The sequence below is a fragment of the Phocoena sinus genome, chromosome 2 (assembly GCF_008692025.1).
Source record: "Phocoena sinus isolate mPhoSin1 chromosome 2, mPhoSin1.pri, whole genome shotgun sequence".
In the NCBI taxonomy this organism is placed as follows: Eukaryota; Metazoa; Chordata; class Mammalia; order Artiodactyla; family Phocoenidae; genus Phocoena; species Phocoena sinus.
The window spans coordinates 32,554,709-32,626,797 of record NC_045764.1 but is presented as its reverse complement, the minus strand read 5'-3'; positions in this window follow the sequence as shown (position 1 = coordinate 32,626,797).

The following is a 72,089-nucleotide window of genomic DNA, read 5'->3' as shown; positions in this document are numbered from 1 at the left end:
GGCCTTACTGACGTTTTAGCCCGGGTGTTGTGGGAGCTATCCTGTACATCGTAGGATGTTTAGCAGCATCCCTGATCTCTCCCCACTAGACGCCTGTGGCATGCCCATGCTGTGACAACAAATAATGTCTCCAGATTTTGCCAAGCATCCCATGATACGCAAAATTGCTCCCAGAGAACCACCGTCCTGGACCAGTAGTTCTCATCGCTGGCTGCACGTTCAACTTGCCTGAGGAGCTTACAAATGCTCAGACTCCACCTCAGGTCACCCAAACCAGGATCCCTAGGAGCTGGGGCATGAGCAGCAGGAATTTTAGAAGCTGCTTGGGACTTCTCTAGTGTGATTCTAACATGAAGCCTTGGTGGAGGACCCTTGCCTTAATCCAGTGGTTCTCACACTTGAGCGTGCATTAGAATCACCCCGAGACTTGTCAAAACACAGCCTGCCCAGCCCACCCTCAGAGTTCCTGATGCGGGTGGCATGGACAAGGCCAGAGAACTTGCATTTCTAACAAGTTCCCTGGATGAGAACCACTACCCTAGAAAAGTGACATTCAGACTTTGGTGTATACAGGGACAACCTGGAGAGCTGATTGAAAATGTCCATCTCTGCGCCCAAATATTCTGACTCTATATATCCTGGGCAGGGCTCAGGAATTAACTTTTTAACCAGCAGAATCCAAGGCTATTCCGATGCAGGCGTTCTGGAAAACCACTTTGGGAAACTCTGCCACATGTCAGCCAGAAGATCAGTGGCAGTAGGAGGTACTGGGCTTGGTCAGTGAGGCCCGTTTTCTGGAAGCAGGCTCAGTAAGGATGGGGGTAGGGTGGCTGAAGCTGGGCTAGGAGAACTATCTCAGTAGCAGGAGCACAGGGACCAGGGATCAGCTCTCACTGATTTCTAAACGGGAGGGAAGGGCAACGGCCCAGGTCAAGAATGCAGCACCCGGCCCAAACCCCTCCTACTGAACTACCATATAACCCAGGAATCCCACTCCTGGGCATATACCCTGAGAAAACCATAATTCAAAACTATACATGCATCCCAGTGTTCATTGCAGCACTGTTTACAATAGCCAGGTCATGGAAGTAACCTAGATGTCCATCGACAGATGAATGGCTAAAGAAGATGTGGCACATATATACAATGGAATATTACTCAGCCATTAAAAGGAACAAAACTGAGTTATTTGTAGTGAGGTGGATGGACCTAGAGACTGTCATACAGAGTGAAGTAAGTCAGAAAGAGAAAAACAAATATCATATATTAACGCATATATGTGGAATCTAGAAAAATGGTACAGATGAATGTATTTGCAAAGCAGAAATAGAGACATAGACGTAGAGAACAAACATGTGGACACCAAGGGGGGGAAGTTGGGGTGGGATGAATTGGGAGATTGGGATTAATGTATATACGCCGCTGAGTATGAAATAGATAACTAGTGAGGACCTACTGCATAGCACGGGGAATTCTACTCAGTGCTCTGTGGTGACCTGGATGGAGGGAAATCCAAAAGGGAGGGGATATGTGTACATATATGGCTGGTTCACCTCGCGGTGCAGCAGGAGCTAGACAACATTGTAAAGCAACTATACCCCAATTAAAAACAAACAAGCAAAGAAGTGCTAGGAACTCTAAGAGAAGAGCAACTATGGCTGCTGTCCTGCCCCTCAGATGCTGCCTAATTCATTGAGACCCTCATGACCTCACAGTTCCACCACGGGGGCAGTGCTCCGTGCCCAGGGCAGCCAACATGCCCTCTCCCTGCAAGGCTGCTGGGCCCCCTCACTCATCTTCAGAGGCCCTGCATAGCCTTCCCTGAGCCTCAACCACCCTGAGGAATTTTCTGGAATCTCCTCATATGCTCCCACTGCACTATTAGGGCATTTTTCTTCCGGAATGGCTTGGTTTCATTGTCTTTCTCCTCCACTAGACTGTGAACAGAGACCACTTCTGCTCCTCTCTGTGTCCCCAGGGCCCAGTAGAAGAGGGTCGGCTTGTGCCAACTGCTCTATACGACCTAAGGCAGCGTACACACTCACCCCCATCACCTTCACAAAAGACTGGCTGCACCTTGACCAGGAAAGCTCTAGCACTTCACCTGGAGCCCCGCACACTGTAGGTGTGACTCAGCAAATGAACGAATGGATGTCGTCCACTGATCTGTCACCCTCTTTCAGTTCTCATCAGGGTACTTACCACTGTGTGAACATGTTCATATTAATTAGCTGTATTATTTTCCTTTCCTTATCGGAATGTAAGCTCCAGGGTAGCAGGAATATTTCCTGCCTTGTTCTGAGCTCTGCTTGGCACCTATGACAATAAGAATAGCAATTAGAGCAACCTATGCGGCATTGCCTCTTTGTGGTGTGGCATGGATGAATGAATAAATGAATGAATGAAATGACACATTAGAAAAGAGAGCATTCCTAAATAAAAACTATGCTGAGATAACATCTTTTACACATACTGATGAAAATACAAGGGTTGAATAATACAGGCTGCCGGCAGGGCTATGGAAAACAACTCTCACAGACTGTCGGTAGGGATGAAAAATGACACAGTATCTATGAGGGGAACTTGGCAATATCTAGCCAAACTGCCTATGTGGTTGCCATTTGACCCAGCAAACGCGTGTCTAAGAATCGATCAAAAAGATACACTGGCAAATGGAATAAATTACACATGCACGGACTATTCGTTGTAGCACTGTTTTTGCAATAGCAAAAAGGAAAGCTGAAACAACACAAATGTCCATCAATAGAGGACGGCTTGAATAAGTTACTGGTTGAATAAGTTACGCCATGGGGTTCGATGCCATTGTAGAAATGAACGAGGACAACCGGTGATTCCATTTCTAGGAATCTAGCCAATAGAACTGAAAGTATATGTTCATACAAAGATCCATATGTGTGTTCACAGCAGTGGTATCCATAATAGCCCCAAACTGGAAGCAATCCGAATGCCCATTGACGGGTGAATGGATAAACAGAATGTGGTACAGTTGTACAGTGGAACACAATTAGACATTGAAAATGAACGAAGTGCTGACACATTCTGCAGCGTGAATGAAGCTCAGAAACATTATGCTAAGTGAAAGGAGTTAGACATAAAAGACCATATGACCACATAAAATATTTAGAAAAAGCTGTTTTAAAGAAAAAAAATAAGAGCAGACCAGTGGTTTCCTAGGGCTGGAGTTGTTAGGATTGACTACTGATAGGAACTTTTTGGGGTGATGGAAATGTTCTAAAATGCACCATGGCTACGCTTGCACAACTCTATAAATTTACTAAAATTATTGAATAATATACTTATAATGAGTAGATTTTATGCTATGTAAATTATACCTCAGTAAAGCTGTTCAACCAAAATGGTTAAGGAAAGACTTCTGTGTTCTACCGTGGAGGGCTCTCCAGGCTACGGTGACAAATTTAAATTTAAGGAAAAAAAAAAAAGCACGGGGCTTCCCTGGTGGCGCAGTGGTTGAGAGTCCGCCTGCCGATGCAGGGGACACGGGTTCGTGCCCCGGTCCGGGAAGATCCCACATGCCGCGGAGCGGCTGGGCCCATGAGCCATGGCCGCTGAGCCTGCGCGTCCGGAGCCTGTGCTCCGCAACGGGAGAGGCCACAACAGTGAGAGGCCCGCGTAACGCAAAAAAAAAAAAAAAAAAAAAAAAAAATAGAATTCAGCTCTCTTCTATTAAGAATCCAGTTGTCTTCTATTAACCAGACATTGGAGAGACTTGTAAAAAATGTAAAACAATGCCACTCTTCTTACTAGTTTACGTATAGTTATTTTTCCTTAAAAAGCATGTCATTTATGTTAACATGTAATAAGTGTTATAATTTTTACATGAATTAATAAGTAAATATTTTAAAGTTTCTCAGTTTTAATATCTAATATAAGTATCAAAAATTTAACTCACATAAACCAAAACTTTTGGGGGTCCTTCATATCTTTTGAAAGTGCAAGGGAGTCCTGAGACCAAAAAGTTTGAGAAACCCTGCTTTAAAATGATCTTGATATAGCACAGGGAACTATACTCAATATTTTGTAATAACCTATAAGGGAAAAGAATCTTAAAAGTTTTATATATGAAACTGGATCACTATGCTGAAACTAACACGATATTGTAAATCAGCTATATTTTGGGACTTCCCTGGCAGTCTAGTGGTTGAGACTCTGAGCTTCCAGTGCAGGGGGTGCGGGTTCCATCCCTGGTCCGGGAAACTAAGATCCCACATGCCGTGTGGAGCAGCCAAAAGAAAAAATCAACTATACTCCAATAAATAAATATGTTTTTAAAAAAGGAATGACAAAAAAATAAAAAAATAAAATAAAATGATATTGAACAAAACCAAACAAAAAGGTGTTGAGGGGAAGGAGACTTACATGTATGACAGGAGTGAGTTGAACTTGGGGACTGGATGCATGGAGATTCTTTTGTACTATTCTCTCTCTTCTTAGTACGCTTCAAATTTCTGTAATTAATTATGTTTTTAAAGAGAGCAATTCCCTCCCTGGGATGTTGATAACTACACCTGCCCATGCTTTCCTGTGATTTCAGGGCCTGGGAGCCCAGCCAGAGGTAAGAAAATCCTCCGTATGCAACATGGAGTTCCCATTCCTTTCCGAGGGTGCCTAAGGACAGGGACCTGGAGGGTGAAGGAAAACAACGTCAGATCAAATGCCCTTACCTGGGGCCAAGACTCCTAGCTCATCGCAGGGGTATCTTTGTTGGCCATGCCTAGTGGCCCCCGGGAAATCACAGTGGGAATTGGGAAGGGTCCGAGGTCACTTCTCTGCACCACTAGACATGTGCTGAGGGACCACAGACTCCTCTCGGGGCTACAGTTGGACCAGATGATCTTTGAGAGCTCTTCCAGCTAAAGCACTCTGTGAAAAGCTATTCCTCTTGGTCCCATGAGTTTCCGTTCATTTAGTAATTATAAGTGTTGATTGTCTCTCAAGCGTCAGGGTCTGCCTCGTACAGGACAAGAATACAAAGCACAGCAGCATCTGTGATTTCAGTGACATCAGAAGACCCAGGTGCCCCGGCCACCCTTCCACCGTTCCATTCCCAAAATTCAACTATTAATGGAACACTGCTTTGATTTCTTTCAAAATGACTCACTGACACTTTAACAGGGAGATGAGTCTGACCCTTCCCAAAGATAGAAACCAAAGGGGAGGGCTGTATTAGCAGAGAAGATATTTAATTTTATTTGAGACACATCGATTTTATGGCTCTAGGGGATGTCTTAATGGACGTGTCCAGTTGGGTATATTGATCGGGAGCTCAGAAGAGCCGTCTGAGTTAAGAGGTAGAGATTTGAGAATTGACCACATTTACAAAGTAGTGAAGATATGTTTGGGTTCAATCAGAGTCTCAGAGAGGAGAAGAAGCAAGGAGAAAGGCTGAGGAAAAGCACATTCAAGGAGGGACACTTACAAAGGGGACCAGCAAAGAATGAGCAGAGGGGAGGAGATGGGAGGGAGCCCAGGAAGCAGGAGAGCTTGTGGTCCAGGAAGACAAGGGAAAGAGGGAGGGGGAGGTAGTGACAAAGGCAACAGGCCCAGGAAGAATAAAGACAGAGGTGCCTAGTGGATCTGGCAGCAAGGAGGCCACTGGGAGCCCTTTCCCAAGCAATCTGGGTGGGGCTGTGGGACAGCAACCAGACTGAGATTGAGAAAGGGGGATGGGGAAGAGAGATGATGGGTATAGACAACCCATAGGAAGTTCGGCTGGCAAAGGAAGTTTGGCTGACATAGCATTCAGCAAGAGTTTTTGCTTATTTATTTAAAAAGGGAGCGACTTGAGCATGTTTCAAAAATCAACACTTTAAAATTTTATTTTATTGATGTATAGTTGGTTTTCAATGTTGTGTTAGTTTCTGGTGTACAGCAAAGTGATTCAGGTATACATATGTATTCTTTTTCAGATTCTTTTCCATTATAGGTTATTACAAGATGTTGAATATAGTTCCCTGTGCTATACAGTGAGTCCTTGTTGTTTATCTGTTTTATGTACAGTAGTTTGTACCTGCTAATCCCAAACTTCCAATTTATCCCTACCCTCCTTCCCGTGTGGTAACCGTAAGTCTGTTTTCTAGGTCTGTGAGTCTGTTTCTGTTTTGTAAATAAGTTCATCTGTATCATATTTTAGATTCCACATATAAGTGATATCATATGGTATTTGTCTTTCTCTGTCTGGCTTACTTCACTTAGTATGATAATCTTTAGGTCCATCCGTGTTGCTGCAAATGGCATTATTTCATTCTTTTTTATGGCTGAATTGTATTCCATTGTATATATATACCAAATCTTCTTTATCCACTCATCTGTCCGTGGACGTTTAGGTTGCTTCCATGTCCTGGCTATTGTGAATAGTGCTGCTGTGAACACTGGGGTGCATGTATCTTTTTGGATTATGGTTTTCTCCAGATATATGCCCAGGAGTGGGATTGCTGGGTCATATGGTAGTTCTATTTTTAGTTTTTTAAGGAACATCCATACTGTTCTTGGTAGTGGCTCCACAAATTTACATTCCCACCAACAGTGTAGGAGGCTTCCCTTTTCTCCACACCTTCTCCAGAATTTATTATTGAAATCAACATTTTAATTGATTGTATTGATTGGTGGAAAGGAGGCAACACAGAGGGAGAAGTTGAAGAGACAGCAAAGATGGTGGATAATCAGAGGCTAAGGGTGGGGTCCAGAGCCCCAAACTTGGAAGTGGCAGGAACACACAGCACCTTCACACACCATGAAAGCATGAGGCATACCCTCCTGTGGACAGAGGGTATGACTGAGCAATTCCAAGAAACATGAATGACCAACAGAAAACTTCAAATTCAGGCAACAGTGAGATACTACTTTTCATCAACCAATTTGGCTGTTTACAGATAAGGAAACTGAGGCACAGAAAGGTTCCAATCAAGACGACACAGGCAGCACACAACAGAGCCAGGATTAGAACCCAAACCTGGCTCCAGAGTCTAAGCTCTCAAACACGATTTGACATCTTTTTTCTAAAAAGAATTACACGTTGCATAAATGCGCATTTCTATAAATAAATGTGCATACACGTATGTGCATGTATAATACATACTCATGCAGAAAAGACTAGATACCATAATATGAAGAGTGATTATCTCTGAGCAATTGGATTATAGCTGGTTCTTTTTCTTTGTTCTTTTCTGCATTTCTAAATCTACAGAGTGTCAATTACTTGTGTTCTAAGAAAAAATAGAAGTTATTTTTAAAAACCAGCCCGGGGAGGAGACTAGGATGACGACATAGATCAGACCCCCGTTGTTCAAGTCCAGTCTTCGTGGATAAACTTGGCAGGAGGGAGGGAGGGCAAAGGGTGAATGGGTGAGTCAGTCTCTCAGCTACACAGACAGAACCCACAGGTTGTCTCCTTGGTTTTCCTGAAAGTTCCAACTACTGCTTAAATGCTCTTTAATGCTCTGCAAAAACCTGGACCATTTTTCCTGGGGATTTGCTATCTCCTGTCTCAAGCAAAACTACTGTGACCTGAAGGGACCCTGACATAGCGTCTTCACCTCTTCAATCAGAAGTTCCCTCCAGTTTTCCCCACGACGCCCCAGAGGAGGAATCAAGATGCATTCCCTCCGGATATGCTCCTTCCCTCCATCAAGGGCATGTTTCTCAGGCTCTTTGCAGAACCAAGACCAGATCAAAAGCCTCCTCAGGGCTCAGGGCCCTGAGGTCAGGCTTCCAGGCCATGTGGCTCTCCATGACACCATGCAGGTGAGCACTCTGTCCCAGCCTTGTGCTCCCAGGAACCACTCCTTCCCCTCCATGGCAGCTCTTCTCCAGAAAGACATCACTTCCTGCCAGCTGACCTCTCCCTGGCTGCAGGCATCATAGAGCTTAAACATTTTATTTACTAGATTGTTGGTTTATTATAAAAGGATATAACTCGGAAACAGCCAGATGGAAGAGATGCAGAGGGCAAGGTACAGGGAAAGGGCGCAGAGCTCCCAGCACCTCCATATGCTCACCATCCCAGAAGCTCTCCAAATCCCATCCTTTTGTGTTTTCAGGGAGGAGGCGTTGTTACATAGCCATGATGGATTACATCATCGGCCATTGGTGACTGAACTCAATCTCCAGCCCCTGTCCTCTCCCCAGAGTTCAGAGGGGTGGAACTGTTCCACCCTTCTCATCCCATGGTCAGTTCCTCTGATGACCAGCACGCAACCATAGGTGACTTACAGGCATTTCAAAAGTCAGCTAACTTTACATAACAAAAGACACTTTGATCATGCTCAGCCCTTAGGAAACTCCAGAGATTTTAGGAGCTCTGCCAGAAATGGGAAGACCAAATATATATTTCTTTTTTTTTTTTAATTTTATTTATTTTGGGCTGCATTGGGTCTTTGTTGCTGCGCGCGGGCTTTCCCTAGTTGCCGTGAGCTGGGGCTACTCTTTGTTGCGGTGCGCCAACTTCTCATCGCGGAGGCTTCTCTTGTTGCGGAGCACGGGCTCTAGGCGCGCAGGCTTCAGTAGTTGCAGCATACAGGCTCGGTAGTTGCAGCGTGCAGGCTCAGTAGTTGTGATTCGCGGGCTCTAGAGCACAGGCTCAGTAGTTGTGGCACACGGGCTTCAGTAGTTGTAGCACGGGGGCTCAGTAGTTGTGGCTCACGGGCTCTAGGTGCGCAGGCTTCAGTAGTTGTGGTGCATGCACTCAGTAGTTGTGGCACACGGGCTTCAGTAGTTGTAGCACGGGGGCTCAGTAGTTGTGGCTCACGGGCTTAGTTGCTCCACGGCATGTGGGATCTTGCCAGACCAGGGATCAAACCCATGTCCCCTGCATTGGCAGGCGGATTCTTAACCACTGCACCACCAGGGAAGTCCCAAATATATATTTCTTATTATAAATCACAGTGTCACACTTGCACTCTCCATTGGCCCTTGTATTCCTTCCTTCCTTTCTTCATTCAGTAAATACTAATCAAGTGTCTACCTGTCTTCAGGGCCTGGTGCTGGGTGCTGGGGTACAAGGTGAAAAGACACACAGTCCCGGCCCTCAAGGAGTAAAGACAAGGCAGGGATCCAGGTATGTAACTGCAAAGAGCTCAGGGGCAGAGAGAGCTCCCTGTCTGCATCAGCTCCCACCTCTGCCAGGGAGAGGCAGGCCCTTGACCTGGTCCTGCAGGGGGTCTGGAAAGTCTGGAAACGTGGGCAAATGTGCAGAATGTCAAGGACATCACCAGTCTGTCAAGAAAGAAATGATACTGCCTATGTTTCCAGACTTCGTGGAAACCTGTAGAAGGCTCACGGGCATCAGCCCATAAGGCAGAGATGAAGGGCAGAAGGGGGGTGGGGATTGGTATTGCCATTAAGACCTGGGCCGGGACTTCCCTGGTGGTCCAGTGGTTAAGACTTTGCCTTCCGGTGCAGGGGGTACAGGCTCCATCCCTGGTCGGTGAACTAAGATCCCACATGCTTCGGGACCAAAAAACCAAAACATAAAACAGAAGGAATGTTGTAACAAATTCAATAAAGACTTTGAAAATGGTCCACATCAAAACATCTTTAAAAAAAATAAAAAGAAAGCAAGAAAGAAACTAACATGGGCCATGCAGAGTGCATTCATGCATTAACGACTTAATTTGATTCCCACAACAGACCCACAAAGGGAGGTGTTTTGTTGGTTTTGGGTTTTGTTTTATTAAAATCCCTACTTTGCAGATGAGGAAGCACAGAGTGGTGTCTGGGCTCCAGCTCTGCCAATAGAAGGCGGGAATTTAATGTAGATTATCTCGGCTCTGGCGCGCAGGGGATTAAGTGAGATGAGAGGGCAGCCAGCATCTTGACTGCTGTCAGAAAGGCCACATCTTTCCCAGCGGTTCTCACGCTGCCATGGCGACAGCCAGTTAAAAATAGTTCAGGCACAAGTTGAGGCGTCAATGCGCACTGACACTGGGAAAGCTCCCGTCGGCGGTCTGGAAGGATGAGCGCATTCCCTCCCAGCACGGGGTGCTCCTTGCAAAGTGTGGGGTGCACCACATCCTCTGGGCGCTTCCGAGATTTTTCCTATGGAGGTAGAGGTGGGCCAGGAACATCCTGAGGGAACGTTGTCAGAGAGTGGAGGGAGGGAGCAGGAACTATTGGAACAGCCTCCTCTCTGGCCTCCCCGCCGCCCTCCCCCACCCCACGCACCCCTCGCACTGTGCAGCTACTGCCCCAGTCGCGTGCCTTCCACTAGACTCTTATGGGGGCCCCTGGAGCACCTTTGCTCCCCTTTACCTCACCTGCAGCTACCACGGTGCCTGACTTTCAGTGCGTGCTCCATACATACTTATTAAATAAATACCTAAGACCTTGAAAATTACCATTTTTAACTCCTTGTTTTGAGCCATATTTTAATATTTCTGACTCCTGCACTAGCAAGCGCTGACTCGTATAGGTTGGCTAGAATCATACCCAGCACGTCTGGGCCGGGTCTTGACGGCTCTCACGCAGCTCTACACCCGCATTTCACAGAAATTCAGAGAGAGACGTGTGCTTGGTTGGACAGCATTCATCTCCTGAGTCCACCCCCAGCCCACCCGCCGCGTGCAATGCTTTCCTCTTTCCTCATTTTTCTTATTGAGAAAGAGAAATTGACTTTATCTGAGCATTCTCACAGCCAGAGTTGTTTTAAAACAATTCTGGAAAATGAAGATCATTGTTTTTCAAGAGATGCTTACATCCAGGAGGCCTTCAGGTACCCGGAGGAAGAAGGCAAGGGCTGTGTGTGGGCAGCGGCAGACCATTCCAGAATCCTGGGGGAGGAGAGGAAGGAGTGAAGGACCGGCCAGCCCTGTCTGTGCCGCAAGACAGGTTATTTGCATAATGAGCCCAGTACATACCTTAGCTCCTGATTCCTCACAGCTCCGAGGAGTGAATGGGTATTAGTGTCATCTTATCTAGAACTGGGTCACACCAGAAAAGACTGACTTTCCAGATGGCTCCCAGGGATCCAACTGTGCTCAAGCACGTTGAAGGCACCAGCAAAAGCTGCTGCCCTGTTCAAGCCTGTCAACCATCACAGCCCTTCCTCTAGGAAATAGAGAATCAACCATCCTCTCTGCTGCGGGGCTGGGGGCCTCTTGCCTTTTCACTCACATCCTCCATTGTTTCTGAGCCAAATGGGATCTGCTTGCCCGGCGCGGTGGGCAGCAAAGGCAATTTGTTGACACCAGGTTGTGGTGAAGGAAAAGACAGTGTTTATTGCAGGGTGCCAAGCAAGGGAGTGGAAGACAAGCCTCAGACCACTCCCACTCGGTCTTTGAGTTTGGGGTTTTTTGTTTTTTTTTTAAGGGGAAGAACAAAGAAGTCGGGGTTACTCATATCTTGGGACATTGCTTAATCATAGTTTTGGGAGTCAAGGTATCTCTGGTTTGTGATTCTCTGACCAGGCTCACAGCTGGGGGTCCGTTAGCTCATCTTGCCCTGGAGAAACAACCTGAGTTTGTACGTTAATGATGTGATCTAGAACAGTAATTTTAGTACATTTACAATGTTACTGACAGCAGCAATGGTAGTCATCTGACTGTTCAGTTAGCACAGGATTGAGGTCAGAGGGGACAAGAAAAGGAATAAAGTTTTGGATAGAGAGATTAATCGTAAACTCGGTAAGGGAACTCAGTTTTAGGGGGACTCAGTTTCACCATCAGTAACTCACCCATTTCAATCACCTTGGACTTAGAAGGTGAATGAAAGCCAAATCTTTATCTCCAGCCTACCTTTCTCTCCAAAGTTTCAGACATTTATATCCCTCTACCCAAGAGATGTCTCCACTTGGTGGTCCCAGGGCTCAAACAACACATCCAAAGCCAAACGCAGCATCTACCCCTGAAGCTCTTTTCCTCCTTAAGTCCCTGTCTTGGTGGTTGTCATTGCAGCCAGAGCACAAGTGAGTCACCTCCCCCTGCCACACATTCACCCTCAGATCACTGTCCTGTCCATTTCTCTCCACCTCTGTGAAACTCACCTGCGTAATGACGGCAGCACCCAGAGTGGTCTTCCGTCTCTCATCGTGGCCTCTACAGCACCCACCCAAATCAGTTCTCCAGAACTCCACCTGTGTAAACTTTCCGATCCAACTGTGACACTCTTCTGTGTGACAGCGTTCTGGGCTCCCCAAGGCTGTGAGATTGAGACCTTGGCCCGGCCCCGGGAGCCCTGTGACCTCTGCCCCGCTCCAGTCTCACCTCCACAACCCTGCCTGCACAAAGTCATATCCCCTGTGCCCCGGACATTCTCCCTCCTCGCTGGCCCCCAAATCCACCATGCTGTGTCTCACAGCACGTCCTCCACTGCTGCCACAGCCCTCTGAAGCCTGGGGAGGGGAGAGCTCGGTATGTTTAAAATATAAAGGAATCCCCATCCAGGGTTTCCAAAAAGGCAGCGTGTTTTCAATGTTTACAACTAATCCGCTAATGCCTTTGTCACAAAGACCTTATAATGCAATGTAATTGTGCCAGTCAGAAGGTAATGAGAATCTTAAAAAAAGATAAATGATACAAATGAACTTATTTACAAAACAGAAACAGACTCACAGACTTAGAGAACAAACTTATGGTTACCAGAGGGGAAGGGTTGGGGGGAGGGATAGTTAGGGAGTATGGGATTGACATGTACACACCTCTATATTTAAAACAGATAACCAACAAGGACCTCCTGTGTAGCACAGGGCACTCTGCTCAATATTCTGTAACAACTAATTGGGAAAAGAATTTGAAAAAAGAATAGATACATGTATATGTATAATTGAATCACTTCCTGGTACACCTAAAGCTAACACAACATTGTTAATCAACTGTACTCCAATATAAAATAAAGAGTTAGGGCTTCCCTGGTGGCGCAGTGGTTGAGAGTCAGCCTGCCGATGCAGGGGACGTGGGTTCGTGTCCCGGTCCGGGAAGATCCCACATGCCGCGGAGCGGCTGGGCCCGTGAGCCATGGCCGCTGAGCCTGCGCGTCCAGAGCCTGTGCTCCGCAACGGGAGAGGCCACAGCAGTGAGAGGCCCGCGTACCGCAAAAAATAAAATAAAATAAAATAATAAAGAGTTAAAAATGAAACAAAAAAAAAGTTAATGAAAGGGTTTATGGAATATAATCATTCAGGCTGCCCTTCCAGCCCATCTCTCCGGGTCTGCCAGGGCTAAGGGGTTTCCCAGGAAGCAGGACTCTCAGTGGTAAAATCAGGAAAGGCCTGGGCAAAGCAGGACACGGTGGTCACCGTAAGTATAAAACAGCGGTTGACAGGCGTATGATGGCCTTCTTCCTTCAGAACCATCAGTGTATCTCTGTGGCTGTCTGCCTGATGTTAGCTTAAAGGCCACGTTGGAGGCCGTGGAGAGTGGGAAGCCGGACCTCTCCGGCCCTGTGCTCCCTGCTGCTTGCCCTTCCTGCCGCTACCGACCAACGAGCTCCTGCTCATCCCTCTGGGCTCAGCTCGCCCCCGTGCTGGCCTGATGACTGCTCCCCGCCTCGTTCCCTCAGCATCCCCAACACGCCTCCTAGCAGGCAGCACACTGTGTTGTGGTTTTCTGTGTGCGTGTCAGTTTCCACCTTTAGGCGGTGAGCAAGTTCAGGGCCGGGCTGACCCACAGAAGACCCTCGGTGGGCGATGAACAAACAGGACTGTGCATGGCCTACCGAGCAATCCCATCTGACATGTCTGCTGGGCCCAGACAACTCACAGGTTTCCTGGGCACCTCCTGTGTGCCAGGCTCGAGCGCAGCCTCAGCCCCAAGGAGCTTAGAACCACGTGTTCTAAAGGCACCCAGGAGAGCAGACAAAGGAAGCTAGCAGTGCTTGTTTCACGCCTGCATGATGATAAAACACTGCCTAATTCCTATGGCACGAGGGATCAGAAGGTTGAAGTGCCCAGGGAGGGCTGCCTGGAATGTGTGTAGGTGGCAAAGAAGACACCTGTACCAGACATGAGTAGCAAGAAGGCAGATGCCTTGTTGTCTAAGAAAAAATAAAAATGTAAAAGAAACAGAAATGCCAAGTTACGGGAGAGGTTGCTCCCAGCAGCAAGACATGGAAGCAGGTTCCGATGGCCCCTTCTCCCGAAGGAGGGCTGAGCAACGTGACCTCCACGGCTCCTTCCAGATTCTAGTATTTAACCTTGGCATTGCCAGCAGGGAGCAAGCCACAGATGCAGGAATTGAGCAGGGGTATTCTGGGCACAGTGCTAGTACTGACCAAGTGGGTCAGAGCACATGGGAGAGGAGTCTGGACGCGTGGACGGAGCTTGAATTGGGACCACCAGACTCCCCTGGACGTGTTTGGTGAAACAGTGAGGAGTTTGGGAGCCGGGGAGCAGCCGCTATCTCAGGGGCAGGAACTACTGCAGGACGTGAATGTTTGCCTGTGTGCCACCTCTGCTTCCTTCTCTCCTCCTCACACGTTTCTCACAATGGAATTTCAGGGCTTATCACTAACCACAAAGATGGAAATCAATCCAGCCCTTTCCCCCATGGGTCCCCAGCAGTATGACAAAGGAGGCTTCAGAGAGCCAGATCGATAGCTGGGAAAGCTCACCTGGAAAAGCATCTTGACTCTGCAGACACAGTCTGTTTTCCCAATACTTTCCTCTGAATTGGGCTTACCCACTTCAAACCACGGGCACATCCCAACCAGGGCAGAGCCCGCCATGGTCAGCAGCATGGAGGGGTGGACCAGGGGGGAAACAGGTGCTCGTGTGCAGGGGGGTCAAAGGGGAGGATGCTTGGGAGGGGCTGGTGGGTGCAATCTCAGGCTCTTTCTCCAATCTCCTCAGGTGTATCAGACTCTCCCCTTTGCCCCAGGGAGAAAGAGTAAGAGGCAGGCTGGGAAAGCCTTCAGGGAGCAAGATCACAGCTCCCTGTCTCTGGAGGTAGCAGGTGCTGTGTCCCATGTGGGGTCCCCACAGATGTTTCTATGGCTACTGGTGCTCCAGACTCCAGTCTGGTTCTGCCTGTTGGTCTTACCCTCCTACGCATGTGCAGGATGCAGGAGGGAGGCTTTGCTCCGTCTGTACAGGCTCTACAGGAACCCAACAGTTGAGTAGGTACCAGTTACGGATCCAAACAGAGCATTACGTTTGACTCCCACCTTCCCAATGGCAGTCGTAATCAAAGGCTGTGACCCATTTCTCTCCAGAAAGCATAGAGGATATCAGAGTCCAACTTGTGACAGGGGCCTTGCTGAGAAGGGCATGGGATCATAGTAAACAGAGCTGGATTTGAATCTTAGACGACTACCCACTTCGAGATGCTGCATAAGATGTCACTCTCCAAGGTACTGTTCCATCATCAGTACGACGATGATAGTATCACAAGATGCTGTGGGAAATGCAGGCGCTGGACCATTTTCTCATCTTTCCACAGGTTGCTAGAATCACAACTTATAATGAACGCACAGTGGTATGGCTTGACCCAGTTTCCCAAATTAGAATGTTTTAACTACAACTGATGAAAGATGTGAAATTCTTGCCTACCTAGCAGAACTAGCTGGATAAACCTCCTTTCCCTGGACTTCAAGTTTTCTTCAGAGCTAATGAATAAATACACACGTTAAGCAAATGTATAAATTCGCTTATTCAATAAATATCGATCGATCACCTACTCTGCACCATTTATATGCTCAACGCTTTACCTGACTTGTCCATTTAATCCCCACATGAATTCTGCGAGGTGGGCACCCTGATGTGAAAATTAGGAAACTAAGGCTCAGAGGGGTTAGGTTACTGGATCGAGACCATGCACCTGGAAAGCGACAAAGCACAATTAAACCCAAGTTTTCTTGACCTCTCATGCACCTGCTCTTTCACGATACCACGTGGCTTCTCCAGGCCCCTAGGAAGGGGAGTTAAGGTTATGTCTGGTAGAAGGAAGGAGTAGGGATGGACCACAAATTACGGCTGTTGTGTGCCCCAATGTCACCACATTAAACATCGCAACATTTCCTGGGACCCAGCCATTCATCCTGCTTCCCAACTCCAGGCAGGTGGCCCCTGGAACGCACTTACTGCCCCTGTTCTCCTGGCTGAACTCATCAATTCTGTACCACTGTACAGCTGCCTTGTCCTCAACCTTGGTTCTGACTTGTTTCACTTTCTACCACCCCAGGTCCATCTAGGAATGGGCTGGCACTGAACTAGGCACCCCATCTCCCTTGGACCCTTTGGGCTGGTGGGCAGCAACTGGGCAGTACAGGGCATGGAGTCAGACAGAGTGAGGCGCTTCTGATCGCACTCCATTTGAGAAAGTAACTGGTTTCTCTGTGCCTCAGTTTCCTTATCTGAAAGTTGAGGGTAATCCCTGTCTCACAGGGCTGCTGAGAGTCCTAATGGGATAAGGTAATACATGTGTGGCATACAGTAGGCACTCAGCAAGTCCTATTTCCTTCACCTCCTCGCCCCATACTTGCAAAGTACAGCAAATGGTACATTCTTATTATGCTACTTTTTCCTCTGTGATTTCTTAGTTTTAAATATTTAACTCTCATGTTGGTGAGTAGGGTAAGGTACAAATCTAATTCCTTTTTCAAACTCAGTCTTCAGTCTTCCAGCATGATTTATTAAGTGAGCTTTCCCTTCCATATTGTTTACTCATCATATATGACAGTCTCTCATATAATTTGGTCTAATTCTTGGCCCTCTTCTGCATAACTTAGATATAGTTTTCTCTTTGTAGCTGCACTCCAGCTGTTTTTAGTACTATTTGCTCTAAAATAGGTTTTTATAACCAGGCAGATAAATCTTCCCCACCCCTGCTCTCCCACCCCCACCTGAATTATTTATTTTTCTTGACCATTTATTCTTCCAGCCATACTCTTGTCAGGTACCAAGAGAGGTTCTGGAGCTTTAAATGAGGATTTGCTGGGTACACAGAGGATGTGAGGGCTAGCACTTTGGGGAACTTGTGTCTAAATCCCACAAGCCTTGAAATCTCACGTGGTCACACACACACACGCACGCACGCACGCACATACACATATATACACATACATGCACATACACAGTACACATATACACATGTGCACACACATACACACATGCATGCACATACACACACACATGCACATACACACGTACACATATACACACACATACAGAGCCAACCCTGTTCCCTGCTTGCCCCTCCAACCCTTCCCCACCGATAGGAAGAAGACAGTAAATGACAGCCATCTGGTACCCAATTATGACCCCTTGCCGGGCCTGCCTCGCGTTAAAAGGCATAGGGATGAGGCTGGAAATTAGTCCAGTGATGGGCAAGTCCAAGGGAAATCCTAAGAACCTTGGAGTCTAGACCTGCTTTACTAGTTTCCCATTACACTGACCTCTAAGGAATTTGACTAACCCTGTGGATTTCCAGGTGGAGGGCTCCCTACCAGCAGCCCCTGGGAACTTGATAGAAATGTAAACTCTTGGGCCCCACCTCAAGAATTGAATCTGGGTGTGGAGCCCAGCAAGCTGTTTTTTTTAACAAGCCTCCCCATAACTGAATGCTTGAAATTGAGAGCCACTGGATTAAACAAGCATAGATTTACTCAAAGTCTACCTCTGCTTTTTTCTGAGATCTCAGGCATGCTGGTAGCCTGGTCAGCTGCGCAGAAGAAACTTTGAAGGATGCCTGCAAACGTAGGAGAGCTGCGACAAAGCCAGATTCGTTTTATCAATAATTGGACCACATGTGACCTACACACGAGGAGGGTCGATATCTTCACAATATTACTCCTGCTTGCCAGGAAAATGCAATTCTCCTTCTGCTCTCCTGCAGGAATCACAAGTATTATGGTTTTCTCTACCCGGTCACAAACATCCTGCATTGAGTTTATTCCAAAGTACTTACTATATTTTGTTACTGTGAATGGGCTCTCCTTAGCTGTGGATTTTCTATCTGACGATGCCTGGTATTCATCTAGCATCCCATGCATGCATCGGTAATCGCTCATTTTTCTGACCTCTTTACTTCTAGTCCTTTTTGACAGCTGGTTTGTTTGTCTTTCTCAAGGTGTCTTTTGAATAATAATACTGCCGACTTTGGGCAGTATTCATTTCTGCTTCAGGGGCCCACCTGGAGGAGTGGACAGATTTGACAAAAGATGGTGGAAAGAAGGGCATTTAGGGGGCCAGACTTGTCCTGGAACACACTTCCCACCTGGCCACCTACCTGAGCTTAACGTAGCCTTTGGGACTCACCTGGTAAATTCACCTTTGGGTTTTTGGAGTTTTTTTACCTTTGTTTTAATCCAAGTTTTAAAATTTGTTTGCATAGATTATACAGACAATTCTGTAATCATTCTCTTACTTTAGCTTTTATAGATCCGTTTTTGTATATAACTCTTGGATCCATATGGAATTTCTTTGCATGTGAAGAATAAGGTAATGTCACAGGGGAGAACAAAATCTGGCTACATGTTAGATCTGTTTCTTTTACTCCCGTTGCTTTTGTTCACTAAAAGGATACTGTTTATACGTAATGGCCTGCCTTGGGGAGCCCTGCCCCTCTGCCTGAATGTTAAACCAAAGTGCCTTTGTTCAGGGAAACATCCGGACCCTGTCCACCTATAGATGGCTGCAAGAAAGAAGAAATTAACGCATCCTCTCCCAGAGGCTGGCCATTCCAGGGGATATTTGCAAGACTTATGGTCTTTTTACTTTACTTCCTCACCTTCTCCCCGTCTCTGTTTTATAAAAGAAACTGACATCCAGGCCCTGATAAGACGGTTATTTAGAGACATTAGTCTGCCGTCTTCTCGGTCTTCCGGCTTTCCGAATAAAGTCGTATTCCTTTGCCTCAACACCTTGTCTCCGATTCATTGGCCTGTCACACGGTGAGCAGAGCGAGCTTGGACTTGGTAACAGTAATAAATCATTTTTTTCCTTCAGATAAGTAACCAGTTTTCCCAATGCAGTTTATTGAATGCCCCATCCATGCTGATAAATTTAATGATGCCATTTTAATCAAATACTCATTTCCCATATGCGCTTGAATTTATTTTTTGACTCTCTTACATTGATTTCTTGGTCTATTCCTACTCTGAAATGTCTGTGGCCTTAAACAATGGTTTAATATACCTGATAGTATCATAGTCATACTTGTTATTCTTTTTCAGATCTTTCTCTGCTTCCAATCATGTGTTTATTTTACGAGATGAAATTTAGCTTTAATAGCTCAAATTCCAAACAAAAATCTATTGGTAATTGGGCTGGGAACACACTTAATTTAGAGATTAAATTCAGGAATTAAAACTACCCTACTGAATAGTCTTCCAAAGAAAAACAAGGGAGGTTTTTCACTTACTAAAATAATTTGTGCAGCTTTTAATAGGAATTTTAAGTTTTTAGCATAGGGTTAGGACTACACTGTTCTGTCCTATATAAGGTTAGGACTGTACTAACATTGATTAATACATTTGTTCTTAAGTATTTTTATGTTTCTATTGTAAATGGCATCTTTTCTTCCCTTAGATTTTCTAACTGGTTATTATTTGAAATATAGTAAAGGTTTTATAATGTTAAGGAAATATCCATTAGTATTTATTTTGTTAGTTAAAAAAAAACTGAGGGACTTCCATGGTGGTCCAGTGTCTAAGACTCCATGCTCCCAATGCAGGGGACCCAGGTTCGAACCCTGGTTGGGGAACTAGATCCCACATGCCACAACTAAGAGTTCACATGTCGCAACTAAAGATCCCACATGCTGCGACTTAGACCTGGCACAGTCAAATAAACAAAGTTTTTAAAAGTGGTCCTAATAACTTCTGCATAAAAATCAAAAAAGGTTAAGATTTTAAATAAGTAAATAAACAAATAAAATACAAACTGAAATGAAGGTTGCACGATAGCAAATGCATTCTTTAGCATAAAATTTTCTAATATTAAACCATCCTTACATTCTTCAGATTGATCTCTCTTCATGTATCTTTCTTTTAGTGTCTTCTGCTTCTCTTTGCTGATATTATATTAAGGATTTTTGCGTTGGTTGTCATAACTGAGTTTGATCTGTAGATGTCTTTCTTTTCTCTTTCGCCTTTTTCTTTCAGGCTTTGGTAAAGTTTTGGTGAGATTCTCCTGTCTCTGGGAACAGTTTAAGTAGCACTGTGGTTATCTGTTTCTCAAAGGTTTGGAAGAAGTTACCTGTGAAATCTACTTTTAAGGAGAGTAGCTTTATTATGATTTTATCAATTGAGTTCTGTACCTTAGAACCTTTATTATTTTTTTAACGTCTTTATTGGAGTATAATTGCTTTACAATGGTGTGTTAGTTTCTGCTGTATAACAAAGTGAATCAGCTATACATATACATACGTCCCCACCTTCGAACCTTTAAACAGTCATCATAAATCCTTATATTTTCCGTACAGATGGAATTCACCTACGAAACCAGCCTCATCCTTGTGGAGGTGGAATGGTTGAAAGGGGTAGGTCTTAGGTCCCTTTCCCAATTTCTTCCATGGTCTGGCTCCTCTTTATTAAATTTTGATGACATAATTTATTTTAGAAAATTATCCATTTTATCTAGATTTTCTAATGTTTAACCACAGAGGTTGTGCAAATCACTCTATAATCATTTTTTAAAATTTAAGTTCTTTTTTTTCTTAATTCAAATTTTGTTTGAGTTTTCTCCACTTAAAAAAAATAGGTAAGGCAGTGGTTATTATATTTTATAATTTTTTCAGCAAATCTTCAATTTACGTTCTTGAATCTCTGTATCATTTTTTTTCTGTCTTCTAAATAGCTTGCTGCTTTTCTTGTCATTAGTGTCTTCCCTCTACTTTCCTTAGGTTAGTTTAATTATGTTTTCTAAATTCTTATATTAATTGCTTAATTTTATTTCATTTCATTCTTTCTTACTTAGTAGCATAGATACGTAAGCTAGTAATTTTTTCCAAACACTGCTTTAGCCACATTCTATAGTGTTTAATATGTAGTGTTTATTGTGTCATCACTTTTTATTTTTGTGGCTATTCTAGAGCAGAACTACCAATAGAAATATAATGTGACATCACCTGTCATTTTACAGTGTATGGTATCCACATTTAAAAAGTAGAAAGAAGAAACAGGTGAAATTATTTTAAGAGTATTTATTATTTAACCCAGTATACCCCAAATATTATCATCTAAACATGTAATCAATAAAAATATCAATACATTAATGAGATATTTTACATTCTTTTTTCATGTTAAGTCTTGGAAATCCAGTGTGTTCACACTCACAGCAATTCAGACTAGCCACGTGTCAGGCGCCACGTTTCAATAGCTACGTGGGGCTAGTAGCTGCCATATGGAGCTGTACTGCTTCAGAATTTCAGCTTTGGTCTCCTCTACGACAGAGGTGTTTAAGGAAGAGATTAAGACGTAAGCAGAGTTAGGCTTTTTGTTTATGTTTTGTCTTTATAGTTTGATTACACTGGGATCAGGGAATATGATCTATTCGATTGTTGATGGGAAAATATGATATTTTCCATTTTTTGAAACTGGCTGATGTATGTCATATTAATATTAATCATATTTTTAAATAAATGTTCCATGGGTCCTCGCAAAAGAGATGAATTGTCTGTTTTTTGGGTGTAGTGTTTGTTTCATTGTTTATGTCTATTATATGGGGGAGGTCTACCATGAACCAAGTGATATACATCTATCTACCATAAAACCACCATAAACTAATGTAACATCTCCTATTATTATTATTATTATTATTTGGCTGTGTTGGGTCTTTGTTTCTGCACATGGGCTTTCTCTAGTTGTGGCGAGAGGGCTTCTCATTGCAGTGGCTTCTCTTGTTGCGGAGCACAGGCTCTAGGTGCATGGGCTTCAGTAGTTGTGGCTCGCGGGCTCTAGAGCGCAGGCTCAGTAGTTGTGACATACGGGCTTAGTTGCTCCGCAGCATGTGGGATCTTCCCAGACCAGGGATTGAACCCATGTCGCCTGCATTGGCAGGTGGATTCTTATCCACTCTGCCACCAGGGAAGCCCTCCTCTTATTATTTTGTATCTATTCATTTCCCTTTTTTTTTTTTTGCAACTTCTAAAAAGTTTACATTGATGTTATTTTACTTAGTATTTAAGGATTTCATTGGAAACCGTAAATTTTACCTGTATGAAATTCCCCCTTTTGTGTTTCTCTTTTTATCTTACATTTTTATTGATGTTAATATACTTCTGCTTTTGTTTGCATTCTCCTGATACGCATTTGTATGCATTTTCCTTTTGTTTGCATTTTACCAATCTGAATTGCTCTTTTAGATGAGTTTTTTTGTAGACAGCATACAGCTAGGTTTTCACTGAGCTGATATATACCGTCCAAGTAACCAGTAAACACAGAGAATATGGTCAGAGAAAAACAAAATATTTCCTCCACTCCCAGTGAATACAATTTATCCCTAGAAGGAAGATAAGAGCTCTTACATCTATAGCAGGATCTCAACCTCGGCACTGTTGACTTCTGGGGCTGGAATATTCCTTGTGGTGGGGCTGTCCTGTGTACTGTAGGATATTTCACAGCATCCCTGGCTTCTACCCACTAAGTACCAGTAGCACTCCCCCATCCCCACCCCTGGTTGTGACAACCAAGAATGTCTCCAAACATTGCCAAGCGTTTGCTGGAGGACAAAAATCTCCCCTGTTTAGGAAGGGCCCTTCCACACCTAGAAGGGCCGTTCCACACCTTTCTGTCAGGCTTCTCACCCACCTATCCACACCTGTTCCCTCCAAGTACAGGTTTCAGAGTGAGATGTATGGCAGACATGCTGCCTCTCAGCTGTGGAGAAAGCCACTGCTCTGAGTTCTAGAAACTTCCATCTCTGATGACGCCTTTCACATTTGTGGTCAGAGGTTTCAGTCCTTGCCTTACTTGAACATGACCCCTTGATCCTCTGCCGGTGTGCCTCCTCTGTCTGTTTCTTATTAAGTGTAAGGAGAAGGAGGGTACATGTTCGTCTGTACTCCACCATCATCCACAGCCATCTCCCCTCTAGTCCCCAACCTGAGCTCTTTTCCCTGCATGTCTGACAGAGAGATGTCAGGTTTCAGTAAAACAATAATTAAATCTGTAGTCAACTCTGATCAGATGGCATTAAACAGAGGAACACGGAACAAGGAACAATGTTCTCTGAAGGGAGAAATATTTTTACATGAATATTTTGGTATTTGTTAATGTACTGGAATTAATAGAGAGGTGTAGGAGGTGCTGAATAAAAATCCAATTTATACTGATTATTCCCAAATTAAGATTAGCACAGAAACCTGTCTGGAGTGGGAGGCGAAGTCTGCTGTTCCAAAGAAGAGGTTTTAAAGGTGTAGGTGGGGTGAGTGAGAGAAACTGAACGTAAATGTTCTTGCAAAAAGAATGAGGAAAGAGCTTGCGGATCTCCTGACAGCCAGGGGCATCCCTTTGAGAAGGCCCAGCCCTCAGCCCAGAGATGACCAGTAGGGGCTATTCCCTAATCCTGACCCTTCCAGCATCCCTTAAATTCATTGGGTAGCTTACGGCTTACAAAGAGCTTTTGTATATTTAGCATTTCAAATAAAATGGATAAATACACATGATAGCCTAATAAAGGGATTTATTATGGGATTCCTAAATAGATGGAGAGATTTGAATAAGCTATATTAGTTGCATAGAACTGTTACTTCATCCCATAGATGTTTGTAGAGTGCCTGTTGGGTTTCTCATACCAGCTATGGTGTGGAGATGATTCTTCCACACCCTGCCATCAAAAGGTTGACAGTCTACTGTGGAGACAGAAGTGAAGTACCAATTACAAAGCAGCGTTATCAGCCCCATGATAGAGACCTGATGTCTGTCCAAAGGAAGGGCGCTTAATACTCTTTGGGAGGGAGAGAAGGGAGAGAAGTCAGGGAAGGCTTCCTGAAGGAATTAAGACAGAGCTGAGTGTGAATGGATGAGTAGAAGTTAGCCTAGTGAAGGTGGCAAAGGCATTCCTGGTAGAGCAGTCCACATGAGCAAAGGCACTGAGATCAGAAACAGCAGATTGTGTGCTGGAGGCAAAAGCAGGTTCATATTATGGGCGCATCAAGTCCAGGGCAGGCAGTGGCCATGAAGCACCTTGGGTCCTCTCTTCCAAGTCTTGGTATTTCATCAAGTTAGTGATGGGGACCCGCTGACCAAACTGTCTTTGCTGAATCATTTTCTGCCCTTGGCTTCTGCACTGGGCACTCCTGATTCTCCTCCTCAGTAGCTTCTCTGAGTGGTCTCCTTGTCGTGATCCTCCCCCTTTTCCACCCTCTAAATACGAGCATGCCCCAGGGCTCAGTTTTTGGCCTGTTTCTCTTCTCCATACATACACACTCCCATAGCTTTCAGTACCATCTCTCTGCGGATGAATCCCAAATTTACATCACTAGCTTCAATCCTTACCTCCCAGATCCAGATGTATATATTCAAGCGCCTACACCCCATCTCTACTTGGGTCTCAATTAATGTTCAGTTGCATGTGGCAAAGACCCAAAATATCAGTGATTTAAAAGGATAAAAGCTCAACTATAGGCCATTTGTGGCCAGCATGGTGGCTCCACAGACATCTAGGACCCAAACGTTACTAGCTTTCTACTCCAACACACTTAGAGTGTGGCCTTCAACCTCGTGGCACAAGATGGAGCCCCATCCGTCGTAACAGAGTTCCAAGCAGCATGATGAAGGATGGGGTGATGAAGGAGGTGTTGCAGGTCAAATTCCATGGGCGGCACACTCGGAGACAGCTGCTTGCATACAAGAATTTCATTGGGATGTACACCTAAGGTCAACTCCTGGGGGTGAGTAACAGAAGTTGGACTGGGCAGAAGGAGAAGTTGGGCTGTGATGCATCAAAAGAAGACCTCAGCCAATCCTACAGGAAATTCTGCAGATGGTCCTCAAGAGTTTTCCCAAATGGGGCAAGGGGACCAGATCATTTTATCCCCACTTCACCCAGTCACCAGATGTAGGCTGCACCAGGAAGGGGCATCACTTGGGGCGGGGTGGCTCTCATAGCTAAGGACAATCACTGGAGAAAGGGACTCAGCTGAAAACTGTCAGCACTCACCATTCCTTGTAGCTGGGAGAACAAGTGCTGCAGTACTGAACATGGGAGAAATCTGGGTGGGAAATGACAGAATCCACTACAGTCTACCCCTTGAGCTACTCAGATCCTCTTGCTTTGTATACGTTTTGAGAGGAGCACCTTCAGGATTCCGGTGGGCCTCTTTTCCTGGGGGAAACTTACAAAGAGAAGGCTTTGCCATTGCAGCTTGTCTCAAGGTCATAACTGGTACTCATCAACTCCTTCCTCTACTACCCCTGTGAGATCCCCCCACTCTGAGGAAGCACCTCTTCTGATCTAGGTGGTTTCCTTTTGTGGGTTACCCTGTGGTCTGAGCTCCTGGTCATTATGCCCTTCTCAGGCTGTGGCTACAACACTTGACCATTTGCCATCAAATTTGGACAGGGGAGGGGCTTCCCTGGTGGCGCAGTGGTTGAGAGTCCGCCTGCCGATGCAGGGGACACGGGTTCGTGCCCCGGTCTGGGAGGATCCCACATGCCGCGGAGCGGCTGGGCCCGTGAGCCATGGCCGCTGGGCCTGCGCGTCCGGAGCCTGTGCTCCACAACGGGAGAGGCCACGACAGTGAGAGGCCCGCATACCACAAAAAAAAAAAAAAAAAAAAAAAAAAAAAATTTGGACAGGGGAGACCTAAGAGACGCCCTTATGGATCACTTTGGTGCCAGATGTATTCTTCTTTGCCCCCTTTGCATGACAGGAGCCCTATTTTCACCTGGTGATGAATCATTTACCACTGCCAAGATGGTGACTCCCTTTTTGTCCCTATCAGCACAAAGAGCCCAAAGGGAGGAGGCAGTAGCCATAATTTGAAATTTAGTGGAACTCATGTTATCTCCTTTGATGGAATCATTACCCCCACCCCCCGCCTCGAGGGTCAAGACCTCTAAACCCACTGAGTCCAAAGTTGTGGGAACAGGATGCAGACGTTCTGAAACTGGGTCCTGGGAGCAAGTCCACTCTTCCTTCATCTCTTAGTTCCTAGACCTATATCTTAGGGAATCATTGAAGTGTTTTGAGTAGAGAAATAACAATTCCAAATCAGCAGTGTTGAGGATAGACCATAAAGGAAAGCATTTAAAGCAGGAAGACCAGTGATGAGGCTGTTAGGATAGTCCAGGCAGGAAATTATGTGGGCCTAATAATGGAATATTATTAGAACCTGACATTTCCCTCAGCAGGAAAGCAAGCACTTAGTATCCAATTAGTGTCTCTGGGTACATCAGGAGTCATACTGTAGGTTAGGAAAGACATTTGTTAAGCTTGCCCTGCACTCATAGAAGCAAAACTATTACAGAATCATTCCAAAAATAACCCAGCCAAACTGGTGAACCGTAGCTTGGCTATATGTCAGCTGGATCAGCAGAGACACAGAAATAAGACAGTCAGGCAGGTAGACTGTTTCTGTCGGCCCCATCCAGAGTGGGGCCGGGGATTCTTCCCCTAGACCTTGATCTCTGCTTATTTCTCTGTTCCAGAACATTTACCATCATCTACCTGGAAGTCAAGGTGTTTACCTATCTGGTTGCCCTGCTCTAGACTGCGATCTCATAGAACAGGAAGTTTTTCCTGCCCTCTTTTGTGCCTATCACAGTCACAGAGAGGCAAAACTCAGTCACTTTGGAATGGAATTGAAAAAGAAAACAAGCTCAGAACGAGCTCAGTCACTTTTGAACGGAACTGAAAAAGAACCTTTGCAAGTGAGATCGCTGAACTGCTATCAGTGATCAACGATATTAACGGTCATAACAATGACAGGTAACATTGTGGAGGCCCCTCCTATGGGTCAGGCACACTTCGAAAGGATTTACTTGCATTATTTTATTTAATCCTTCCCAGAGCACGATAAAGTAGGTATTATTTTCATCCCATTTTCCAGAGAAAGAAAATTTGTCAAGAGAGGTGGCAAAGAGAACTCCAGAGAGTCTTGCAACGGCAACTTACAGCTCCTGCCCGAAAATGGCACATGGCCCTCATTCATGATTCGTTGGCCAAAACAGATCACATGGTCCCACTGATTCGCAAGGGAACCCGGAAGTGCAGTCTCACAAACGGGGGTCCCAGAAACATCTGAAGACCAGCACTAGTGACAACGACACTATGGAAATGAGATTTCCAGGGGCCCTAAGGGAAAGTTCTGTGAGGTAGGAGAGCAGTAGTTATTGATGCGATTCCCCAATACAAGTTAATCTGATTCCAGAGCCCGTGCACCTAACCAAAATCTAGAAGGATACACCAAAATGTCCACAACAGTTATGCCTGGGATAGAACAAATAGGTTATTTTTATTTTCTTCTTTACACTGTCCTGTCTCTTCCAATATTTCTACAATGAATCTGTATTTACTTTGATAATCAGGTAATATGTATCATAGAGAAAATAATATCTGCATAATAATTATCTTCCCTGGACAAGATATTCCACTCTCCATCAGCCCTCTTTATTTTTATTTTTTTAAATAAATTTATTTATTTTTGGCTGTGTTGGGTCTTCGTTGCTGTTGCTGTGCGCGGGCTTTCTCTAGTTGTGGCGAGTGAGGGCTACTCTTCATTGCGGTGCATGGGCTTGTCATTGCGGTGGCTTCCCTTGTCGCGGAGCACAGGCTGTAGTGTGCGGGCTCAGTAGTTGTGGCTCGCGGGCTCTAGAGCACAGGCTCAGTAGTTGTGGCGCACAGGCTCAGTTGCTCTGAGGCATGTGGGATCTTCCCGGACCAGGGACTGAACCCGTGTCCCCTGCATTGGCAGTCAGATTCTTAACCACTGCACCACCAGGGAAGCCCCCCATCAGCCCTCTTTAGATGCTGTCTCTTCCTTGCTCCTTTTCCTAGAACCCATCCTCAGAAAACATTCTGATTAAGTCCATGACACAAAAGAGGTCCTCATTGGTATTCAGGTTTTACCCATTCTGAGATGTTAGCCTTATGCCAAAAGACTTCCTAGATGGTAGCATTTCAGGTGCACAGTACCACCAGCCTGGATGGAGAGCTGCCTTTTCTAGTATGGAGAATGGAACCATCACAGCATCCCTGAAAACACCCCTGCACCAACGGCCATGGATACCAGTTCCAGCCTCATGCCCCCAACCCTGCTACCCAACCTCCAGTCATATGCTCCTCTGAGAATTCCACAAGTCCCTCTTATGTAGGCATTTATTTTCAAGGAATCGAAGGTGTCATCAGTTTCTCTGTCATCCCTCCTCCACAGCTGCTGCCCTCTTCCCGCAAAGTCCAGCATCTCAGCACGGGGTGAATGCACCTGCCCCTAGAAATACAAAACCCACTGCCTGAGCACAGGCACAGCGATTTCAATGGGAACCCCAGGGCCAGAACAGCGTCACCCCACCTGCTTCACCTTGTGACCACCCTCTGTGTTTCTCAGCTTGCCCACTACATGGATGGGTTTGCTCACGCTGTCCTGGACTTTGACAAGAAGGAGCTAGGGCCCCACCCCTTGCTGCTGGTCATGTGACACAGCCATCACCTCCTTCTCTCACTTCCTTCAGAGGCTGAAAGGATGCTTCAGGGAAGCAGCAGTAAAGTACAAACATAAACATAAGAAACTCCTACAACTCAATAGCAAAATAAATACACAATTAAAAAATGGGCAATGACTCAAATCAATAAGCAGTCTGGTGTTCAAGGCCAGCCCACTCAAGTCAACCAGCATCAATAGAGCACCTGCTGTATGCAGAGTCATGAAATGGAGCCAAGAGTAGCTGCTGGGAGAACTGAAGTGTTCCAGATTTCCCTCCCTCAAAGGAAAAAAATCCAGGCCCTCTGTCTAGACAGCTATCCTCAGAGGCTCTGAAGATACTTTTCCATTTGGAATCTCACCCAGAGAGGCTCTATGATATTATAGGGCTCGCCTGAAGGTGCAGCTGGCAGACTCCAGCTCAAGTGGTTTCCAAGAGGAGCTTAACGAAGACACCACTTTACAGATTAAAATCATCTCTCATTGCCATGGCAATCCTGCGGGTCATTAAAGAGAAGCACTTAGGGCTGGCGGGGCTCCTGCAGGTCCTGGGACTGGCAGGAACCACAGGCCATGGAGGATGGTAAAGAGGGGCAGACAGAAGACCAGTCAGAAAGGCAGAGGCCGCCCAAACGCCTGTCCTTCTACCAGGAAACAAACTGGAAGCGACTGACATGCAGGACACTCACTGGAATCAATGAACTCTCCAGGATCGAGAATGTTTGCAAGAGTCAAGAAAATACTCCTTATGAGGGGCTGACTCAAGGGCTCCTGTAGCTGACCCCTACATCTGGACACAGCAGAGCATCTAGAACTGCAACCGCAGAACAGGCAACGCGAAACCAGGAGGTGCGCCCTCTCGGGTAAGTGTATCATCCCAGAGGGGACTGAGGGCCGGGGGCTGGGGAGCGGTGTGGAGAAGAGGAGTGATAGAGATGAGGAAGCGGTGAGGGAGGACAGCCATCTCTGCCAGGTAAATGCAGGGAATTCAGAGGCCGTCTGGCTCCCAGATCCTTAAGACTTTCTTTACCTCCAATAGTCCCCAGCATCATCAGTAGAGACAGAGGGAGATTTTGAACTTAGCTCAGAGGCGGAGCTTTCCCGAGGTCTTTCTTTCAGCCTCACTCACCACCCCTTCCCAACTGAGGGCCTTTCCCATCACCATAACAGCTCACATCCCATAATAATCAGTGGAACACTTGATCGAGAAGGATAAGCAAAGTAGTCTGCCCCAGTTCAGAAAGCTTTGTCTTCTGGGATCTCCTGGATGATCAGGAGAGTTGCTGAGGCTCCTAGCCCTGGGTAATCAGAACTCACAGCTCCTGAACTTGACACAAGGGCCTCTGCTAGGGTATAGATGCTCATCCAGCAGACATACCAATAGGTAAGGTGAACCCCAACATTCTGTCTCCCCTACATAGCACCAAATGCATAGGCTGCAGAATTCCAAGTGTAACTGTGGCTAATCCTGAAAAGGGTCTACAGAACATTCTGTGATAAGGGGTGCTACACAGGATGTCGTGGAGAACGTGAGCTCAAACAGAATGGTGAGCGTACAATCCCGTGACGTAGAAGGACAGAGGAATACAGGCCGAGCTGGTAGACAGGCTCCAAATAGCGTCGAGGGGAAAACCCAAGAGAGCTCAGTCCAACTCTGTGCACGCCCCTGCCCCTAGGACGAGCTTCTGAAGCAAAATAGACCTGCTACAGGGCTGGAGGCTGGGACCATGGATGGTGGCCTGGAGGTTGGAAGGGCAGGATTCTCCAGAGGACACCAGCTCTTGCTGTCACAATGAGTCAGGCTTGGACACAGAGCATATGGAGAGATGAAGGGATGGGTCCTGTAAGCTTGGTCCCAGAGGACATCTGAGTAGCCCTAGCGGGGCTGAGGTATACTAGGGTATAGGCACGAGGGAAGCCTGGCCACAGACACAGCTGGTTCTGTAGGTGAATGGCAAGCACGAGCAGACCCCAGGGGAGGGCTCCCGGGGAGGGCACCAAGGTCTGAGGCAGGGTCTATGGCCCAGCCAAGAAACCAAGACAGAAGGCCAGAGCTTGGGAAATTCACTGCAAGTTTTTAGGAATCCCCCACCTCCACAAAGTGTTCTCTAGATGGGAAAGGGGCCCTGAGCCCACACTGAGATCCCCTCCCAGCACTCAAACAGCTTAAAAGGCCAAGATTTCCGATGGACAGAAGGCTTCAGAATGTACATGCAGTCCTTGTGCTGGTTGGGATGGGGTACCTTGCCATCTTGTAGGGAGCAGTAGAATTGTACCCCAGCCCCTTCAAAGCCCTGGTAGTGTCCTGTAGCAATAGATGGCGCCCTCCGAGGACAGGGGTCCTTAGCTGCAAGGCTGTATTTTTTTTTTTAAACATCTTTATTGGGGTATAATTGCTTTACAATGGTGTGTTAGTTTCTGCTTTATAACAAAGTGAATCAGCTATACATATACATATGTTCCCATATGTCTTCCCTCTTGCGTCTCCCTCCCTCCCACTCTCCCCATCCCACCCTTCCAGGCTGTCACAAAGCACCGAGCTAATATCCCTGTGCCTTGCGGCTGCTTCCCCCCAGCTATCTACCTTACTACGTTTGTTAGTGTGTATATGTCCATGACTCTCTCTCGCCCTGTCAAAACTCACCCCTCCCCCTCCCCATACCCTCAAGTCCGTTCTCCAGTAGGTCTGCGTCTTTATTCCTATCTTACCCCTAGGTTCTTCATGACATTTTTTTCCCTTAAATTCCATATATATGTGTTAGCATACGGTATTTGTCTTTTTCTTTCTGACTTACTTCACTCTGTATGACAGACTCTAGGTCTATCCATCTCATTACAAATAGCTCAATTTCATTTCTTTTTAAGGCTGAGTAATATTCCATTGTGTATATGTGCCACATCTTCTTTATCCATTCATCCGATGATGGGCGCTTAGGTTGTTTCCATGTCCTGGCTATTGTAAATAGAGCTGCAATGAACATTTTGGTACCTGACTCTTTTTGAATTTTGGTTTTCTCAGGGTATATGCCAAGTAGTGGGATTGCTGGGTCATATGGTAATTCTATTTGTAGTTTTTTAAGGAACCTCCATACTGTTCTCCACAGTGGCTGAACCAATTCACATTCCCACCAGCAGTGCAAGAGTGTCCCCTTTTCTCCACACCCTCTCCAGCATTTATTGTTTCTAGATTTTTTGATGATGGCCATTCTGACTGGTGTGAGATGATATCTCATTGTAGTTTTGATTTGCATTTCTCTAATGATTAATGATGTTGAGCATTCTTTCATGTGTTTGTTGGCATTCTGTATATCTTCTTTGGAGAAATGTCTATTTAGGTCTTCTGCCCATTTTTGGATGGGGTTTTTTGTTTTTTTGTTATTGAGCTGCATGAGCTGCTTGTAAATTTTGGAGATTAATCCTTTGTCAGTTGCTTCATTTGCAAATGTTTTCTCCCATTCTGAGGGTTGTCTTTTGGTCTTGGTTATGGTTTCCTTTGCTGTGCAAAAGCTTTGAAGTTTCATTAGGTCCCATTTGTTTATTTTTGTTTTTATTTCCATTACTCTAGGAGGTGGGTCAGAAAGGATCTTGCTGTGATTTATGTCATAGAGTGTTCTTCCTATGTTTTCTTCTAAGAGTTTGATAGTTTCTGGCCTTACATTTAGGTCTTTAATCCATTTTGAGCTTATTTTTGTGTATGGTGTTAGGGAGTGATCTAATCTCATACTTTTACATGTACCTGTCCAGTTTTCCCAGCACCATTTATTGAAGAGGCTGTCCTTTCTCCACTGTACATTCCTGCCTCCTTTATCAAAGATAAGGTGTCCATATGTGCGTGGGTTTATCTCTGGGCTTTCTATCCTGTTCCACTGATCTATCTTTCTGTTTTTGTGCCAGTACCATACTGTCTTGATTACTGTTGCTTTGTAATATAGTCTAAAGTCAGGGAGCCTTATTCCTCCAGCTCCTTTTTTCGTTCTCAAGATTGCTTTGGCTATTCGGGGTCTTTTGTGTTTCCATACAAATTGCGAAATTTTTTGTTCTAGTTCTGTGAAAAATGCCAGTGGTAGTTTGATAGGGATTGCATTGAATCTGTAGATTGCTTTGGGTAGTAGAGTCATTTTCACAATGTTGATTCTTCCCATCCAAGAACATGGTATATCTCTCCATCTATTTGTATCATCTTTAATTTCTTTCATCAGTGTCTTATAATTTTCTGCATACAGGTCTTTCGTATCCTTAGGTAGGTTTATTCCTAGATATTTTATTCTTTTTGTTGCAATGGTAAATGGGAGTGTTTTCTTGATTTCACTTTCAGATTTTTCATCATTAGTATATAGGAATGCCAGAGATTTCTGTGCATTAATTTTGTATCCTGCTACTTTACCAAATTCATTGATTAGCTCTAGTAGTTTTCTGGTAGCATCTTTAGGATTCTCTATGTATAGTATCATGTCATCTGCAAACAGTGACAGCTTTACTTCTTCTTTTCCGATTTGGATTCCTTTTATTTCCTTTTCTTCTCTGATTGCTGTGGCTAAAACTTCCAAAACTATGTTGAATAAGAGTGGTGAGAGTGGGCAACCTTGTCTTGTTCCTGATCTTAGTGGAAATGCTTTCAGTTTTTCACCATTGAGGATGATGTTTGCTGTGGGCTTGTCATATATGGCTTTTATTATGTTTAGGAAAGTTCCCTCTATGCCTACTTTCTGGAGGGTTTTTATCATAAATGGGTGTTGAATTTTGTCGAAAGCTTTCTCTGCATCTATTGAGATGATCATATGGTTTTTCTCCTTCAATTTGTTAATATGGTTTATCACATTGATAGATTTGCGTATATTGAAGAATCCTTGCATTCCTGGAATAAACCCCACTTGATCATGGTGTATGATCCTTTTAATGTGCTGTTGGATTCTGTTTGCTAGTATTTTGTTGAGGATTTTTGCATCTATGTTCATCAGTGATATTGGCCTGTAGTTTTCTTTCTTTGTGACATCCTTGTCTGGTTTTGGTATCAAGGTGATGGTGGCTTCGTAGAAGGAATTTGGGAGTGTTTCTCCCTCTGCTATATTTTGGAAGAGTTTGAGAAGGATAGGTGTTAGCTCTTCTCTAAACGTTTGATAGAATTCACCTGTGAAGCCATCTGGTCCTGGGCTTTTGTTTGTTGGAAGGTTTTTAATCACAGTTTCAATTTCAGTGCTTGTGATTGGTCTGTTCATATTTTCTATTTCTTCCTGATTCAGTCTTGGCAGGTTGTGCATTTCTAAGAATTTGTCCATTTCTTCCAGATTGTCCATTTTATTGGCATAGAGTTGCTTGTAGTAATCTCTCATGATTTTTTTTATTTCTGCAGTGTCAGTTGCTACTTCTCCTTTTTCATTTCTAATTCTATTGATTTGAGTCTTCTCCCTTTTTTTCTTGATGAGTCTGGCTAGTGGTTTATCTATTTTGTTTATCTTCTCAAAGAACCAGCTTTTAGTTTTATTGATCTTTGCTATTGTTTCCTTCATTTCTTTTTCATTTATTTCTGATCTGATTTTTATGATTTCTTTCCTTCTGCTAGCTTTGGGGTTTTTTTGTTCTTCTTTCTCTAATTGCTTGAGGTGCAAGGTTAGGTTGTTTATTCGAGATGTTTCCTGCTTCTTAAGGTGGGCTTGTATTGCTATAAACTTCCCCCTTAGAACTGCTTTTGCTGCATCCCATAGGTTTTGGGTCGTTGTGTCTCCATTGTCATTTGTTTCTAGGTATTTTTTTATTTCCTCTTTGATTTCTTCAGTGATCACTTCATTATTAAGTAGTGTATTGTTTAGCCTCCATGTGTTTGTATTTTTTAAATATCTTTTCCTGTAATTGATATCTAGTCTCATGGCGTTGTGGTCGGAAAAGATACTTGATACAATTTCAGTTTTCTTAAATTTACCAAGGCTTGATTTGTGACCCAAGATATGATCTATCCTGGAGAATGTTCCATGAGCACTTGAGAAAAATGTGTATTCTGTTGTTTTTGGATGGAGTGTCCTATAAATATCAATTAAGTCCATCTTGTTTAATGTATCATTTAAAGCTTGTGTTTCCTTATTTATTTTCATTTTGGATGTTCTGTCCATGGGTGAAAGTGGGGTGTTAAAGTCCCCTACTATGAATGTGTTACTGTTGATCTCCCCTTTTATGGTTGTTAGTATTTGCCTTATGTATTGAGGTGCTCCTATGTTGGGTGCATAAATATTTACAATTGTTATATCTTCTTCTTGGATCGATCCCTTGATCATTATGTAGTGTCCTTCTTTGTCCCTTTTAATAGTCCTTATTTTAAAGTCTATTTTGTCTGATATGAGAATTGCTACTCCAGCTTTCTTTTGGTTTCCATTTGCATGGAATATCTTTTTCCATCCCCTTACTTTCAGTCTGTATGTGTCTCTAGTTCTGAAGTGGGTCTCTTGTAGACAGCATATATAAGGGTCTTGTTTTTGTATCCATTCAGCCAATCTGTGTCTTTTGGTGGGAGCATTTAGTCCATTTACATTTAAGGTAATTATCGATATGTATGTTCCTATTTCCATTTTATATATTGTTTTGGGTTCGCTACTATAGGTCATTTCTTTCTCTTGTGTTTCGTGTTTAGAGAAGTTCCTTTAGCATTTGTTGTAAAGCTGGTTTGGTGGTGCTGAACTCTCTCAGCTTTTGCTTGTCTGTAAAGGTTTTAATTTCTCCATCAAATGTGAATGAGATCCTTGCTGGGTAGAGTAGTCTTGGTTGCAGGCTATTCTCCTTCAGCACTTTCAGTATGTCCTGCCACTCCCTTCTGGCTTGTAGGGTTTCTGCTGAGAGATCAGCTGTTAACCTTATGGGGATTCCCTTGTGTGTTATTTGTTGTTTTTCCCTTGCTGCTTTTAATATGCTTTCTTTGTATTTAATTTTTGACAGTTTGATTAATATGTGTCTTGGCGTGTTTCTCCTTGTATTTATCCTGTATGGGACCCTCTGTGCTTCCTGGACTTGATTAACTATTTCCTTTCCCATATTAGGGAAGTTTTCAACTATAATCTCTTCAAATATTTTCTCAGTCCCTTTCTTTTTCTCTTCTTCTTCTGGAACCCCTATAATTCGAATGTTGGTGCGTTTCATGTTGTCCCAGAGGTCTCTGAGACTGTCCTCAGTTCTTTTCATTCTTTTTTCTTTATTCTGCTCTGCAGTAGTTATTTCCACTACTTTATCTTCCAGGTCACTTATCCGTTCTTCTGCCTCAGTTATTCTGCTATTGATGCTATCTAGAGTGATTTTAATTTCATTTATTGCATTGTTCATCGTTGCTTGTTTCATCTTTAGTTCTTGTAGGTCCTTGTTAACTGTTTCTTGCATTTTGTCCATTCTACTTCCAAGATTTCGGATCATCCTTACTATCATTATTCTGAATTCTTTTTCAGGTAGATTGCCTATTTCCTCTTCATTTGTTAGGTCTGGTGGGTTTTTATCTTGCTCCTTCATCTGCTGTGTGTTTTTCTGTCTTCTCATTTTGCTTATCTTACTGTGTTTGGGGTCTCCTTTTTGCAGGCTGCACTTTCGTAGTTCCCGTTGTTTTTGATGTCTGTCTCCAGTGGCTAAGGTTGTTTCAGTGGGTTGTGTAGGCTTCCTGGTGGAGGGGACTAGTGCCTGTGTTGTGCTGGATGAGGCTGGATCTTGTCTCTCTAGTGGGCAGGTTCACGTCTGGTGGTGTGTTTTGGGGTGTCTGTGGCCTTATTATGATTTTAGGCAGCCTCTCTGCTAATGGGTGGGGTTGTGTTCCTGTTTTGCTAGTTGTTTGGCATAGGTTGTCCAGCACTGTGGCTTGCTGGTCGTTGAGTGAAGCTGGGTGCTGGTGTTAAGATGGAGGTCTCTGGGATATTTCCACCGTTTAATATTATGTGGAGCTGGGAGGTCTCTTGTTGACCAGTGTCCTGAAGTTGGCTCTCCTACCTCAGAGGCAGAGCCCTGACTCCTGGCTGGAGCACCAAGAGCCTTTCATCCACACAGCTCAGAATAAAAGGGAGAAAAAGTAGGGAGAATTAGTAGAAGTATGAGTAAAGAAAGAAGGAAAGGAGGAAAGGAAGGAAGGAAGAAAGAAGCAAAGAAGGAAAGAAAGGAGGGAGGGAGGGAGGGAGGGAGGGAGGAAGGAAGGAGGGAAAGAAGGAAAAAAGACAGAAAGAAAGATGATACAGTAAAAATAAAATAAAGTATAATATAGTTATTGAATTAAAAAATATTTAGAAAAAAAAAAAAAAAAAGGGACGGATAGAACCTTAGGACAAATGTTGGAAGCAAAGCTATACAGAGAAAATCTTACACAGAAGCATACACATACACCTTCACAAAAAGAGGTAAAGGGGGAAAAATCATAAATCCTGCTCCCTGAGACCACCTCCTCAATTTGGGGTGATTCGTTGTCTAAAGGAGGGAAGGAAGGAAGGAAAGAAAGAAAGAACGAAGGTAAAGTATAATAAAGTTATTACAATTAAACTTAATTATTAAGAAAAAGAATTTTTAAAAAAAAGTCATGGACGGATAGAGCCCTAGGACAAATGGTGGAAGCAAGAGTATACAGACAGGATCTCACACAGAAGCATACACGTACACATTCACAAAAAGAGGAAAAGGGAAAAAAATCATAGATCTCGCTCCTAAATTCCACCTCTTCAATTTGGGATCATTCCTTGTCTATTCAGGTATTCCACAGATGCAGGGTATATCAAGTTGATTGTGGAGCTTTAATCCGCTGCTTCTGTGGCTGCTGGGAGAGATTTCCCTTTCTCTTCTTTGTTCTCACAGCTCACAGGAGCTCAGCTTTGGATTTGGCCCTGCCTCTGCGTGTAGGTCGCTGGAGGGCGTCTGTTTTTTCGCTCAGACAGGACGGGGTTAAAGGAGCCGCTGATTCGGGGCCTCCGGCTCACTCAGGCTGGGGGTTGGGGGATGGGGGAAGGAGGGGCACTGCGTGCGGGGCGGGCCTGCGGCAGCAGAGGCAGCGTGACACTGCGGCAGAGGCCGGCGTGACGTTGCACCAGCCTGAGGCCCGCCGTGCGTTGTCCCGGGGAAGTTGTCCCTGGATCCCGGGAACCTGGCAGTGGCGGGCTGCACAGGCTCCGCGGAAGAGGGGTGTGGAGAGTGACCTGTGCTCGCACACAGGCCCCTTGGTGGCGGCAGCAGCAGCCTTAGCGTCTCCCGCCCGTCTCTGGGGTCCGCGGTTTTAGCCGCGGCTCGCGCCCGTCTCTGGGGTTTGCGCTTTCAGCCGCGGCTCGTGCCCGTCTCGGGGGCTCGCGCCCTCAGCCGCGGCTCGCGCCCGTCTCTGGGGTTCGCGCTTTTAGCCGCGGCTCGCGCCCGTCTCTGGAGTTCCTTTAAGCAGCGCTCTTAAACCCCTCTCCTCGCGCACCAGGAAACAAAGAGGGAAGAAAAAGTCTCTTGCCTCTTCAGCCGGTGCAGGCTTTTCCCCGAACTCCCTCCCGGCTAGTCGTGGTGCACTAACCCCTTCAGGCTATGTTCAAGCCGCCAACCCCAGTCCTCTCCCTGAGCTCCGTCCAAAACCAAAACCCGAGCCTCAGCTCGCAGCCCCGCCCGCCCCGGTGGGTGAGCAGCAAGCCTCTCGGGTTGGTGAGTGCTGGTCGGCACCGATCGTCTGTGCAGGAATCTCCCCGCTTTGCCCTCCGCACCCGCCGCTGTGCACCACTCCGCGGTTCCGAAGCTCCCCCCTCCGCCTCCCGCAGTCTCCGCCCGCGGAGGGGCTTCCTAGTGTGTGGAAACTTTTCCTCCTTCACAGCTCCCTCCCACTGGTGCAGGTGCCGTCCTTATTCTTTTGTCTCTGTTTTTTCTTTTGCCCTACCCAGTTACGTGGGGAGTTTCTTGCCTTTTGGGAGGTCTGAGGTCTTCTGCCAGCCTTCAGTAGGAGTTCTGTAGGAGTTGTTCCACGTGTGGATGTATTTCTGGTGTATCCGTGGGGAGGAAGGCGATCTCCGCGTCTTACTCTTCCGCCATCTTCAAGGTCCCCCCTGCAAGGCTGTATTTTGCTCGTGGGGCATATGCAGGTTTAAAGCCAGGGGAAAAAGAGAGATGAGGCTGCACCCCCTGCCCATCCTCCTTCTCTGCCCCTCCCCCATTTGAACGCAGCCTCTCCCCAAATTACTTTTGAACCAGTTGTCTTAAGACCCGTGTTTTGTTTTGGTTTTTTGGGGTTTTTTTTTGTGGTACGCGGACCTCTCACTGTTGTGGCCTCTCCTGTCACGGAGCACAGGCTCCGGACGCGCAGGCTCAGCGGCCATGGCTCACGGGCCTAGCCGCTCCGCGGCATGTGGGATCTTCCCAGACCGGGGCACAGAACCCGCGTCCCCTGCATCGGCAGGCGGACTCCCAACCACTGCGCCACCAGGGAAGCCCAAGACCCGTGTTTTAAAGGGGCCAAATTACTAGCATGCGGTGACACCCGCATGCACGGTCCACCCTGTTCACCCACCCTGTTCCAGCTGCCCTTGTGCCACTGCAGTGGGTGAGCTGCGGAGCTGAGGCCCAGAGAGATGGGTGGTGTGGAGACACAGCAGCACGTCTGGACTCAGAAGGCCGGGATGGCTTCCCCACTCCTTTATAAATGGCCCCTGGGGACCCAGGCCAGTGTCCCAATGGTATACAGTGCCTAACCAGGATTTTCTTATTGCTCTGAAAGGACCACTAAAGCCCACAACCGAGAACAAGAGGTGGCAACTACCGCACATGTGAAGTCCAGGAACCCCAGCGCTGCGTCATTCACCTGACAGCAGAGCCAACTTGGAGGTACCAGTCTGGCGACCCAGACTATTACCACCCCCAGCCCCTGGGACAGACGGGAGGACAGGAAACGAGGAAAGCAGCTGTTGAGGACATGCTGCATTTGTGAGGAGAAAGCATTCTGTCTCCCTCTTTCCTGTGAGAGTGGGAAACGGGGTGTGTTTCCTCCCCAAGGAAAAGGAGGGCGGTCCCAAGAAAACATGTAAATTGGGGAGCTGTTTTCAGAGTGAAAAGACTAGATTTGGGTCCCCGGTTAGATAACTGCTTGGTCCCCAGACTTCCTCCTCCCCGTGTGACCAGGGCCGGGAGGGACTCTCTGGAGGGACAGGGTGTAACGGGGCCACAGGCAGGAAGACAGGCCAGGGTCATCCCTTCTGACCGCCAAGAGGATGGAGAATGGATCCTGCCTAGTTGTTGCTGGTGGCTTGGCGGTGCTAGCCAGGCAAAGGGACAGCTGCTGTGGGTATGTGAAGCAAACCTCTCTCCTTCCCCATCCAGTCTGAGGGGATGTGCCAGGATGGTGGGGGCAGGGGCCCGAGGGAGCAGATCTCAGCCCGCCCCTCCCCCAACCCAGCCTCCAGCCCTGATCCTAAACCCTTAGCGCTCTCAGTCTCACCAGCTCTGGGGGAAAAGAGAAAGAGCTTTAAATAGATGTGAGATCCACATTTTCAAGGGAACAGAGCTGAATTCTTCCTAATTGCAAGTGACTAAACTTTCTGGAAGAAGGCTGAGCCTTCCCTAGTGGAGCCGCTACCCAGAGGGAAAGACCTTTACCATGACACAGCCAGGGCAGCTCCCAGAAAAAAATAGAGCAATGCATGTCACGTTCATACCCTGAGGAGTCGCAACCGCTCAATAAACCAGTTATGCTGGTACAAACTGGTTATGCTGGTACAAACCGGTTGGCTCAGAAGCTTTCTAACACCTGGAGGCGAGAGAGTGAGGCACCAGGGACCACAGATGTGACCCGGCAGCCAAGCCAGGAGAGGTCTTGCTACCAAGGCCAGCTGGAGTCACACTGACAAGGGACAGGAATGCCAGGCTGGGGCTGGATTGGAGTCGGTTCCCACTGAGGAGGGAGGCATAGGGGCCAGTGCGCACAGATTGGCGTGGCGTTCTCCTGGTGGAAGTTCATTCCAGGAAGGCTATTGACCACTCTTATGCGCTCCGGTGACCGGTCCTCGCTGTGTAGAAGCCATGGGGAAAGGCCTGGAAGTAGGGGGACATCACACATCATGGTGCCTTTGGTCCAACCACAGTCACGGCCTGTGCCCTCCTCTGAGGTCACACAGTCCCAAGGCTGTAGGGTCATTGGCTGTTTGTGACACTCTCTGTCTCCCCGGACTGAGAAAGTCTTGGACAGGCAGGGCTCTGATTCATTTCTCTCTCCCCAGCACCCAGCGAAGACCCAGCCCATAGTAGGAACTCAGTCAGTGCTTCTTGAGTGAATGGCTGGATGCGTAATAGAATGACTGACTGGATGGATGGATGGATGGATGGATGGATGGACAGATGAATGCATGAATGAACCCATTGGAAAACCCATTGTTTTCCCCTATCATGTTCCCACTATACAAAGGCACCCAGGCCCCAGACTGAGGCCTCAGATAATAGGAGATGTCTCTGTTATGAAATGTCTGTGACCTTCACTATGACAAACCTCATAACAGGGCTGACTAAAGCAAACTGTGCCCTCTACAATCATCACAAAAAGAGCTTCAAGTGTTCACCCTCTAGTGGCCGATTGCTAGACTGCTCTACTGCTTAGTTTCCTTTGCTGTGTTCAAGAACAGACTGGGCAGGGCTTTGTCAATTAGGGACGTAAGGGGCTCCATTTGGAGGCATTCCACGTTTTTGCTCCTGGAGGGAAAGACCTGGACTTTGCGCATCCTATGTCCCCATCAGGGAGCTTCTTGCCAGAACTCAAATTCACTTCCAGCAAATGGGTATTGAGTATTTGCTGGGGGTGTAATTTATGCATTGGGTGGGGCCTTTGCGGCCTGAAATGTATTGGAGAGGCAGGGCTTGGGGGCTGGAGTCCCAGAGCAGTCTCCCCAGGCTGCAAGCCCTGAGTGCTGCGGACAGGTGCCCTCCTACCTGGGCATCTACTGTGATGCTGAGCCTGGCCTGCCTTTCACAGACCTGGTATGGTAGCTGTATGGTGGGAGCGGGGAGCAGGAAGCTCGAGGCAACCATCCTGAGACTCTGCTCATCTGTGACATCTCCGGTATTTGTAGGTGACGGCTCTAACTATGTGTACACTTTTGAAAATAGAGCTTCATTGATTTTTCAAAAATTTGATATAGAAAAGTTTGACTCAAAATCCCTTCGTGTCAACCCCCCCAAAATTTCAGCAGCACAGGTGTCAAAGAAATAAAAGAAAGGACTGTTAGGTTATTTAAACATAATTTCAAATTGTGACAATCGCTCTTAATTTTGTCGTTGTTGTTCTTAATTGTTTATTATTTACCTGGGTGGGAAAATTGCTAGTCAGTGTTTTGAGTTTAAACATCTTGATCAGAAGTTTCATACTGCCATTTCAGAACCTGAATATTAAAAAAATAGATGCAAGCGCAAGTTTCTCATTAAGAAACTTGAGGGAGTTCCCTGGTGGTCCAGTGGTTAGGACTCTGCCCTTCCACTGCGGGGAGCACGGGTTCTATCCCTGGTTGGGGAATTAAGATCCCACATGCCACGTGTTGTGGCCAAAAAAGAAAGAGAAGAAAGAAAAAAAAAGAAACTTGAAAATATTTTATTTATAAGTTTTATACAAATCCAATATTTAGTATTTTCTCTAATATTTTATCTTAACCATGTACTCTAAGGAAAATACAGCGCTTTTTCACATAGCCCTGCAGATGTCCTCAAATCTCCTCAGTTAACCCCCACGTGCGAGGCAAATGTTACTATGTGTGCCATGCCATGAAAGAATGTTGGAAACCACTGGGATAAAAGGCTGCCTATTCCACCTCAGAAGTACTAACATTCTTCAAATCCCTGTTAAAAGTATGAAATTCTGGCATAGGCTTGGGTTTTAACAACTCAAAGCTCTTTTCACTGGAAAAATCATATCAGAGGTCAGGCTCTAGAAAAGTTGTAAAACTTGGCTGCCAGGATTAACATGTGGCAGATTATATTTTCCAAGGATGACTGCAACAATATCTTCCCTCCCACGTGATCTTACTCTATGACTTTGACGTTCCTCCTATAATGAAATGGGGTCTGTGTTTCCTCCTCTTAAATCTGAATTTGTGACTACAGTAGAAGCCATGTTGTATGACTTCCAAAGCTAGTTATAGAAAGTGATACATATTCTTCCTGGCAATTTCAATACACTTGGAACTCAGCCACCATGCTGTGAAGAAGCCCAGGCAGCCCCCATGAGGAGGTCACATGTAAGTGTTCCAGGTCAGTTCACAGCTGATCACCAGCACCAACTTGCCAACCACGGGAGTGAGACATCTTGAAAATGGATCCTTTGGTCCCAGGTGGAGTCACCCCAGCTGACACTGCACGGAGTAGAGAAAAGTTATATCCACCCAGCCCTGCCTCAATGGCAGCTTTGTGCACAAAATAAATGACTGTTGTCATTTAAGCCATCAAAGTTTACAATTAGTTATACAGAAATAGATAGCTGGCACAATGGAGAAACAAAATAATCAGCTAAAATAGGTCAGAAGAGGATAAATTAGCAATACTTATAAAAAGCTTTCAAAAATACGTGTACCCTTAAATCCAACCATTCCAATTTAGGGAATTTCATCCGAAGGAACAAATTTAAAATGCGTTCTAAGATTTAGCTCTAAAAATATTCTTCCTGAATAGAATCCTAAAACAGTAAAAGGACATAGATAAAATCTAAGAAAACCTCAATAACAATGGACTTCAGTTAAAGGTAATATATTGATGTTGGTTCATTAATTATAACAATGTGTCGTATAATGTAAGACATTAATAATAGGAGAAATTTTGTTTGGGGGGTATGGGAACTCTGTAAAATCCTTGAAATTTTTCTGTTAGTCTAAAACTGTTCTAAAATTAAAAGTTTATTAAAAAAAAAAAAAAAACAGCAAAAAGCTGGAAACAACCTAAATGTTCCTTAGAGAATTGGGTACCTCAGTTATGGTACATGTAATTCTGTTGGTCCAAACCTGGTCAGTCAGAATCACCTGGGGATTTTCAAGAAAAAACAAATGAGTAGTCCCTCCCCCCAGTTCCCTTGTTGGTGAATACTAAGATTGTTTCCAGTTTAGGGCTATACAGATAGTGATGTAATATATTTCTTTAGTCATCAATTCTTAGGTATTATTGCTTTTGATCTCATAAGATCATTCCTAGAAGTAGGTTGTCCACATCAAAGGTATGCACAGTTTCAACTGCAATAATTGAATAATAATTGTGGACAATTTTCCACAAAACTTGTAGCAATTTACACACACCAGTAATGTATGACTTCCCATTTCTCCACACCCTTGGCAGCCCTGGGTGTTACTAATTTCTTAAGCTTTGTCAATGGGATGTGCAGACACTGATACCTCATTTTATGTCAATTTACATTTCTCTGATGATTAGTGAACTTGAGCAAACGCCTATGTTCCGTTTACATTTCCTCTTTTAGGAATGTCTTCTCTATGTCCTTAATTTTTTCCCCTTCTGAATTATTTATCTTTTTCTTATTATTTGGTAGGAGTTTGTTTTTTAGGGGTTTGGCTGTCATAAAAAGTTTTAGGCATTTTTTGCTCAGGCCTTCACTGGTCATCATGGCAGTCACCAACCACCTGTGGCTATATATATTTAAACCAATTTTTTTTTTTTCCCCCTTTGGCCGCTGCACACGGCATGTCGGATCTCAGTTCCTGCATCCCCTGCAGTGGAAGTATGGAGTCTCAACCACTGGACCGTCAGGGAAGTCCCTTAAACCAATTTAAATTTAATTTCATTTAAAATTCATTTCCTGAGTCACACTAGCTTCATCGCAAGGGCCCACTTGCTGTGTATGGCTAGTGAGTACTGTATTGGACAGGGCAGGATAGAACACTTCCGCCACCAGAGAACATTCGACCAGACAGCGCTGGCTCAGACTGCAATTTGTCTTTCATCTTTTCTAGGTGTCTTTGTCTTGGCCATCCCTAATTTGAAATATTTATAGAGTTAAATCTGACAACGTTTTCTTCATGGCTATTAGGTATATATTTCTTGCTTATGAGAACCAACCCTTTCCCAAGGTTATTTTTTTTTAAACTTCCATTTTTTACTTCTCATATTTTTATACTTTTTCTCATTTAGATCTTTAGCACACAAAGAATTTATTTTCACATAGGGTGAGGTTGTACGTCAGGCTTTATTTTCTTCCAGATATGTAGCAATATGATTTGTGAAGTAAGTATCAATGCAAGAGTTTGTTTTTAATGCTCAGTTGTAGAATGTCTGTGTAAACAGACTGTGATTGTTTTTATTTATTTATGACCCCAATGCGCAGCATGTGGGATCTTAGCTCCCGGACCGGGAATCGAACCCGTGCCCCGTGCATTGTAAACAAGGAGACTTGACCACTGGACCACCAGAGAAGTCCCTCGTTTTTGTTTATGAATTGGGCTTTGCTCTCGTCCCTAGACAGCTCTGTCCCACTGTTGGATAGTGAACACCCAGTTGCCTTTTCATCTAGGTCAATATGGCCAATTAAAGATGGGGAAACTGAGTCCTAGGAATGGCAAGTAAGCAGCTTCAGGTGACAAGAGGAAAGATAAAGGGACAAAGGATGTGGCGGTGAGATGCATTTTGAGTGCAGCCGTCTTGCAGGCTGGAGGATGTCACCATTCCATCTCCATTTCCTGCACATCTGCCACATGGCTCTTCCACCACTGGTTCCCAGGCTCGGCTGCAGGGAGACAGAGATGACTTAGACCTGAAGCCCCAGTTCCCTCACCACGTTCCAGTCTCACGGGCTCCAAGACCTCCTCCCCGGCTGATACACAGGGCGCTCTCAGCGACCACCCTCTGGGTGCCTGGCTGCAAAAACATGCTTGGTACCAGGAAACCGTGCATCAGATTCAAATGAAAGCGCCAGTAGGAGGCTCCCCTTGGAGGACAAACTGGCTATGTAATTTGCAGGGCCCAGTGGAAAATGAAAATGCAGGGTTCCTTGTTAAAAATTAAGAATTTCGGGCTTCCCTGGTGGCGCAGTGGTTGAGAGTCTGCCTGCCGATGCAGGGGACACGGGTTCGTGCCCTGGTCCGGGAAGATCCCACATTCCGCGGAGTGGCTGGGCCCATGAGCCATGGCCACTGGGCCTGCGCGTCCAGAGCCTGTGCTCCGCGACGGGAGAGACCACAACAGTGAGAGGCCCGCGTACCGCCAAAAAAAAAAAAAAAAAAAAAATTAAGAATTTCAAGTTGGTGACAGCAGAGGGTCTAACCAAGCCTGAGGCCTTTTTCAGCATGGCGCTGTGGAGCCAGCCCTGCTCCTAGGGCTTACAGGCCCAGGGAACTGGGCCCCGCACCTAAGCTCCCTCCCCACTCAAATGGAGGCGCTCTCATCCGCCTGGCACCAGAGCCCTGACTGCAGAGGTTGGTGGTGCCAGATTGTGCCCCCCAATTAGGGGCTCTGCTTTGATCCTACTAATTTAGAAACTTCGGCTTCACAGTGAAACCCAGCCCCCGACCCCATCTTCATGACAGCACATCCGAGTCAAAGCCAAGGGTGTGACCTGTGGTTGTGGACACAGCCCCTTGGACCACAGCAAAGTGATTGAGAAGCCAGCTCCAGGCCACAGGAAGCACAGACCCCGGGCTCTGGAATCAGGTAGACCCGGTCCAAATGCATCTCTATCACTTACCGTCTACATAACTCTGAGACTCTACTAGGGATGCCGAGATCTGCTCCAGGAGCTGCCACAAAGATTAAATGACGTGAGACCCAGTGCCTGGCACAGAGCAGAGGCTTATGAACAGTCACTTTGAAGGAGAGGCAATGTAGCCAAGTGGTGAAAGCTCGGCCCCTTACCAGCTGTATGGCATTAAGTCACATTCCTAAACATGTCTCTGCCTCAGTTTCCTCAGAAGTAAAATGGAGATGATTTTAATAGTACATTCCTCTTTGTGTTATTTTTAAGGATTAAACAACGTAATTTTAGATGTAGAGAACAAATGTATGGACACCAAGGAGGAAGGGGGGGGGTGGGATGAATTGGGAGATTGGGATTGACACATATACACTATTGATACTATATATAAAATAGGTAACTAATGAGGACCAGCTGTGTAGCACATGGAACTCTACTCAATGCTCTGTGGTGACCTAAATGGGAAGGAACTCTAAAAAAGAGGGGATATATGTATATGTGGAGCTGATTCACTTTGCTGTTATATAGAAACTAACAGCACTATAAAGCAACTATACTCCAATAAAAATTAATAAAAATAAATAATTTTTTAAATTATATAAATAAATAGGTTAATGTTTGCCACTCAGGTTAGAACACTGCCTGGCACATAGCAAGAGGTATATGAGTATTTGTATTTATTAGTATTTATTGATGAGATAAAATAAAGAATTGTCTACGGTCATGTAGGGTTTGGAATTGGCAGAGTTGAGGGGCAGGTCTGCTCCAGCTTTTTCACCGAGGAGCCTAAGCGGGCCCTGTGGGTTCCCTGATCCTGTGCTTGGGTCTTCTGGCCACTTAATGGACATAATTTATTTATTTATTTGCAGTACGTGGGCCTCTCACTGCTGTGGCCTCTCCCGTTGCGGAGCACAGGCTCCGGACGCGCAGGCTCAGTGGCCATGGCTCACGGGACTAGCCTCTCCGCAGCATGTGGGATCTTCCCGTACCTGGGCACGAACCCGCGTCCGTTGCATCGACAGGTGGACTCTCAACCACTGCGCCACCAGGGAAGGCCTTAATGGACTTAATGACTGGGGCCTTTGGGCTGTTGCAAGAATCAGACTCGCCTCTGGCACCAAAATGCTGATAAGCAAGATGGAAATGTTGGCTGCTGTCATGGCGATTCTATTTCTGGTTGTCAGAATCCCTGACCTCGTGAGGCCACATAAGGGGCACAGGATCCATTCAGTAACATGAACTGTTAGCCTGCCCTGTGGCTGGCATTGTGCTAAAAGCTAAATATATGGAGGTGAGTTGGAGGCCCTGCCCTCCAGAAGCTCACTTTCTCCTTTTTATGGAAGACAAACACCGGACCTATACTGGACAGAGGGGAGTGTTGCAGGAGATATAGTGGGCTGGGGGGTGGGCATGGTCCCGGGGGCAGGAAAGGCTTCCTAGCAGGGGCATATTTAACTGGAGGCCTGGCTATGCCTCTCACTAGCTGTGTGATCTGAGCCAGGGACAGAGACCTCTGTGAGCTTTCGTTTCGTCATCTGTAAAGGAGGTAAAGAGTGAATTAAGAAAGATAATGTGCACGCAATGTACGAGTGGTAAGTAATAGATGTTGCTTCCTGCTCTGTTCTCTCCCAGCCATGAATATCAATGATGACAGAAATGGGAGGGGCTCCTTCCCCCAGATTCAGACCGAGCAAGTTCACCTAGAGGTTGCCATGGGGTGAGGGCTGGAGGCCGGAGGGGCCTGGGTTCTGAGCTGTTTAGATCTCCAACCGGGATGAAGGGAATTTCCTGAAGCTGGCTTTGCTGTCCCTCGTTCCTTTTATGAAACACTGGCCTCTTCCTGCATCCATAAAGATGAGGACATTCTTTTGCAGGGATTTAATTTCGGGACTGCATGCCTGGCCCCTGAGAAAGCCCAGGCTTCCTCCTCCTTTTAAATCTAACCCGGGCAGCTTTGTGCGCTCCAGACAAGACCGCATTCCCCTTAATGCTCCTGGAATCGCTTACTCACACCGAAATCCGCTGCTTCAGGGCCTTTTCCAGCCAGAAATAAGCCTCCTTTTCATGGGCAATCAGGCAGCAGCCTGGAGCAGAGAGGGGGAGGGGGGGCCTGCATGCCCCGTTGGGTCTCTGTAGACAGTGCTGGGCACGGGGCCCTCCCCTTTCCCTGACCCCAGGCTATGAGCCCTGGGGAGGCTCCCAAGCCTGGGGAGAAGATATGCAGTGACAGAAAAGTTATCTACATCTGCAAAGGGGAAGCTGAGGCTGGGCGTGACCCCGGATCTGCTTGGGTCAATACCTGGGTTTAAACCAGACAGATTTCCTGAATCAACACCCAGAGTCCCCACTCTCTTATGGCTGGGGTCGCCTTCGGTACTTGCCGGGAGCTATGTATCGTGCTGTCCTTGACTCAGTATCTGGGTGCAGGAGGTGAATACACTCAGAAGAGTGGGTCCAAAGGTGGGACACGTCCACCAAAGGCCCTCTGCTCTACTTCTTGGGGAGGTGACACCCAAGCTTGAATCTCTAAAGGTTGCGTTTGGTGGAGGACGGGGGTGGGGGTGCGGGGATTCAGTCGCCTCTGTGCCCAGCAGGTGTGGGAGGCTTTTCGTCAGCTAACCTTTATTGTGAGCCCACCGTGTGCCGCATATCATGCGTGCCAGATGCCGGGATTCAGGGGGGAATAGGGTCGACAAAGCCCGCCAATCTCCGTAGCACGAGGGGTGGAAGGAGCATGGGCCGCGGATCTGGAAGAGGCGAACTCGGTCCCCACCCTTCCGCTTACTGGCACTGTGTCCTCAGGCAGGTGATCTATTTGGATGGCAGTGTCCTCATCTGTGTGACCCTGAAACCTGCCTCTCAGGACTCTCTAGGGGGATCAGCTGACGTTCTGTAAGTGAAAATGTCCATCCGCTCTCTCGCCTGTCGCCGCATCCGTGAACTGAGGTCTGACTTCTGCCGTACGTCCAGGGTCACTCCAGGTAGTACGTGTAGTGGTTACACACCCTGCCCTCACGATCTGACAGTCCTGGGTTCACATTCTGACTCTGCCACCTACTGTGTGACCTGCTGCATGGTACTTAGCCTCTTCGGACCCTTGTATTCCCAACTGTAAACTGGAGACGATAACAGTAGTACCTAGCTCAGACTGTGGGTATGATAATTAAAGGACGTAATTCAAAAGTAAATTTAAAAAATATTAAAATTTAAAAGTAAAGGGCTTTGCACAGAGATGTTCCCCATCAGCCCTAAAGAAATGTGAGCTACACTTTTAATCATTAATATTTTTATAATCCAAAGTCTAATCCAAGGTATTTTTCTATGTTGCCACATGTATGTCTTTGGACTGGTGCAAAAAAAAAAAAAATTGGAAACACGCTACACAAAGACAGAGTTATGAGGGACTGTGGAAACAACCCAACACCTTTGGAGAATTGACTGTTTCTCTCGAGTCATAACCGGAGTCAAGGTCTCAGCCAGGGCTAGAAGACGGGCCGTCGGACGACCAGATTATAGCTATAGATTGGGTCACCTGGGCACAGCTACAGTGCCATGCCTTGACTGGTTAGATCAGAATCTCTGCGAGTGGGACCCAGGCATCAATGTCTAGCACCCAAGGCTGTACAGCACAGCATTAGAGCAAAGAGACCCCCATGTGAACACTAAAGGCCTTGGTTCACATTCTACTCACGCCCAAACCATATGCCGGAGATTCTGATGTAACTGACAGTACATCAGGATCATTAAAGACTCCCAGATGATTCCAACGTGCAGCTACATTTGAGAACCACTGTTTTAATGTAGCATCTTAATGTAACTTTAAGACTCGACTTTACTCTTTAAGGAAGATCACAATACTCCATTGTAGCCAAAAAAACAAACAAACAAGCAAACGAAAAACCGTACCTGTTCAGTCAAGGTGCAATCCACTGCCTGTTTATCTGTATTCGCCTTCCAGGAAATAGAAGCACTTGTAGTTAAGGGAATATTAATCCCCGATTCTGTCTTTCCAAGTAGGTGCAGTTAGACTTGCTTGCGTGTCACTCGATTAAATCATTCGCCAATTCAACAGAGATTTATTGTTTGTTTTAGTATAAGCAAAGTTTAAAGGATAATTCTGAATCATCGACATAATAAATAACCATCTTTAATATAACAGAAAGAAGATAAATTGAGTTAGTACCATGAAATGTCCTGTGTTAACATATGGTCCTTATAAGTTGGGTTTAGTGAGTGTTTGTCATTTGTTGAGGAAAATGTCTGGGATGGGACTTTCTCACGAATCAGATGGAAATTCCTGCTCTTCTTTTTTTTTTTTTTCTAAAGTAAGATTGCCTAAAATTCCAAAGCCTTTTAGCCTCTTTATTACCTCCCAACTACGATGAGGAAGCCGCAGGAATAAGCACCCCAAACACTCCACCGCTGTTCTCATGGGGGAGACCCTCAATGCAGTCACAGAGAGCACGTTTGAATAAGGCAAGTGAAGACCTCCCCGAGAACAAAACCCCAAGGCTGCTCCAGCACCTTCCGGCAGGGAGCATAGCCCAGGGCCCCCGATGCCGATGCCGCACGGTCCTCCTTCCTCCTCCTAGGATCCCCTGCTGCCCTTGGGCATCCGAGCAGGAGCAGCAGGTTTCCCCAACACGCAGGTGACCCTCGGGGCTTCTGGAAGCTGTGAGTGTCAATCACCTACTCTTATCAGTTCTCCGTCCAACATTTAGAGTTACAAAGCTGGCTGGAAAAGTGATAAGGGGATGTGACTGGCTGGCAACGACATTCTGATGAAGTTTTGAGGGACAGGAAGAAAACTGACTTGATTTCCAGGTCAAAGCCTCTCCGTGCCCTGCTGCTTGGCTCCGGCCTCTCCCCAAGTCTCTCCTTTTGACATTTGGCAAGGCTTTTCTGTTTCTGCACACTCAAATGGAGACATGCAGCCCTGGATCGCTATAGAAAGTCGTGGATTCTTTGCATTTTTCAAAAAAAAAATTAAATGTTTAAAAGTTAAATTTTAAAATGAATAAATAAACCAAAGTTAGCAAAGTCTTTACCCAACAGCTCTTGCAGGTCTGAGGCAGGGCACCCGGCATGTTCTCCTCCTCCTGGTCTCTGGGTCTAAGCTCACACCCACATGCCATTCATAAAGTCCCTACTCTGAGTCTCCTCCTCCTGCCAGGATTGGTCCTCCAGAGGTGCTGGCCCCAGGCCAGGACCCATCAGATGCAATTCTGCTCGAGCTGGATGTGTCCACTGGGCTGTGTGGCCTTGATAGGATGAGGCTAGGGTGGGGTTCGGGTCTAACGGTGAGCTCTGCTGCATCCAAGCTCACTGGCCCATCGTGTCAGATTCTTCCCTCTTGACGGTTGACCATCCACACTGATCCGTACACAGACTCTTTCGAAACCAAACACTACTGACATGGCTTCAGTTGTGGAGAGGTTAACATGTTTCTCTATGCCAGGATGAAACCAAGAATAAGAGCCAGCTTTCAGGAATGGGTTTCTACAGAGCAGTGCATTGTGTGAAGTATTGCATTGTACAAAGATCATCAACTTGGATCCCAACTGCCTGCCACCCACTTCCTGGTTGTGTGACCTTTAGCAAATGACTGAATCTCTGAGCCTTGGTACCTGATCTCTGAAACAGCTAGTACCACCTAACACCCAGGACTGCTGTGAGAGTTAAATGAGAAGAGGGATGGAAAGTGTGTATGCTTAAACTTAGGTTCAAATCCCATGTCAAGCGCTTCCTGGTGACAGAGCCTTCAGCAGGTCTCTTAAACTCTCTAAATTTTAGCTGCTTCTTTTGCAAAGTGGGGATTCTAATAGCTACCTCAAAGGGTTGTTCTGAGGATTAAAATAGATATATGTTACAAGGGTAAGAGCATGGCCCTTGTAGTTCATTGGCCTGGATTTAAATCCTGACTTTGTCAGTTACTGGCTCTGTGTAAGTCACCCAGCCTCTCAGAGCCTCACTCTCCACGTCTGCAGAATGGCTGTGACTCTGCTGTGACAATCCTACCTCAGGGCTGTAGTAAAGGTTAAAAAAACCCCCTAAGCACAGAGAATTCAACAGAAGTGCAGCTGATATCATTAACAAGATAACACAATCACCGACAGTGACCTTGACGCAGGAGATGCCCACCAGGTGGCGGCTCTTTCAACTATATATATATATAGTCTTATAACCTTTCCATGGGATTCACTTGCTTGGGGCTTTTTCATTATCATTCGATTCGTCCCACAGGCATCCCTCGAGCCAGGGATGGCTCGAGCCATTGGATGGAGGAGGAGATTCAGTCTCTGAGCTCAAGGAAATGAGAACCCAGGGCTGATACTGACCCACATGCTGAAGAGGGCCGTTCGCTCTGTCTGGGGGAGACTGAGAAAAGTGACTTTTGACCTCTGCCTAGGAGCAGAGAAGCGGGAATGGATTGAAAGGTGAAGGGAGCAGCTTGTGAAGGTAGGAAGGTGTGAAGCAAGGACTTGGTTGGGGACCAGCAAAAAGCCCACTGTGAGGTGATGGTGTAAAATGAGGCTGGAGGTATAAGATCGGGGTCAATCACAACACCTTGGACATCCGGTTAATTGGTTTGAGTCCTACCTGACAGGCAACAGGAAGCTCTGGAGTTCTGAGGAAAGTCACATCTGATTCAAGGAAATAAGGGCCAAAGGTTTGGAAAGAGAAGGGCTGCAGAGGGTGGGAAGAGTTGGAATGAACACAGTGGCAGTCGCAATGGTGTCCTTTAATTTTAAACTTAGCACGTTCTTTAAATAACTATATCATGAAAGTAATGGTACTTAAATTTGGATAACGCCGACAGTATGTAGGTGCTGCTGGACTCAGCTCATCTTCGTATAGTATTTCATTTCATCCTCTCAACAGCCCTGAGCAGTGTGGATCTGGGGTGGGCTCCGCCCTTCCTGGGGGCAGCAAGGGTCATGGGAGGCTATCAAGGCAACAGAATGTCAAACTCAGAAAACTCTCCCAGGAGAACGAACTCCATTCCAAGGACCCTTCCAGATGGCAAAGCCACCAAGTGGAAAAGGGGTGACAGTCACAGGGCAACCCTTGTATTATTTACACAGGTCACGGCTATGCCAGAAGGAGAGACGCCAGGCATACGCCATGTGCAGGACAGGACACCCATGGGCTGCAGGCTCAGGACAGACCTTTGATTGTCCACCCAAGCTTTGCTCCGTTGATCTTATCCCCTCAGCTTCACAACTCACTCCAGTCGATCTTCCCTGGCTAAGTCATAAGACCGTGTACAGCCCTGTCTCAGTTAGGACTTTATCAGCACATGGTTTTTATTACTAAAATGCACCAACACGAGGAAGGGACCCCTAGCCAGAGAGTCTGGAGGGGCTGCCTGTACAACACAGGTTGCCCCCTGGCTCACTCACTCTGTGACCCCAGAACTGAAACACTCTCCAGCCTCCCTCTCCTCCTTTTGTTGTGTTTTCGTGACTTTTTACCAAAAGACATTCTAAAACCACTTACGGACGTATCGTGGGCGCTCTAAATATATATCCTCTAAAATATACTTTTATGGACGTATTTGACTTGAGTTTTCCCACTTCCAATACAATAAATTTTCTTAGGGACTAGTTCGACTCCAAGCATCACCATTTTCTTTTTATAGAATAAAAAACAGATACAGAGAGTTTAAGCGACTGGCCTAAGGCTTCAGAGCTTGTCAGAATAGAAGCCAAGGTATTTCTGTCTCCAGAGGTTTCTCCTACATCACCTTCCCTTTCTAAGTGCACAAACAAGTGAATAGGCATCACCTTCAACACTTCTCACAAACATTCCAAGTCACGCATGCCTTTTTTTTTTGAATTTTAGAATTTTATTTATTTTTTTATACAGCAGGTTCTTATTAGTTATCCATTCTATACATATTAGTGTGTAGATGTCAATCCCAATCTCCCAATTCATCCCACCACCATCACCCCACCACCACCACCACCACCACCACTTCCCCCCTTGACACATGCCTTTTAAAACAGTTTATCGTTCATTAGCCCAGAAACCAAAGGATGGTCATGGTCAAGGAGGCAGGCTTGAGGATGAAGCGAAATAATTGCCGAGCTGCTGAACCACACCGTGTTCGTCTTTCATGGGCACCCCCTCCGAGAAGTTCCCCTGCGGATCCCACCTGGTGCTTTCTGTAACTCCTTTGGCCTTGGTTGACTCTCGCGGGTTATGAAATCCCCACCTCCCAGGTCTCCGGCTGGGCGGTCTGTCACAGTCACTTTGCATCTCACATAATCCTTTCCTGCCAGCTGACTGGCTCCACCACAGCCTGTCTGCCCGCCAGGGTTAGTAAGTTCCTTACGGGTGGTGCTGATGGCGACCTGCAACCGGCCAACTCCTTCCCCCCAAAGCTGGAGAGATGTACTTGCCCCACGGTTGGGGGTATAATAGGCCGTGGAAGGAGCGGGCAGCATCAGGACAGGTGGAGGGAAGGAGAATGCTGAGTGCTGGGCCCCGTCCAGAGCAGGCTGCCCTGCCCGGCTGCATTCAGGGGCCACGACCTGTCTCCTCCCTGGCCTCCATCCGGTTGTGCTCACTTCACCCAGTTTAATGCGCTCAGGAATGTGCTCTGTTGAGACACCCAGTGTTTGCTTTGGCTCCTTTGAGCTGAAACGTGCCCCGGGCCCTGCTCGTCCACCTGCAGGCTTGCTCGATTCAGTCCTCAGAGAACATCCAGGGGCAACAGGTGACCTACGCCCAGAACAGGGCTCAGTGCCTGCATTTAATATATTGTGAAGCATGATAAACGTCCACCAGGCCTGGCCTGCAGGAATGGCACGGACCCCGTCCTGGGAGCCGAGGAAGCCACGTGGCTTTGAAGTTGGTTCCAGCTCGGTTCCTCCTGCCTCAGAGCTGGAGGTGGCAGGTCAAGAACCAGCTACTTCCTTCCCTGAATACTGCTCGGTTCTGAGGGACACGGGCAGCATCTGCTCCCTCTGAAGGCCACGTGGCCGTCTGAACACTGGTCTAGGAAGCGCTGTGTGCTGGCTCTGAGCTGGGGTCCTGGGACGCAGCCGAACCAGAGCTCCTGGGCTGGGGAGCAGGGAATGTGGGCAGGCAAAGCAGCACACTCGATGTGATAGAAGAGAGAAATAGGGGCGTGGAAAGGGGGCCAAATTCCCACATCAAACTTGGGATCTGGTTACAATTGCATCCTAACTCGGGGCCTCCATATATAAGAAAAGACAAGAAAAAAATTGATTTTGGAACGGTTCCAGAAAACCTGGGTCGTCAGCTTGAAAGGGGAACAAGACTCAGAGCCAGACGAGGAAACTGTGTCCAAGCGCAGGCAACTGGACGGAGACTTTGAGCTGGATCTCAGAGGGAGGGTGGGCGGGAGTGGCTGGAGAAGTGGCCCGGCACAGACCGGGAAGTGTCTAGAAGGCCAAGCAGAGGAGAGTGGCCTCTGTCCTGGAAGGTGTGAGGAGCTGTGAAACGATGTGAAATAGCATCTCACACACCTGTTTGTCCTTTGCTTCGTCTCTGTCTCCCCCACTTGAATGTAAACACCGGGAAGACAGGAACGTTTTCTGTTTTGTTCCTTTGCTGCTTCCAACGTGCCTAGCACAGAGGCTAGCAGACAGTAGATACTCAATAGGTAACTGGTGAATGAATAAATGAGCAGGGAAAGGATGTCTTGAGAGAGGGGCTATTGAGGGATTTAAGCTTTTGTTAATACTGGTTCTGGTGTCAACACCCTTCTAAAACAAAAAAAGACTCAGATGTGTTGGAGGGAGGCAATTGCTGGGGGGTTAGAAGACCAGGCTTCAAGTCCCAGATCTGTCCCTTGCTCTCCAGGAGAAAGAAAGAAAGCCAAAGTACAAGCTGCTTTTCAGAAACCTCCGTGCTCAAGGCGCCATGTCACGGCCAGCCTACCAGCCACCCTTCGGCAAGCTTCTACACACTTCTTTCTCAATGGGCTGCTTCTGAGTCATGGTGAACACTCACAAGCGTGTTCTATAAAGACCTCACAGACACACCCCACCTTGTTCTGGGAGCCTCAGGGCTGCCATTGCCCTCACAACCCACTCCTACCTCCTCTGCCCGCGTTCAGAGCTCTGTACACACGGCTCCCCACCCTGATATTTGTCCAAGATGTTCTTGCATAAAGCCTACGTCTCAGCCACATCAGAACAGCCAGTGAAACACAAACACGTCCTCAACGTGCCCTTTTCCATGCCTCTGTCCAGCATGGTTTCCTTCATACACATTGCCTGTTCGATCCAAATTCAAAGCCGAGCTCAGATGCCTCCGAGATGCCTGCGTGATCCTGACGGTCGGAAGGAAAGCCCTCTGCTCTGTTCTGGCCCAGCCCTGCACTCACTCCTTCTCTCTTCTGGTCTTTATTTCCCCGTGTCTCACTCCCCGTGGAGTTATTGTTCACTACATCTTCTCTTGAGTTGCCCTGAATGTCGAGTGTTCTGTCTGCCACGGTGGATGCTTGCAAAAACTTATCAAAGTGGGTGGTGTTGCACCTCCTAAGATCTCCTTCCCTACAATGATGGTACAGACAGAATGAGGGAGAAAAGGTGAATTTATGAACCTTCAGCTAATTGGCATTCGCTGGGAGCATGTCCATGAGAAAACCATCAGGCCGTCCTCATTTACACGATATTCTTGGGCATCTAAGTTCCCCACGTGTCCTTATTTCCACCCTTGAACTTCTCCCTCCTGGGGTCTCAGTTATTGTTCTGTCCACAAACTCCTCCTACATTCCATAAGTTCCTCCAACATCGTGTGATCTCAGCATAGTCACACCCGCACGTGTCAAGCCCAGGCCTCCAGCCTCTTGCCGAAAGAGACATCTCCTTCTAATTCAATACAGTCTCTGTCTACCAAACACAGTGGAACATCAAAAGACTCCCAAACTTGCGTAAGTACATGCGGGATCTCTCTCAAGATATATTTCTTATGCACTCGAATACAACGAGCAGCCAAGTAGATCAGAAAAAATTCCGTGCCGCCTCCGTAAGAGCAGATGTTGTCAACGCCCCACCCATATCCTCTTGGCGTCACCATTCCTGTACACGCCCCCTGGCTTGGAATTTATGGGCTGCAAACATCTGCAATGCTCTATCCGAGGGATTTTTCTTGGCTTGCGCCAGGGACCAGCTGGACACGCTGGGGAATTAACACCTCTGGGGGGAAAGTACCCCAGAGACCTCACCCTCTGGTGGGCAACTCTGAGATACGTCCTCCCAGAGGTCTCCAGCAAGACTGAGCCCCAGTTGCCCATGGTAGTAACTTGCTCATACCTTCTGTATTGGTCTCCTTCTCTTCCCTGTCTCACTTCCCCAGTCAGCCTCCTAACTAAACCAGTTATACTCAAGTCTTTGTCTAAGAGTGTGCTTTGGAAGATCCCAGCCTAAGACAATCTCCCTGCCGTTTTAAACCCCTTCCGCCAAGAATATAATATGTGCTTCTCCTCCATGCCCAAGCCCTCATTTCTATCTGGAACCAGCAGGAGAAAGATGGAAGAAATTCTAAAACAAAGTAAGACCCTCAGGGATAGCAGTCACACATCATCAAATTTTAGAACTATGATGTCTACAGGGATTGGCCAAGTTCAGCTCTGTACTTCTCAAGTGGGGCATCTAAAGACATCCATAGAGAAGCAAATTGCCCAAAGTCACCCACCAGGTTAATGACAGAGCTGGAACTAAGACTTGAGTCTCTCCACTCTCAATTTCAGGGCTGGATCCTCTATGCCATGTTGCTGTGAAAGGGTTTAACCAAGTGGCAAGTCCCTCCCGAGGTCACTGGTTAAGTTCACAGCCAAAGAAAAACAAGCTCTAACGTTCCAACTCTCTCCTATGAACCTTGCAAACACTGAAAAGAGAACGAACCTAGCCCTTTCCAAGCCCATGTGTCTAGATGGCAAAGAGAAGTCAATTCTAGGAGCAATGATCTACACAATTTAGGCCCAGGGAGGGTTTGCTGTAATGGCAGTCATTCAAGTAATAGCCACCTCTCCATACTCTTCTTGGTCTTGTTCAAGGAGACCCAGGGCTTACTAGCAGAGAACAGAGATTCTCACTGTCTAGTTGAACGGTCCAATCCGTAAGAAGGGAAAGATGGAGCTCAAAAAAAATTGTATTCAAATGCTTACATATTTTCCATAATACACGGCACGAAATAGGGCAGCTGCTGGGACAGCAGAGCCAGAGATCGCATAAGAAAGACTGGCATGGGGACGTGGGCTTATGTTTCTAAAAGGCAGCGAAATGCTACTTAGATTGAGTTGGTCTGTAATCCCGGCGATCCTCTGCTCAGCTGGGTCGCCTTGTGTCCTGTCTGCTTTGTCCTGGCCCCACTGGTGAGGACACATTAGACTTTCACAAAGGGGCAGCTTTCTCCTGCAGCACATGAGAGCTGCTTTTAGAGCTGTGAACCTATCTGCATCTCAGCAAAAGTATCTTGATTATGTATCATGAAGGTTGGAGTGTAAGTGGGCCCAAAATACCCCCTGGCCCATGTACACAACAACCCAGGTGTGGAAAGTGGGAATCTTCTCATGTCTTCAAATAGCTTTAAAAACAACATATTCTATTAAAAACAATATACTTTGGTTTTCCTTGCTTCTCAGGATGTCTCCAAATACATTGAAGACAATCTATTGTCATTTTTATTACATTATTTCTACAAACAAGACATTTTAAAGTGAAAACTGAAAAGTGGATTAAAATGTCCCTACTCTTTGATCCTTCAAGCTCCCTTCTGGGCACCCCCCTCCCAGGCAAGCAACAGAAAATAGAGTACTCTACGCCCAGAGATGCTTTATTTGGCGTTGCAGATCACAGCCAAAAAAAACCCCGGAATAACCAAAGTGGCCACTAGGAAAAGTTCAGTGAAAGAAACTGAGGTGCATCCATTCTATGTGAAGTGGTATGGATAGTGTCATGGTTCTAAAACATGTCCTCAAATTCTTTGACACGCACTCCATCAAGAGGTGGAGTCCACAGCCTGCCCCTCCAGTCAGGGGACGGTGATCGTGGCTGCCTCGAGGAGGACATAAGGAGGAAGGGGTGCTGTGTGGCTCCCGGGCTGGGTTAGCAAAGGCCACACAGGGACTTCCCTGGCGGTCCAGTGGTTAAGATTCCACGCTTCCACTGCAGGGGGCGTGCGTTCAATCCCTGGTCATTACTAAGATCTTGCATGTGGCACAGCGTGGGCAAAAAAACCCAAAAAACAAAAAGAAAACCCAAAATAAATAAATTAATTAAAGTCTTATTTAAAAAAAAAAAGAAAAAGAGAAGGCCACACAGCTTCTGCCTGTCTCACTTGAGACACTTGCTCTAGGACCCTTGAACCACTATGGACGGAGTCAGCTGCCCTGAGGCGGCCTTGGGGAGAACAGGATGCCCCAGAAACCCAGCTGTGTGAGTCTTCCCAGCCCAGGCGCCAGATGTGAGAGCAAAGAAGACTTCGTTCAAGGGAACCCTCCCCTCAACTGCTTGATTGACCGCACATGGGAAGACGGGCTGAGAAAAATCAACATTGTTATTGGTTGAGGACACTGTTTGGGGGATGGGTTGTTACATCACAGTGAATAACGGAAACAGAGGTTCCAAGAAGTGTTGGATCTTACGCAAGGTCACATAACTAATAAGGAGGGAAGCCAGAGCTGGAATCTGAACCCTGGGTCTTCAGTGTGGGGACATTGACAAACCTACAGTCTTTTCTGCTACAGAACGAAAGAGTTCATGTTGCTTGGTAAACAGAAGGAAGATGTCGATCTATGACAGAACCCTCCTTGGTTCCTACGTGACTTTTCCCAGTGTATCAGTATTTGGGGCCAAAAGTATGCAAAGTACAGGAGCACCGCTGAAGGTTGCAGGCTGCCAGGAAAACAGTGCTGGGATGGGATGCCCCTCGTGCCTCTCTTTGCCTCGGGGCTCAGTCCACCACATGGGTTCCTTGGGCGATGTTTCCTGCCCAGGTCTCCCTGGTATTTGTGGATTTTGCTCTTGTCTCCTGAGCTCAGAAGCCTCTACCCCTCCCTACATTAGGTCAGAAATGCCCGCTCTCCCACAACTGGCTCTATAAGCCAGTCTAAGCTCTAAAGACAGAGCTTACATTTCCCGGAGTCCGGCAGTCCCCCGTCTGGTCCAAGACACTCATTTCCCTTACCTGCCTGGCCGTGCAGACGTTTGAGTTGGCAACCCTTGACTTAAGAGCCAAGATGTTCTTCAGTATGGAGACGTGTCTGTCTCTACCTAACCCAGGGCATCCTCTACTGGTTCAACCACAGAACTAACTCTCAACCCACCTCCTACATACTGCCGACCTCAGTGTTCCTAAGGAGGCACAAAATAGGAAAAGCTGCAGGGTCTTCTTTTTTATTATTATTATTAATTTTTATTGGAATGTAGTTGCTTTACAATGCTGTGTTAGTTTCTGCTGTACAGCAAAGTGACTCAGCTCTATGTATACATATATCTGCTCTTTTTTGGATTTCTTTCCCATTTAGGTCACCACAGAGCACTGAGTAGAGTTCCCTGTGCTATAACAGCAGGTTCTCATTAGTTATCTATTTTATACGTAGTAGTGTATGTATGTCAGACCCAATCTCCCAGTTCATCCCACCCCCGCTTCCCCCTTGATACCCATAAGTTTGTTCTCTACGTCCGTGTCTCTATTTCTGCTTTGCGAATAAGGTCTTCTAATTCTACTTATCAGCGCCTGGTTACTAACAGACTCCAGCCTTGGTGAGCTGACTTCCTTCTGTAGATGCCTCAAGACATTTACAGACCATCTGGCCTTTCTCCTCCAGGTCCACCAGCTGCGTTTACAACGTTGAGACGAACAACCTCTGTCAGGGCCTCTGTGTCTCTTCCATGAGCATTTAGTGCATTGTGCCCTTCAGTTTACGACCTGTGCTACCTTCCTAACAGTCAGAGTATCACTCTCCATTCAGTTCATTCTGCAAGTAGCTCTGAGTTGCCCTTTTTTTTACTTTATTTTTTAAATTTAATTCTTTCTTTCCTATTAGAGTAGAGTTGATTTACAATGTTGTGTTAGTTTCAGGTGTACAGCAAAGAGACTCAGTTATACATGTACCTATATCCATTCTTTTTCGGCTTCTTTTCCCATATAGGTTATCACAGAATATTGAGTAGGGTTCCCTGTCCTATAAAGTAGGTCCTTGTAGTTTATCTGTTTTATACATAGTAGTGTGTATATGGCAATCCCAACAAGTTGCCCTTTGAAAGTAACTATACGACAAGGATGGATATTCGACTTGTGTGCTCCATGTGGTCTATCTGTGGGGATCGAAGAGCAAGACCGCACTTGCAGAAGGTCTAGAATTAATGGCCTTTCATCCTGGAAAGTGCCCATCCTGAAATGGGAAGTAAAGACTCCATAGTGGGTTAGGAACTGTGGCCTCAAAGAAAGATCTATCTAACTCTTCACTCTTGGTACCTGTGAGTGCGACCTTATTTGGAAACAAGGTCTTTGCAGATGTGACTTTTTAAAAATTAATTAATTTATTTATTTTTGGCTGCGTTGGGTCTTCGTTGCTGTGCACGGGCTTTCTCTAGCTGCGGCAAGCGGGGGCTACTCTTCATTGCGGTGCACGGGCTTCTCATTGCGGTGGCTTCTCTTGTTGCGGAGCACGGGCTCTAGGCGCGTGGGCTTCAGTAGTTGTCGCTTGTGGGCTCTAGAGCGCAGGCTCAGCAGTTGTGGTGCATGGGCTTACTTGCTCCGCGGCATGTGGGGTCTTCCCGGACCAGGGCTCGAACCCGTGTCCCCTGCATTAGCAGACGGATTCTTAACCACTGCACCACCAGGGAAGCCCCACAGATGTGATTAAGTTAAGGATCTTGAGATGAGATCATTCTAGGTTAAGGGAAGGGGGCCCTAAGTCCGAGGAATGGAGGAATGAGAGGAAGGAGAGGGAGATTTGAGATGCAGAGATGCACGGGGTTGGGGGGGTGGGCAGGAGAGCCTATGTGAAGACAGAGGCGGAGATTAGTGTGATGCCTCTGCAAACCTGAGGAATGACAAGGATTTCCAGCAGCCACCAGAAGCTAAGACAGAAGCAAGGGACAGATTTTCTCTCAGAGCCTGCAGAAGGAACTAACCCTGCTGACCCCTTGAATTTGAACCCCAGACCCGTGAGAGAATAAATGACTATGTTTTCTGCCTCCCAGTTTGTGGTCCTTTGTTACAGCAGCCACAGAAGACTGATACAGACTCCAAAGGCAGGTGAGGGAGGAGGTACAATTGCCTCATCTCAGGGGCCACACGGCCATGGGGAATGGGGTAGGGCGGTGAGGGGACCCCGCAGAAAGCCTGCAGGATCGGAGCCGGGCTGCGAGGTCCCTCAAAAAGGGGGGATCCTAAAGAGAGGTATCTTTGCAAGCTCCCACCCATCCGGGCTTCTCATTCACTCTCTCTCTACTCTCAATAAACCTTCATTAAAGATTAGAGCTCAAGGTCCGCTGGGTAGTAGAAAATTGAGGGAAGGGCCTGAGGAGTAAAGGGGAAACAGAGTCCCTCTCCCCTGAGAGCAGGGTGATGGGAGCAGGAGAATCACTGGAATGGCTGAGCCCCGAAAGATGGAGCCCATCACGGTCATGGGCATCAGAGGCAGCAAAGGGCAGAGGAAAGAGGGGACCAGCGTGCCAGGCCTTGACCAATACCACCCTCTGCACAACCAGGAGACCGTGCCCTGACAACCCTCAGAAACAGAGCCCTGGGACTCCTTCAGGGGTTTTTGTCCTAACACCAAAGGCAGTGAGTCGTTAAGAGACATGAGACCTTGCTCTGCAGTCACAGGCTGGTGAGGCCCGAGACATTCGACCCAGGTGAATATGCCTGCAAAGTTTCCCCAAATAGCCAAGAAATTAGCACCCCCGACATAGCTGTGTGAGAGCGAGAGGGCGCAGCCTTGTTCTGGGCCGGCCACTGCTGCTTTACCTCCCCCTCTACTCCTCTCTCCATCCCTCCCTTCCTCCCCACTCTGCCACCTTCCTCCTTTTCTCTCCTTCCTCCATTCCTCCCTTTTGCCCTTTCTGTTCTCCTCTGTCCCTTCCGCCTGCCTTCCACACCCTCCATCTCCCCTTTGGCAGGAACCAAGCCCACGGTTTGCATTTACCAGTGACCCTGAGGCAGCCGGCTGTCTGCAGACGTCCCTGCCAGGGTCCGGTCCCCACCCCTCTGAGGACATGTGGCTACTGGTGACCAAGCAGCATGGCCATTGCCCATCAGAGAAGCCTCAGAGGGCATATGCTCTGAGAAGGGAGATGCTCTTGAAAAATACCTCCTCTTATTTAAAAAAAAAAAAATGAGGTCATGACATTCACTCATTCATTCATTCAGCCAACGTGGCTAATGTATCGAGCACCTAGGGGTGCCCGCCCAGAGCTGCTGGGGGAGCATACAGTGTAATAAATGCCATAGTGAAACTCTGCACAGGAAGTATGGGAGCACGGAAGGGAGAAATTCAAGTCTTTGGGGGAAGTGGGGTGGGATCAGGGACAATTTATCGAAGGAGAAGGTGACCATAGAATTCATTGTCCAACCCAAGACACATTTGGACATATGTCCAACCAGAACTGTCCCAGGCCAACTGGGCCCCCTGGTCACCTTAGCTCTGAAGATTGTTTGGGGGTGTCCCCATTTGGAAGATAAGGGTACCATGCAACAGACAAAGTGAACAATGTGAGGGTTACAAAAAGTGTGTGGGATTGGGGAAATGCTCATCAGGTGACCTGAAGTGAGATGGGAGTGATGACGGAATGTACTGATAAGACCGGAAAAGTCCATTTAGAGTCAGTCTTTGAAAGGGCGCAGATGCAAAGCCAAGGAGTTCTGCTTTTACTCCTCAGGGATTAAGTATAATGCTCGAAAAATATTATTATTATCACATCAACAGGACACAAAAAGAGATAAAAAAGCATATAATCATATTAGTAGATGGTTAAAAAAAGGTATTTTATAAAGTCCACTATCTACTACGAACAAAAAAAAATACTCTGTGAACTGAGATTAGAATACTTTCATATTATAATAAAATATCTATCCCCAAATACCAATCAATATTAACCTTACCAGAGAAATACTGCAGTTAGAAAATAAGATGGAAAAAGTATCCTCTACACACTTTCAATATATTTATGTACATAACATACACACATACAGGCATGTACATGTATGTATATTTGAAAATAAACTTAACAAGGAATACGTTAAGATGTATGAGAAAAAATGCTAACATTCATTGGGAAACATTTAGAAGACTAGCAATTAGAATGATAGAGCATTTTCCTGAGACAGAGATAACAGTATAAAGACATCCAGTCCCCCAAAAAATCATAACCAAATTTATAAGTTTTTTATTTAAAAATTTTCTGAAACAATAAATGCATGGGGGGAAAAATGAGGTAACTCTGAAAAAGAAAAGCAGGGAGAGGGAATTGGTCCTACCAAGTGTCAATATCCCCTGCAAAGCTACAATACTCAATACAGTGTACTACAGCTGCAAGAAACGACAAATCCATGGAAAGTCCTGAAAGGGCTGACTGTACATTAAGAGACCAGGGTGAAAATAGGATTTTCTGTTCAACTTTGGTGGGACTTGTGAAAGCTAGAAAATTCCTCAAATGGCATGCAGCTCTCTGCCTCCAAAGGATGGAGACTTGAACCTGACCACTATTTTAGGGCTGCCTGTTTGTTTCCTTCTGGTAAAACTTCCTGAATGATCCTTCAGTGAAGCAAAAACGAAGTCAGTGTTGGGGGATTGACTGTGAGAAAAAAACACCAATAAACTGCTCATCAAATACCCCCCAGCCCTGTTGCCCCTCCCCCAAGTTGCTCGCTGCTGGGTGGGATCATGTGACCAGCTCTGGCCAATGGGCTTCTAGAGAAAACGACACGTGCTATTTCCAGCCCCAGACAGAGAAGAGCCTGGCGTGACCTTCCAGCTGTCTTCTCCGGCCATAGCAACCAAGGAAACCAACGGTTTAAGATGGTGTCCTCACAAATAAGGATGCCTCCGTCAGAACGCTGCCTGCACGGAGCAGAGTCTCCCACTAACCCTTACTGGACACGCAGTGTGATTGAAAAACCAAACTTTGTCATGATAAGCCACTGAAATACTGGGATTCATCAGTTACTGTGGGATACCCCAGCCTCTCATGACGAATAAGACCAGTCACCTCGATGTCAGCATTTCAAAGCAGTGGTTCTCAACGCAGACTACACATTAGAATCACCTGGGAACTCTGGGGACAATGCGAGCTCCCAGACCCCTCTGAGAGCTTCTGACTTTATCGCTCCAGAGCGTGGCTCAGGCAGCAGTAGTTTTCAGAGTTTCCCAGACAAGTGACTGTGCAGCCCCAGTGAAAAACCACTGGTTTCAGTTAAGATGCTAAGAATTCTGTAAGATAAGATCACATGTAGTTCATGGTCAGGTCAGCATCTGCTCTACAGGCTTGGTTCTTCCCACGAGCCTGTTTTTCACTATGGATTTCTGCAGCCCTGAGCTTGCATACCGTTGCTGACTTTTTTTTTTTAATTTACTTTTGGCTGCGTTGGGTCTTCGTTGCCGCGTGCGGGCTTTTTCTAGTTGCGGCGAGCAGGGGCTACTCTTCGTTGTGCGCAGGCTTCTCATTGCAGTGGCTTCTCTTGTTGCAGAGCACGGGCTCTAGGCACGCAGGCTTCAGTAGCTGTGGTGTGCAGGGCTCGGTAGTTGTGGCGCATCGTCCTAGTTGTTCCGAAGCACGTGGGATCTCCCAGACCAGGGCTCGAACCCACGTCCCCTGCATTGGCAGGCGGATTCCTAACCACTGCGCCACCAGGGAAGTCCCCCATTACTGATTCTTGAGAAGCTGCATGTGTGCTTCTGTGAAGATTTGGTATCAGGCATTCTGAGGCTGAGATCCGGGGGAAAACAACACCTTTGCCCCATGTTAGAGGCACCTCTATAAATAGGAAAGTAGGGCCTCATATGGGAAAATTCAACCTGGAGTGTCCAGTCAAGTGTTCTGCACAGAAAGCTATTCAGAACTAAGACCCTCACGGCATTTGGAAGCATGCAGATCCTGCACTGCTGTGTTCTGATGTCATCTGCCTGTTGGGGTCATGAGGGAAGCTGAGACTGGGTGGGGTTTCTGATGCAGGGAGTGAACATTTCTGCTGTCATCAGCCTGGGACCAGGTTTCTGGTAGCGCAGGCAGGCTCACAACCCTCTCAGAGAGGTGTCGGTGGGCCCCACTGCATGAGGCAGGCTGAGAGATGGGCAGGGAGACTGTTCTATCAAATCACAACTCTCCCAAATGTTTAGTAAAGTCTCATCAGAAGGCACAGACTGGTTTCTGCACCACTTGGGAAATTAGGGGTCCTGGTCATAATAAACATGTCTCCTCTCCTGTTCCCCACATTCCACAGCCTCGAAGCCTGTGTTCTTCGTAATCCCCCTCGCTCTCCCCAACGTGGGGCTGCCCCGCAGATCTGCAAATACCTAGCCTGCACCTGCTACCCTCCCTTCCTGGACCAGCGGCAGTTACCACGACACAATCCCAGCATCCTTTGCCACCAAGCCTGCCCGAGGCCTTGACCTTCTGATCACAGGAACCCAGGCGGCATCCGCCTGCTGGTCACTGTTGGGAACGGCCACCCGACACGTGCTTTGATTTCAGGAACGTGGTGGTGCCAGCTAGACGCAGCAGGCTCACCTGTGTAAACGTCGTCTAGGGCCGCTTTCATGTTGCAAAGGCAGAGTTCACAGTTGCAGTGGAGATTCTATGGCCCACAAAGCCTAAGATAGTTACCATCCAGCTCTTTGCAGAAAAAGTATGGCGACCCCGAGTAGGTAGAGGCAAGGCATGTTCAAATTTTTTTCTCCCAGAATAATAAAGTTGTCAATAAACTTATAGAGTATATGTTTCTATTCACAAAAAAAGGAGTGTAAATACAGTCATCTGAAATTTAAAAATAAGGGACTAGAGATAGCTAGTGATTGTGAGAGTCAAACAGGACTAACCTCAAGGGTTACTATACCTAGTTAACTCAACCTTGGTTGGAAAACTTACTTTAACTCTCTTCCTAGAGCCTCCTTGGGCTGTGTTTCTCTGGTGTCCGGTCTTCAAGGCTGCAGGGAGTCCGTGCTGGGGACGCTAGCCCTCCGCAGGAGGAGGCCAGCACAGGGGGTTGCTAAGAGCCCTTCCAGATGGGCGCTGTGACATCACACCTCATCTTTCCCTCCCTGGGCTCAGGGTGGGAAAGATGGAGAAAGATCCGGCAGCTTTGCCTTCTCCATCTGCCCTCTGACTCCCACCTTCCCATTAGGATGCGGTTACCAGGGACGCTCAGTCCCCTCAGCTCCCAGCCCCTCTAGGTGGGGCCCCTGTCCTAATGAAGAGCTAAGTAACGCCAAAAGCATTGGCTCAGCCCACCGCTGCTTTTCACAATCACTGCCCGTCCCCAGCAGCAGCTTCAAAGCTGCCTCGCCCTTCAGAACACATTGCTCACGTGAAGCTACACCCTCCCCGTGTTTTTCAACGATGATCGGCAGTGCAGATCGCCTGCCTTGTCTGTCACCCACACAGGCACCCCCTCTCACTGCCTGCAAGGGGGAATTCTGATGCAGCTGGTAACTGTTAGCCCTCACCTGTGTGATCAGGAGACTGGGTTAGGAATCAGGAACCCCGTCCTGCTTCGCAAACAAGTGTGTTGCAAGAACTGTTAGGAGACCAAGGCTGGTCCTCTTCTTATCAGACAAGTAGCTCAAAGCCTCGCCGTGGGAAGGGGAGGTCCCACCTTGAAGGAAGAAGCCTCCACCCGCAGCCCCATGGCCTGGCGAGCCTGGAGAACCTGCACAGATTTGAGTTCCTCATCCCAATTGATGACCATTCTTTCCCCTGATCGCCACGTGGGGTCAGATCCCAGATGACTCGAAAGCAAGACCGGCAGATTTGGGCTTTGTCTCGGCAGGGTCCTGGGGTGGAGGGGTGTGTGAACCAGACTCTTCGTTTCTGCAAATTGATCTTTAACATCCGCAAGATGGCCACGAGCTGTCCCCAAGTAAACCCTGGCTCACCCCAAAACACCTGCAGACTTCAGATAGTCCCACACCCCGTGCTCTGATAGTCATAGCGAACATGAACTTCACGGGGTCGCCACTTTCAAACAGAGCCAATCGCAAGCTTGCTCACCCCGCCTGGCCTCTCACTCCTTCCCAAGGAAACCACCATAAAGGCACTTGCCCACAGCTCCGGTCTCTCCCTCTGCCTCATAACCAACCCCGTGCTTCCTTTGGGTGGCCCTATGTGGCATGCAGTGTTCTCCCCAGGGAACTGAGTATAAAATTATAAAGCTGTACACCTCTTTCTGGTTTCTTTTGCTCTGCATCAGGCCTCACCATACCCCACCCAAATTCATATGGTTTGAGCAAGTGCAGACCAAGATTCTAAACCTGTGACAGCCAAGGGGTCATTAACAGAGGGACAGGAGTGGAGGAAGTGAATTGGAAGCCAGGAGAAAATTCCAAGAAAGAAAAGGATCTTACTGAAAAGAGATGATCACAGACTCAATTCCTTCCCTTGATTTAATAGGCTTAATAGATCAGTTGGGAATTGGCTGGAGATACTTTTCATCCAGATTTCAGGGAGGCACATAATGTGACAAACTTATGAAGACGTTGGGGTGATGTATATCCTTCCAGGTGAGCTGGCAACCAACTGGACAACTCTAATAACCAAAGACTATTGGTGACAGGCAGTTGTCACCTGGAAGGCAGTCAGAGCCACTCACCAGACTTCAGCCGTGACTTGTGGGGAAGGGGTGGAAGGTAAGCTGACCTAATTTGCAAACGCCATGAAGTTGAGTACAGACCTCAACAAGCTGGACGACAACAGCACAGCCTCGTGATGGAGCACAGATTCCCCGAACTGAGTCTCCCTGGGCTCAAATCCCAGCTCCGTCACTTACCAGCTAGCTATCTTTGGCAAATCGCTTGGGCTCCAACCATCACTAAGTGAGTATCTCCCTCATTAAATCAATGGGTGGGAGGGGAAGTGGGGGGGCGCAGGGACGGGTAGTCTCTGTTGAAGTGGTGGAAAGCCGACACGGAGGCCCTGTTCTAGACAGGAAAGCAAGGCATCCACGTGACTCTGAGTCCCTCAGGCTTTGTCTATAAAGAGAAGCATGACGTCTGAAAGTCTGATGGCTTTCCATGTTGGCCAGGAAGCCCCCAGGTGCAGAAGCCTGGCTTGGGGAGTGAGCCAGGTGAGGGGTGGCAGCTGTCACCGCTCGTGGGGCTGGGAGCAGAGAGAGAGCCGGCGTCAGGCAGGTGTGGCCTGTTGCAGGGAGGGGCAGTCTGAAAGCCCCAGAGGGAGCAAAGAGGAGGTGTGGATTTCTGCATGGGTGAACTCCCAAACCCAGCAATGGAACAGAGCAGGGTGTGGTCTGGGGAATGTCTGGGTCAGATCCTCCGTCACCATCACAATCCCAGGAAATGAGACATCCCAGCAGAGTCAGTGGGCAATTCTAGGCTGACGGGTTGGCAGTTGGGCCTGGGAGCTGGGCCAGTGCTTAATCTCACTGCCGGGCAGCCCCACCAGCACCCTAGCTCTAAGTGAGGCATGAGTCACCTTCGGGAATGCCACTCCCCTTCAGTCCTAAAAGCCCAGCGTGTGCTGACCACAAGACGTGATTAAGACCCCAGCCCATCTACTAGTTGTATGATCTGGGACAAGTCACTTAATACTGGGCTGGCCAAAAAGTTTGTTCGGGTTTTTCCGTAACATCTTACGGAAAAACCTGAACGATCTTTTTGGCCAAGCTCAAAGTGTGCGACTGTGTAACGGGAATATCCCACTTCCCAGGGCCACTGTGAGGATCAGATGAACTCATTATAGTAAAATACTTAGCACAGGGCCGGCCACAGAGCACACTCAACAGTAAATGCCTTCCACCTCCTGCTTCATATTTTGCAGAAGGAGCCAGAGTGGGACACGTAGCAGGGAGTTTTTGCTTGTACACAATTCATTCTTCACAGCTAATTAAGCTGAAGAAGCCTGGGAATAAAGTTTGAAACAAAGGTGAATAAAGTTCTTTGCCCAGTCATAAAAGGGGGCTTTGGGGGTGAAGGGAGTTGAGTGAAACCTGAGACAAGAAGCCCATCACCATGGCCTAGAAGGAGCTGGACCGTTAGGACTACAGTCCTCCAGTTGTGCCAGTTGTCAATCCCTACCTTTGAAGTTGCCCAGCGACCACGGAGGTCTCATCAGGGGTGGAAAAGCCCAGACAGTGCCCCTAGCTAGCAGAGGTTTGCAGAGCTCCAAAGCTCAGCTCCCAACCTCAGGCCACTGGGGCCAGAGCTGCCTATCCTTGGTTGCTGGGACTTACCTAGGGGGCTTTTGCTTTCCATTTATCTTTGGCTTCCTTAGTATTTCTCCACATAAACTGGTAAACGGGATGCGTCTGCCAAATGTCAGCCATCTAAGTTGTTTGAACGTGTGTACCTTCCAAAGGGGGAGATCCCGGAATTCCTGAACCCTGGGTGCCCTTGGAGTTCATCTAGACCTAAGAGACTCCTTCAGAAAGCAGTTAAAGAACTAGACCCTCACTCACACATAACTGCCTTTTCATACAAAATTTTCTTTAAATTTCACAAAATCCCCCACCACAGATCCATAGATCCCACATTAAGAACTTCATTCGAGCCCTTCAGGTTGTAGATTGGGCAGCCAAGGTCACACAGGGTATAGTGGCAGAACCAAGGAGCAGATTTCTCGCCGTGCCTCTTAATACCTGTATCCAGAGAGGTGCCATCCTGGCCAAAAGGTGGGGTCCTCTGCATACAACCTCACCTTTGCCTCCTACACCTGGAGAAATAGCTGGGCATCTCGCCAGCTGCCAGAGCCCTTCCTCACCACTAGGTGGCGCCTGCGCCATGTGTTAGACTGGAGTTACAGACAAACACCCTGGAAAATCAGAGGTGCTCCACCTACCTACCCCTCCTGATTACAGATGGGTAAACCGAGGCCAAGAGAAAACAAAGGAATCCTCGAGTTATTCTGAGACATTATCTTCCTCCTTTATGATATACAGTCTTCCCCTTCCAGTCCCAAAAGGCATTTCGACTAGAATCAGTTTCCACAATGGAACCTTGGGTTTCATGCGGAACAGGATTGGGGGAACAAGGCTGTCCCCAGACCTCCAGACTAAGCGAGCAGGGCACAGGCCTCTGAGTCCCTCGTCTTGTGCTGCCACCAGACCAGCCCCATTGTACCTGTTTCATATACTGGGCTACTACATAAAATTTCATGTGAACAAAGGGTTCTGTGGCTAAAACAGTTTGCAAAGCCCTGGTTTCAGTGGACGCTGAGGATTGCTACGACCCAGGAATTCCACAACTTCACTCCAAGAATCTATGTGGCTTCAGACCTTTAATAGTTTCCAAACTGGCAAAGGCATGCAGCCCTCTGATAATCTGGAAAAATTCTGGGGAGGCACCCAGCCAGCCGGGGCAGAGCTGGGACTCAAAGCAGGCAGGTGTCCTGACCTGAGGCCAGTGCTGGGTCAACAGCATCCGCAATGCAGGTTACATGAGCACCTGCTACGCCCCAGGGCTTGTCACTGTGCTTGCTCAGCGTTGTCATGTCTGTTCTTTAATCCGCGTCTCCCAAGGTTCAGAACTGTAAGAATTACCTCCCCGTGTTACAGATGAGGAAACTGAGGCTCAAATGATCTGTTTAAGAGAGAAAAAATAAGTCACATATACTCAGGGATGGAATTGTTTTGGACTCCCAGTTTCTCCAGAGGAACTCGAGAAATGGAAGGCTTATACTTGTGGTCCAGTAACTGCCCTGCCCCATGAGGATGTCTCTCCACCCCTCCGCACATGCTCAGTTCTTCCTTCCCTCCCTCCCACC